Here is a 67,281-nt window from a genome sequence, read left to right as displayed (position 1 = left end):
GTCGGTTAAGCGTCCGACTTCAGCTCAGGTCATGATCTCATAGTCTGTGAGTTCGAGCCCATGTCTGGCTCTGTGCTGACAGCTTAGAGCCTGGAGCCTGTTTCAGATTCTGTGTCTCCCTCTCTCTCTGTCCCTCCCCTGCTTGTGCTCTGTCTGTCTCAAAAAATAAACATTGAAAAAATTGAAAAAGGAAAACTAACATAAAAGCTAGTATTCCTGTACCTTTGGTTTATAACTCCCAATCTTGTTTTCTACATGATCTGGGAGACTAATGCACTTATTTTACTTTTTAAAAAATGTTTAATTATTTTTGAGAGAGTGAGAGACAGAACGTGAGCGGGGAGGGGCAGAGAGAAAGGGAGACACAGAATCGGAAGCAGGCTCCAGGCTCCGAGCTGCCAGCACAGAGCCCGACGCGGGCTCAAACTCACAAACCATGAGATCGCGACCTGAGCTGAAGCTGGACGCTTAACCAACTGAGCCACCAGGGGCCCCGACAAAATACACTTTAAATAAAAAAGGGGAAGCCTGGGTGACTCAGTCTGTTAAGCATCCGACTTTAGATCAGGTCATGAGCTCACGGTTTGTGAGTTCGATCCCTGCGTCCGGCTGTCTGCTGGCAGTGCGGAGCCTGCTTTGGATCCTCTGTCTCCTTTTCTCTCTGCCCCTCCCCCGCTCACGGTCTTTCCAGACTAAACATTAAAAAAACATTACAGGAGTCAACAAAGGACATTATTAATAAAAGGCTCCATACAACAAGAAAATATGTAAAAAATGCACTTAATGACAGACCATCAAAATATAGGAGGCAAAAACTGACAGAACTGAAGGGAGAAATAGTTGTACAGTAACAGGTGGAAAGTTCAGTACCCCACTCACAATAATGGACAGACCAGACCAAAGGAAGGAAACAGGATTCACACAACATAGTAAACCAATAGACCTAACAGACACGTGCACAACACTCCGCCCGAGAGCAACACGCACATTCTTCTCAGGTACACATGGGACATTTTCCACAACAGACCATACATTAGGCCACAAATTAAGTCTCAAAGACCTCATACGGAGCAATCCCTATCAAAATACCAACAGCATTTTTCACAGAACCGGAACATAATCCTAAAATTGCCATGGAACCATGGAAGACCCAGAATAGCCAAAGCCATCACAACAGGAGGCATCACAATTACAGACTTCAAGTTATATCACAAATCTGTAGTAATCAAAGCAGTATGGTACTGGCACAAAAAAATAGACACATAGATCAGTGGAACGGAATAGAAAACCCAGAAATAAACCTATAATTACATGCTCTGTTAATCCTTGACAAAGCAGGTAAGAATGCGCAACAAGAAAAAGTCTCATCAACAAATGGCGTTGGGAAAACTGGAAACCACATGCAAAAGAATGAAACTGGACCACTTTCTTACACCATACACAAAAATAAACTCAGGACACCTGGATGGCTCAGTCGGTTAAGCATCCGACTTTGGCACAGGTCGTGATCTTGTGGTTTGTGGGTTCGAGCCCCGCGCCAGGCTCTGTGATGACAGCTCAGCCTGGAGCCTGTTTCAGATTCTGTGTCTCCCTCTCTCTGCCCCTCCCCTGCTCGTGCTGTGTCTCTCCCTCTCAAAAATAGACATTAAAAAAAAAAGAATTCTTAGTAAATAAATAAAAACTTAAAAAATGGATTAAAGATTGGATTAATGGATTAAATGTGAGACCTAAACCCTTAAAAAACCGGAGAAGAGCGCACAGGCAATAACTTCTCTGACATCAGCTGTAGCAGCATTTTTCTAGATAGGTCTCCTGAGGCAAGGGGAATAAAAGCAGAAGTAAAAATAAGCTATCGGGACTACATCAAAATAAAAAACCTTCTGCGCAGCGAAGGAAACAATCAACAAAACTAGAAGGCAGCCTACCTCCAAAGAAGACATGCATGTGGCCAGCAGACACATGAAAAGACGCTCAACACGATTCATCGTCAGGGAAATGCAAATCAAAACCACAAGGGAGAGGTCACCTCACACCTGTTCAGAACGGCTAAAATCAACAACACAAGAAACAACAGGTGTTGGCGAGGACGTGGAGAAAAAGGAACCAACCCTTGTGCACGGTGGGTGGGAACACAAACTGGGGCAGCCACTCTGGAAAACAGTATGGGGGTCCCCAAAAAGTTAAAAAAAATCATTACCCTACGATCCAGAAATCACACTGCTGGGTATTTACCCCCCAAATACAAAAACACTAATTGATTCAAAGGGATACATGCACCCCTAAGTTGACTGCAGCATTATGTACAATAGCCAAATTATGGAAACAGCCCACATGTCCATCAACAAACAGATGGGATGCCCGGGTGGCTCAGTCGGTTGAGCGTCCGACTTCAGCCCAGGTCATGACCTCACGGTTTGTGGGTTCGAGCCCGGCGTCAGGCTCTGTGCTGACAGCTCGGGGCCTGGAGCCTGCTTCCGATTCTGTGTCTGTCTCCCTCTCTCCCCGCTCCCCCACTTGCCCTCTATCTCTGTCTCTCTCTCAGAAATAAGCATTAAATTTTTTTTTTAATTAAAAAAAACCCAGATGAATGGATACAGAAGATGTGGTGTACATACACAATGGAATATTATTCTGCCATGAAAAAGAATGAGCTCTTGCCATTTGCAACAACACGGATGGAGCTAGAGGATATGATGGGACGTGAAGTCAGGCAGAGAAAGACAAATACCATATGATTTCACTCATGTGGAATTGAAGAAACAAAACAAGCTAAGGAAGGAAAAAAAAAAAAAAGAAACCAAAAACAGACTTTAAACTATAGAGAACTGATGGTTAACAGAGGCGACGTGGATTGGGGGAAGGGGCGAAATAGGTAGCAGGCATTAAGGAGTGAGCTTATCACGAGGGGCACCAGGTGCCGTATGGAAGTGCCCAATCACTATATTGTACACCTGCAACTAATATACCGCTGTATGCTAACTATCCTCCAGTTAAATTAAAAACTTAAAAATAGGGGCACCTGGGTGGCTTGGTCGGTTAAGCGTCCGACTTCAGCTCAGGTCATGATCTCACGGTCCGTGAGTTCGAGCCCCGCGTCAGGCTCTGTGCTGACAGCTCAGAGCCTGGAGCCTGTTTCGGATTCTGTGTCTCCCTCTCTCTGACCCTCCCCCGTTCATGCTCTTTCTCTGTCTCAAAAATAAATAAACGTTAAAAATAAATACATAAATAAATAAAATTAAAAAAAATAAAAACAAGAAAGATCTGAAGTCAACAACCTAACTTTAAACTAGGATAAAAAAAAAAATAACTAAAGCAAAAGCTCACAGAGGGAAGAAAACAGTAAAGACTACAGCACACATAAAGGAAACCAATAGAGAGAAACAAAACCAAAAGTTGGCTCTCTGAAAACATAAATAATATTGACAAACTTTGAGCTAGATGGACTAAGGAAAAAAAGAGAGAAGACTCAAATTATTAAAATCAGAAATGAAAGTGGGGACATTACTACTGATTCTACAGAAATGAACAAGATTTGAAGAGTATACTATGAAAAATTGTATGCTAACGAGTTGGATAACCTCCATGAAATGGACAAATTCCTACAAACAAAACGTACTGAGACTAAATTACAAAGCAATAGACAATCTGAATAGACATATAACTAGTAAGGACATTACATCAGTAATCAAATCTCACCCAACAAAGAGAAGCCCAGGACCTGAAGGCTTCACTCGTAAATTCCACCCAACATTTGATGAACTAATACCAATGCTTCTCAAACTTTTTCAAAAAAAAAAATGAAGTGGGGGCGGGGAGAACACTACCCAACTCATTCTATGAAGCCAGCATAACTGTGACACCAAAGCGAAAGGCATTACAAGAAAACTACACACCAATATCCCTTTTAAACATTGACACAAAAATCCTCAGCAAAACACAAGCAAACAGAATTCAGAAGCATTTAAAAAGGATTACACACCAAGACCAAGTAGGATTTATTCCTGGAATGCAAGGATGATGGATGATTACACCACATGAACAAAATGAAGGAAAAAAACACATGATCATCTCAATCAATGAAGAGCATTTGACAACATCCGACACCCTTTCATGATAAAAGCACTCAATAAAATAGGGAAAAGAAGGAAACTATCTCCACGTAATAAAAGCTGCATATGAGAAACCCACAGCAAACAGAATAAATGGTCAAAGACCAAGTTTTTCCTTTAAGATCAGGAAAAAGGCAAGGATGCCCACTCTCACCACTTCTATTTAACACAGTACTGGAGGTTCTAGTCAGAGTCATTAGGCAATAAAAGAAATAAAAGGCATCCAAATTGGAAAAAAAGAAGCAAAACTATCTGTTTGCAGATAATATGATCTTATATAGAAAACCCTAGAATCCACAAGGAAACTATCAGAGTAAATGAATTTAGCAGAGTAACAGGATACCAAAGCTGTACACAAAAATCAAGTGCATTTCTATACCCAAACAACGAACAATCTTAAAAGGAAATTATAAAAACAATTCCGTTTACAATAAAATCAGAAAGAATAAAATACGTAGGAGGTGAAAGACCTGTACGACGAAAACTACAAAACACTGCTGAAAATAATTTAAAAAGACATCGCAAACATGTCAATACTACCAAAAGTGATCTACAGATTCAATACAATCCCTATCAAAATCCCAGTGACATTTTTGCAGAAATAGGAAAACCCAAGGTGCCTGGGTGGCTCAGTTGAGCAACTGACTCTGCATTGCAGCTCTGATCATGATCTGACAGTTCATGAGTTCAAGCCCTGCATCTGGCTCTGTGCTGACAGTGTGGAGCCTGCTTGGGATTCTCCCTCCTTCTCTCAGTCCCTCCCCTGCTTGTGCATACACGTGCACTCTGTCTCTCAAAATAAATACATAAGCTTTATTTTATTTTTTAACATTTATTTACTTTTGAGACAGAGACAGAGCATGAACAGGGGAGGGGTAGAGAGAGAGGGAGACACAGAATCCGAAGCAGGCTCCAGGCTCTGAGCTGTCAGCACAGAGCCTGACGCGGGGCTCGAACTCACAGACCATGAGATCATGACCTGGGCCGAAGTCAGATGCTTAACTGACTGAGCCACCCAGGGGCCCCAATAAACTTTAAAAGACAAAAAAACAAAAAACAAAAAAAAAACCCATCCTAATATTCACATGCATTCCTGAAGGGACCCTGAATAGTCAAAAAATTCTTTTTTCCTCCCCCCCCCTTTTTTTTTTTTTTTTTTTTTTTAAGAGCCTGACCCAGAGCTCCATCCCATGACCCTGGGACCATAACCTGAGCCAAAATCAAGAGTTGGATGCTCAACCAACTGAGCCACCCAGGTGCTCCCCAAACATTTCAAAGTTTATTTTGGGAGAGGGGGGCACAAGCAAGGGAGGGACAGAGAGAGAGGAGAGACAAAATCCCACACAGGCTCCGCACTGTCAGCAAATAGCCCATGAGATCACGATCTGAGCTGAAACCAAGTGTCAGACGCTTAACTGACTGAGCCACCCAGGCACTCTCCCCGCCTTTTTAAAAATTTATTTTGAGAGCGAGCGAGAGAGAAAATATGAATCCCAAATAGGCTCCATGCCGTCAGTGCAGAGCCCAACGCAGGACTCAAACCCACAAACCACGAGGTCATGACCTGAGCTGAAATCAAGAATCCTCAGATGCTTACCCGACTGAGCCACCCAGGCACCCCACCCCCAAAACAGTCTTGAAATAGAAAAACAAAAGTGGAGGACATACTTCCTGATTTCAAAAGCTACTACACAAAGCTACAGCCATCACAATGGTGTGGCCCTGGCATAAAGACAGATACAGAGATCGATGGAACAGAACAGAGAGCCCAGAAGTGAACCCTTGCAAGTGATTTTTGACAAGGGTGCCAAGACCAGCCCATAGGAAAAGAACAGTCTTTTCAACAAATGGTGCCGGGAAAACTGGACAATCACATGCAAAAGAACGAAGTTGGATCCTTACCTAATACCAGGCCTGTAAATTAACTCAACATGAAGAAAGGACCTAAATGCAGCTCCTAAAACAATAAAACTCTTGGAAGAAAACACAGGAAAAAAGCTTCAGAACATTGGATTTGACGATGATTTCTTTAATAGGACACCAAAGGCACAGGCAACAAAAGGAAAACAAGTCGGACTTCATGAAAATTAAAACTTTTTTTTTTTTTTTTTTTTCACATCACCAGACCCTATGCACAAGAGTAAAACAACAACCCTCAGGAGAAAATATTTCCAAATCACATATCTGATGGGGAATTAATATCCACAATACATAGGGAACTCCTAAAACTCAACAAAAATCAAATAGTGCAATTCAAAATGTCCAAAGGACTTGAATAGACCTTTTTCCAAAGATACATGAATGGCCAATAAGCACATGAGATGCTCCGCATCGCTAATCATTAGGGAAATGCAAATCAGTATCACAAGGAGATCGCACCTTACACCATTATTAGGATGGTGATCATCAAGGACAACAGAAAACAAGTGTCGGGCAAGGAGGTGGAAAAATGGAAGCTCGTGCACTGCTGCAGGAACTAAAAATGATACGGGGCTCCTGGCTCACTCACTCAGCGGAGGGCACGACTCTTGATCTCAAGATTGTGAGCTCAAGCCCCACGTTGGGAGTGGAGATTACCCTAAAAAATATATAAAATCTTGGGGCACCTGGGCGGCTCAGTCAGTTGAGGGTCTGACTTCGGCTCAGGTCATGATCTCATGGTTCATGAGTTTGAGTCCCACTTTGGGCTTGCTACTGTCAGCACAGAGCCTGCTTCAATCCTGTCCCCCTATCCTTGCCCCTCCCCCATTCATGCTCTCTCTCAAAAATAAACATTAAAATTTTTTTTTAATATATAAAATCTTAAGGGCACCTGGGTGGCTAAGCATCCGACTCTTGGTTTCAGCTCAAGTCATGATCTCACAGTTCCTGCGTTCAAGCCCCGGGTCTGGCTCTGCACTGACAGCATGGAGCCTACTTGGGATTCTCTCTCTCCCTCTCTCTCTCTCTCTCTCTCTGCCCCTCTCCAGCTTGTTCTCTTTCAAAATAATAAATATTAAAATCTATAAAATCTTAAAAAAAAGTTAAAGAAATGGTATAGCCTCTGTGGGAAGCAGTATGTAGGCTCATCAAAAAATTAAAAAGAGAATTACCATATGACCCAGAAATTCCACTTCTGAGTAATCACCCAAAAGAATCGGAAACAGAGTCCCAAAGAACTATTTGTACACCTATGTTCATAGCAGCATTATCCAGAACAGCTGAAACACAGAAGCAACCCTGCGACCATCAACTGAGGAGTGGATAAACAAAATGTGGTATGTACGTGAGACAGAATACTCTTCCGGCCTAAAAAGGAAATCCTGCAATATGCTATAACATGGATGAAACTTGAGGACGTTATACTAAGTAATAGAAGCTAGTGACAAAAAAATATAGAAGATCCCATTTATATGAGGTACTTAGACTAGTCGGAATCAGAAAGACAGAAGGTATAATGGTAGTTTCCAGGGGAGAGGAGGGACTCATTGTTCAATAGGTAAAAAGTTTTGGGGCACCTGGGTGGCTCAGTTAAGTGTCTGACTCTTGATTTTGGCTCAGGTCACGATCTCAAGGTTTGTTCAAGCCCTGTGTTGGCTTCACATGATGAAACCCGCATAACAATAAAAATGAACGAACCGCACACAGGACACCACATGGATGGATCATACCGCGTTCAATGAAAAAACAAAACACAAAGGAACATACGCAGAATGGTTCCATTTACATAAAGTTCAAAGGCAGACAAACTATGAGGACACGCGCAAGGGTGACACAATTCTAAGAGAGAATAGGGGAGGGAGTAACAAAAGATGACCCCCAGTGGTACCCAATCTCCACCCTAACTTCAGTCACCTCGGGCCAGGTGGGGGAGCTTCAAAATCTACCCCAGCCTACGCTCCCCACGTGGAGGGTCTGATCCCACAGCGTCTGCAGTGCTGCCCTTGGGCTTCGCTTCCAAAGCTCCCAGGTGTTTCTAACATGAGGACAAAGTGGAAGGCGCGGCCCTGAGGTGAGGCGGGAGGGGCGGGTGCGGGCATCTGGGCTGCTGGCTTCCTTGCCGGGGGTGGGAGTCTCACAGACGTTAACTGTAGAATTTACCGTACGTTTCTCTTACGCCCTTATCTGGAGCCGTCAGCCCTCCGCTTTCTCCACAGCATACACGTAGGTGTTCCAGGGCCCACAGCTCACAGCCCTTACCTGGAGCCGCTTGTCTACAAAATACTCCACTCGGTGGGGCCGATCCAAGCTGCTCGTGTCCTCGTGGCCAAGCTGTCCGTATTTACCTAAAGTGAAACGAGCCCCTTGGCCATCCTCGCCGCTCGACCTTGGGGCTGCCCCCCTCCAGGAAGGAAATTCAGTCCATGCACCACAGTGCTGGGTCTAATCCTCCACTCCGCTGGGGTCTGCTCTGGGAGATCAGGAGACCGGGCCACAGAGTCCTCAGGGCCAGGCGAACCCCCAGGCCCCCAAGGGGGCAGCTGCCACCAGCCATTCCGGGCAAGATGCTCTTCTGGGCAGGCTGCTCCTCGCCCCAGATACTCGGAGCAGAGATTTCTGTTGGAACCTTTTTTTCTGCCCGGTTCAGACCAACAGACAGGTCATCAACGCTGCGGAACTATTCCTTAAGACAACTTTTCAGAAAGATAAATGGGAAGTACTAACAGCGTCTCTTTTTCTCCTGTCTGGTCTCTGAGCCTTGGTGTGCTTGGACCGGTTCTGGACAAGGGGATACACAGTTCAGACCCTGTGGCCCCAGTGGTCAGGCCGAGGCCCCTGCTTCCTCACGGCTGCATGGCTGTCGTCTCCTGCCCTCTCCTTCCCAGTCCCTTCCCCTTCCACTGGCTCAAGCGTCACCCGAGCAAGCCCTTACTTACCCCAGCCCCAGGTGTAGAGCTCCCCCGTTCCTACAACCAGAAAGACAGGAAGGGGCTGTCACAAGGCACTTGTCTACACGGCCCACCACAACCCCCAGCCAGCACCTTGTACATGTCACGAGCTCTGCTGGGCACAGCAAAACATACTCTCTAACGACTGTGTGATGGCACTCAGGGTGGTAAAGGACGCAGGCTGAACCAGTCTACCCTCCTTTCTGCCAGCTGAGGGGCTACATCTCACAGCCACCGAGTTCAGGAGTCTTAGAGGCTGGACCGGGCAGGCCCTGCTCTCAGACAAAGGAGGCCAACACTAGCCTCCCTCCAGGAGGGGGGACCTTCGGGGACTGCCGGCTGGGGACCTACTGCTGACACCCCGCGGGGGCTGGGGCCGCAGTCACTGAAGTGAGGCAGCTACTCAGCACTCGTCGAAGACCCTGAAAATAGCAGTGTTTAAGGTGATCACACTCTTTCCCGGAGCGGGTGTGGGACCGGGAAGAGGGACTTCCTGCTCCATTGTGACCCAGCCCGCCCAGCCCCACTCACTGGTCACCACTGCTGTGTGCCGGGATCCACAGCTGGCCTTGACTGCATCTGTGCCCGGGGGGAGATCCAGTAAAGCGGGGAAGGGCTGGATGGCTATGAAGGGGGCCAGGCCTCCACTCTCACCCTCGGCCGTTCTCACGTCAGAACCGTCTTCCTTCGGTCCACTGGCTTCAGGGAAGCAGGGAGCGTGATGAGGATAATGGCGGTTCACAGGGAGCACGGACCTACCCCTTACCCACACATTAGCTCCTCTGGCACAAAAGCGCCACGGAGCACCTTCTGTCCACCCCCCGCACCCCCAGGATGTGCTGGGCTCGACAGGTCCGCAGGGAGTGTGGTGTTGACGCACCAGCCTCACCGCTCTCCCATCCCTAGGGGCCAAGGGTCCTGCAGCGGGGCCTGGGGTCCCATGTTGTCATGTGTCCCTTCTGAACACCGTAGGGTCTCAGGCCAGCACGTGGCCAGGAGTCCGGACTGACAGAAACACGCATAGAACTGACTCTCACCTTCCCCTGCAGCGGTCTTGCCAACCTCTGCCAGGCTCCTGCTGGGCAGGGCCAGCTGCCCGGATTCGTTCCAGCCCCAAATATAAATATCGCCAGTCTCTGAAAAAGAGATAAAGGGGACCCATCAAATAGACTGTAAACCCCCACAACCTCCAAGGACCCCTGAATCCATCCAAACTCCTTCGTACCCTCTAGCTCCCTGGGGACAACAAATGCCTGCCCTGCCCAAGTTAGCACGGGGCAGAGCCTCCCTCAGCCCCCAGCAGCTTCCTGGTCTTTTATTTCTTTTTATCTATTTAGAGTGAGACAAGTGGGGGAGGGGCAAGGAGAGGGGGAGAGAGAATCCCAAACAGGCTCCGCATTGTCAGTGCAGAGCCCAACGCGGGGCTCCCTCTCACGAACCATAAGATCATGACCTGAGCCAAACGCTTGACTGACTGAGCCCCCTAGGCGCCCCTGAACTAACACCATCTTGGACAAACCTGCCATGACAACAGCCCTGTGGCCTGAAGCCTTCTTGAGCACAGCCCCCTGACACATTCTTTTTTAGATCGGGCACACAAGAGCCCTTAAGAACAGCCTTGGGGCGCAAGGTCTTTGGATCCGCTCTGGAAAGGAGTCTGACACTTAACTATTCTCAGTCTCCTCCAGGTGGTCCCCCAGCGTGGACTCCCCAGCCTCGAGGGCTGGGGTGGGAGGTGGGGTCGCAGCCGACTTGCAGCTGCCCACCACACACGTCCGGAAGCAAACTGTTTCTCGTCAAGCTGGACTAGGCCTTTTCTTTGGTCCACAACTTCTTTGGAGGTCATTTTGCACAAACTTCCCTTTCACGGAACGTCCCACAACACACACTTCAGAAATGTGCCCTTGGAAGTTCCCAACGTTTCCCTTTCAAACCCAGCGAGCCCTTTGTTAACATCCCTTTGTTAATCCGCCCTCCCCCCTTCCAGGTACCGTTGAAGGCCTTTTCTGGAAGCTCTCACCTCCCCGTCTCCCACAACACTACAGTTTGTTGGCTGGGGCAATGGCCCTCCTGTAAAAACCCACTAACGACTGTAGCTCGCTTTTATCAAGCGTTCGATCTACGCCAGTGTTTCAAGCACTTTTCAAATATAATCACCCACTCCTCGTGACAGCCCTACAGAGGGTCACATGACCACATCCCGTTTTATTTACGAGAAGACACGCAGCATGGACGGGTTAAGTGCCCTGCCCAAGGTCACAGGGGGCAAAAGGATGTCTGCTCCGAAGCACCTGTGCTCCAAACACTCTAGGAAACAAGGCTCCCAGCTCCTTCCGACCCACAAGTGTGAGACTTCCCATCCAGCTCTTCTCTTCTCTTCCCTCTGGCCCAGCAGTTTTCAGGTCTGGCTGCCAACCCAGGGCCATTACATGAGACTACAGGGGCGGAGGTGCAGGCATAAGTTGTTACAGCTGCCCCCGACCCCCAGAGATATAAGTGGCAGCCAGAGCCCCAGATGCAGACCCTTGACTAGATCTGCTCCCAGCCCCACCCAACACCCCAGGAATCAGCTGCAGCCGGGGCCCTGCCAGGGCGGCGAACTTACAATCCGAAGCGAGGGTCCTCACTCTAGGCTCACCCTCCCCACCCTCATCCTCCCTGCGGGCATCTGAGCGTCCCCTGTGGGCCACGCGTCACGGCCACCTGACTCACTGCAGCCTTTCTTCTCCATTCTCCTTGGCTCAGCTGACCCCTCACCCCTTCACGCACCCTTGCAGTGTTTTAGGAAGGCAGCCCTGCCTGGAGGCGGAGGGATGGGAGAGGTGGGAGGCCAACCACAGAAGGTAGAAAACAACTACAACAGTACAGGTGTGAGTGGGTAATGGCTGTGGCAGAGGAGCTGAATTTTTTTTTAGTGTTTTATTTATTTCTGGGAGAGAGTGCTTGAGCATGCACTCCTGGGGGGGGGGGGGGCAGAGGGGGAGAGAGTGAGAGAGAGAATCCCAAGCAGGTTCCACGCCGTCAGTACAGAGCCAGACGCCGGGCACCATCTCACAACCCCTGAGATCATGACGTGAGCCGATATCAAGAGTCAGATGCTTAACGGACCGAGCCACCCAGGTGCCCCAGAGGGGCTGAACTCGAAAGGCATGTAGGAGTCCCGAATGACTGAGCTGATTAACGCAGGATGAACTTGGAAGGAGGCCCGGCTAGGCCACCCACCCACACCGGAAAAGAAGAAAGGTTTGGAGCCTTGGAGCCCCCGAGTTTGTCTGGAGAGGCGCTAGGTCACTTACCACTCACACACACGGAGTGCCAGCCCCCTGCAGCCACCTCAGCCATGGGTACGCCCTGCAGCGCCTCCAGCGGCCTCGGCTCCAGCTCGGCCTCCAGAGTCCCGTGGCCCAGCTGTCCATGCCTGAGCAAGGGAGACCCCGGTCAGGTCTCCCCTTCTTACCGCAATCCCACTCGGCTTGCCCCCACACGGTCACCTCCCTCGCGGAGCCACGTTCATCTGCCCCCGCCCGCCCCCGCAAGAGGCCCACGGGCCACGCCCGGCCACGCCCCCCACTCACCGGCCCTGGCCCCAGGAGAACACCTGGCCCGCCTCGTCCAGCAGCAACGCGTGCTCGGCGCCCAGCTCCAGCCGGCGCGCCCGCAGCTCGGGGGCCAGAGGGCTGTAGAAGGGCGGCCGCGGACTCACGTAGGCCCGCGCGCCGGGCAACAGGGGCAGGGCCCCGGCCTGGGGCTCACCGCCCGGTGCGTCTCCCCCCTCGGCCTCCGGCCCCACGGTGTGGGCCCACAGGGGCTCTCCGCTCAGCGCCGAACCCGGCGCCCAGGCCTGCAGCTCCGTCCCGGCCCCGCGTCCCGGCCCGGCGCGCAGCACCACGAGGAGCGCCTCCGAGGCCCACGCGTCCCTGCAGCCGCCCGCCGCGCAGCCCGCGGAGCCCGACAGCTCCAGCCGGCCTCCACCTGTGGGGACGGAGAGGGGGCTGGGGAGCGGGTAGGCCACTCACCCGGGGTCGTGGCCGGATGGGGGGCGCAGGGCGGGGGGGGACGCTCACGGGTCACGAAGGCGGTGTAGCTCCAGCTCGCGCTCACGCGGCAGACGTCCGCGCCCTCGCCCGGGGTCTGCAGCGGCTCGGGGCTGTGCACCTGGCGCCCGCGCCCCGAGCCCAGCGCCTGCCCGAAGCCGCAGAAACCGAAGCCGAACCAGGATCCTCGGCGCTCCTCGGCCATGCTCGGGCGGCGCCCTCTGCTGGCCGCCACCTGAATGGGGTGGGCGGCGGGACAGGGTTAGGAATCCTACCAGATTCAGGGGCTGCCTAGAATGGAGGCACTTTCCCTGTCCTCCCTTGGACTCAAGCAAGCTCGGCGTCGCCCAGAGTGGGCACCAGGTATTTAAGTGGCCTCTCCCTTAGACGTTGGCCTAGGATCTGAGCCCCTCCAGCTCCAAATTCCCAGTGTCAGGCACGTTATCCCGTGTAACCTTGGGAAGCAGAATTCCCCCCATTTGACAGAGGAGACTCCCAGAGAAAGTAGCCTTTACAACCACACTGTGCTCCTCCCACCAGCGCAAAGCGGAGCGCTTGGAAGACAGTGCCCCGTGCAGGTTACAACCAGCTCCAGGGTTCCCACGTTTGCCTCTGCAGGTGGCCGTGTCTGTGTCCTTGGCCAGTTAAGGTCTCTGAGTCCGATTCCGTTTCTTCAGTTTTACAAAAGCAAGGGGTAGGAAAGGGCGCTGTCTGTACCTACCCCGTCTGCGTGGAACAGGTGGAAAAACGGGCTTCAGTACTGGCACATATCACGATAGGCACAAGGGAAGTATTGGTTTATTAAATCCAGTACTTAGAGTGGATTTAAAAAAGACGAGTGGTACTGGTTTTCCAGGGACCTATATAAAAATAATTTCAACTGGACCTCACCTAGTCATGTATTCGTTCTACAGGCATTTATTGATTCCTTGCTCGGGGCCGATGAGAAAGACAGCTGTCTGTCCCCGAGGAGCTCACACATAAAGGGGAGACAAATCCACAGTTCAGTGGTTACAAAAGCAACGCCGCTTCTTCCGTACAGCATGCTCGGCCTGATCAGAATTTCACATTTTCAAGCGTTGTACGTCAGCTACTGGGTCCCTCCTTCGACCAAACCTCCTTGACCCGGACCCGGGCTCCTAATCCCTTCCGTGTAGTCCCAACCCAAGGGAGTCTCTGACCTCGTTCCTGACCCTGTGCCCTCCATCCTCTCGGGCAGCTCCTTCCGACCAGCACTCTAGAGGGAGGAAAAGCTGGGGAGCAGGGCAGCCGTCCAGGAACGGCGTGCCAGGCCCTGGAAGGACCCGGCTGACAGCCGCCGCGGAGGAAAGCTTTGAAGAGCCGCGCCCCGAGCGAGGCGCCCATTGGCTGCCGCAGCCTCCCCCGGCCAATCGCCGGAGATGAAGGTGACGTCGCGTTCGGGGCGGCGCTCACCTCGCCCGCCGCGGTCAGCGCTGCGGTCTGTCCTGCTCGAGTTCCGTCAAGCCGGCCCCCGGGCTTGCGCTGGGCCGCCGCGCCCTCGGTGTGAACGAGGTAACTTCCGGTGGGCGCGGGCCCGAGGCAGAGGTCGGGTCGGACGGCCCCGCCCTACGCAGCCACGCGCGGGGCCGCGGAACTCGGGTCAGAATCCAAGTCGAAGGGCTGGCGAGGAGCCACTGCGGAGACACGTGCTCCCCGTCATTCCCCTCACTCCGGGACGGCGGCAGCTCACCCACACGCGCGGGACCGATGCCCGACAGGAAGCAGCCTACTAGGCGGGAGCCTCGGCGAGCTTAACCTTCCATTGGCTCGGGGCCTGTCACTCATCTATGTGAACCAATGAGCCTCAATCTGGGCTCCCAGAACGGAAGCAGGCTTCTCGCGGACTCCCCGCCCCGGCGGCAGGTCGGGGAGCTCTGGCCCTCACCTGTTTCAGCTGAGGGTTTTTTCCAGGAGGGAAGAGCATGCCCCGAGGACACACCCACCCCAAATCCGGAGCAAGGCCCGAGTGGAGGCCACTGGGAAGTTTCAATACAAAGACAAAAATATTGAAGGGGCAGCATCTGGGAGTCCAAACCCATTTATTCCCAAGCGACGGAACAGATTTTTATTAGCTTCCTAGGTTTACCCCTTGACCCTCGAGCAGAATTAAAAAGCAACTCAGCAGGCTCCAGGGTGGAGAAGCCATTGGACTCCCTCCGTCCCGGGGGCTGTGCTGTGTAGCTCTGCTGTAGACTCAACCAGGCCTGGCTCACAGCCAGCCCTCCCTGCCTCGGGACAGGGCACACATTTCACTTCCTATACTTAGAGGGTCGAGGCAGTCCCGCTAGCAGGCTCAGGAGTTGCTCCCAGCTGGTGAGGCTGCTTGATGCGCCCTTTCCCAATGCCGGGAACCCACAGGCTGGGTTAGGATGCACCTTCCCCATTCCCAGCTCTCTACAGTAGTACAGGAAAAGGGCTCTGCTGCGTGAGGCCGGAGGCAGTGTGACTGAAGGTGATCCCTGACTTAGCAGAGGACGTCAAAGGGCAGCTACAGAGAAGCCAGTGTGCAGCATCCCAGCCCCCACCAGCCCAAGCTGCGTATGTCCTCACTCCTCTGCTGCAACAGGTGACGTGTGCGTGAGGCAGCCCCTCATTCTCCATCCTGGTTGGGTTTGATAAGCCCGTATTCCACCGCTTTTGCCAGGCAAGCTGCGGCAGCCCTTGTGACAGGGCTTTCCTTGGCCTTAGCCAGCACCGACAGGATCTCCAGCACTTCGCTCTCCATCAGGCTGCTGGCTATGTCTTTCGAGGCCTCCACCATGTTCAGTGCCACCACGGCACCCCGGTGCTGCAGCTCCTGGTTGGAGCTTAGAAGCAAGGCCTGCAGGATCTCCAGCCAGTGCGTGGTCTGCGGGAAACAGGGCAGTGCCACCACCGAGCAACAGGCTCAACCCTGGCAGAAGCACATCTGCGTGCCCTGGGATCCCCCCCGCACCCCACCAACCGCCAGCATGCAGGGAGTTCCTGGCCCACCTTCCCTCCCGCACCGAGGCACTGACCACTTGGGGGATGCGGCTGCAGAGGGAGGGCCGCATGGAGGTGAGCATGGCCAGGCCCCCAGCAGCTGCCCGTCGCAGCAGCTCGTCGTCCTCCCCGCTATACAGCACCAGCAGCTTCAGCCGGTCGTTGCCCTTGGCTTCAAACAGGTCCTGCACCTGCAGCCAGAAGAGGGGAGGGGACGGAGTCGGCTGGGGCAAAGCCTGGCGGGACACAGGTACTTCTGCATGCCTGCCCGTCTGGACTACCCGGACCAGCCCTCACCTCCTTGCTCATAGCCAAATTACACATGCACTCTGTGGCTGCCCGGCGGATCATCTCGTGCTCCTCGAACATATAGCCCTCGATCATGGGCACGGCCTTCTCCTTCAGGATCTTCTGCCTGTAGGGCCGAGGGTGGAAAGGTGAGCCTCCGCATCCACCTCCCCCACCCCAGCGTCCCCACACAATCGAGCCCCAGGCCAAGGATTTCCCAGGGGGTATCCAAAGACCCTCCTGCACCAGGTATGAATGGCACTGCTTTCCAGCTTCTTAAGCAGGCCTGGGGGACAGCATGGGACCGTGAAAAATGCTCTACAGTGGGAGTTAAGAGACCAGGGGGCTGGTGATGGTGATGCTAACAGCTAACATTTAAGCACCTACCCTGACCCCGAACTTGGACTATCTTTCTTAGTCCTCACCACGGCCCTATGGTGTAGGTTCAGGTATGATTACAACTGTTTTGCACAAGAAGAGACCAAGGCTGAGTAGTGGATAACGGGGCCAATATCACAATTAGTAGTAACAGCTGACACAGGTTGACTGGGCACGTTGCTGGGAGCCACGTTCTGTGTACGAAGTGCTTTTGCCTGCGTTTTCTCATTTACCTCTCCTTGCTACTACCCCTGTAGTACCTATGGGTACTATAACCATCCCATTTCCCAGAAGGAAAACGGAGGCACAGAGCAGCACTTCTTTGAGGTTAAGGTTGCACACCGGTAACCAGTGAAGTCAGGATTTAATAAACCCGGGCAGTCTGACTCTAGAGCTCGCACTGTCGCTGCCCAATGCCTTGCCCACTCGTGGAACGCTGGCCTAGTCAAAACTGGCCTGTCTCCCCAGCTACATAATACACAGAGGTCACCGCGAGGCTCAAATAAAGCAATGACCCAAGAGTGCTCTTCACGCTGTCAAGTGCAGTCCTGGGGTAAATGCCCTCCCTGCCCAGGCACCCTGTCCCGAGGGACCTTACCGGAGCCTCTCACTGATCCCCGCCAGGTTGGTCAGAGCCATGAGTGCCTCGAAGTTCTGCAAGCCTGAGCAGTTGAGGTGCAACAGGGAGACGAGGGGCCGGACCACCTCGTAGATCTGTGATACATCCACCTGTCAGGGCCACTCGCCCCGCCCCCACCGCCCTGAGGGGCAGAGCCCGCCCTCAGAGAGAAGGCCACCCTCCCCACACCAGGGCTCAGCAAAGCTGCCACGTCCTGTCAGTCCCAAGGAGGAGCCATAGCCCAGGTCAGAGGCCACCAGGACCCAGTGAGAGGTGGAGGAGAGGCCAGGGCTGGGGCAGCAGGACACATACCCGCTCTCCAGGAAAAGTCATCTCTGGGTTGGAGGTGATGGTGAGCTTGGCAAGAGCCTGGGCAGCCTTTGTCTGCCCCACATCAGTGCCTTCCAGGGCCAGTGGGAGCAGAGCCTGTGGGGACAAGCCCATGAGTGTCCGAGATGTGTCCTAGCAGATCAGGCCCAAACCACCAGGCCCTGAGCCCTGACCGGGTGCTCGCCTCTCTCCTCCCCGGGGCTTGACCACATTGCTCAGATCTCTTCATGTCTCCCAGGCATCCCCTTAAGCTGCCCAAACACTTCGGGAAACACCTATTAAGGGCCAGCCACGGCTTGTGCTGGGCCCCAGACCATGCAGGTCAGTGACACGAGGGAGAGGAGGAGAACTTGGGACCTGAATGGGCACAAACCTGCCCTCGTCGGCATCACTCACTCGGCAGGAAGATGTTCCTGCCGGTCATTTGTAATGCCTTCCAGCCTCGTCTCCAGTGTGGCGGCCGCTGAGTCACGTTTTACAGACCACCAGGAAGGAGCGTGCAAGCTTACCTTGCCCCCTCCCTGAGCAACCACAGTGCCGCGGTCTTCTACATCGTCCACCAAAGCCAGGAAGACCCTGCGGGGAGAGGGTGAAGGTGGGCGGGGGCCGGGGCTCTGGCTCACACCGCACCGTCTGAGCTCAGCGAAGGCAGGAAGCTACGCGGTGGCCCCTCACTCCCAGAGGCCCGCGGCCCCGGGGACCTGCTCCTCTGCAGTTACACGGACCGTCTCGAGGCTCCTGGCTGCGCCGAGGCGGCCTCACCTGGAGAGCAGCTCTCGGCAGGAATTGGTCAGCACGGGGCTCTCGGTCTTCACCATGCACGTCATGGCCGACACCACGCCCGCCGCCAGCAGCTTCTTCACCCGAGCCCGCACGAAACCTGCTTTGTCCTGGGTGGGGAGGCAGCTTATTAGCAGAAGAGCCTTGGCTGACTGGACAGGAAAAGGGGGACCCTCCGTACAGCACAAACCGATGAACAGGAGTACAAAGGGAAAGAAACTTGCCCACACGGACGTTTAAGCTGCTGTGGATGCCCCAGGTCAACTGGTCCCAAAGGCACAGAGGCCCCCAAAGCCTCTCAGGCTCCCTCACCTTGGGGTGCTGCTCCGGAACATGCTGCTTGGCGTACTTGGCCAGCTCCACCATCTTGGGGTCCGGCTCCTCATAGTCGTAGCTATTGGTGCAGTTCACCAGTGCCGAGGCCACCGCGAAGAGCACCGACCTCTCCTCGGACTGCCGGCAGCAGAGGGGCGGTCAGCCGGCCATCCCGGGGCAAAGGAGCATGGGACAAATGCTGCCCAGGCCACCGACTCTACCCCCAGCAGGACCGCTCGGGCTCCGGGATGAACGTGGGAACCTCCCAGGCCCAAGCTGGCCCCAGACTCTGGGAGCTCACACACCCGACCCCCCGAACTCCTCCAAACAGACCATCCATCCTGTCTGATGCCGCGGGTGCAGCCCAGCAGGTCTACGCCACGGAGCACCCACGCGGGCTGCCAGCCCTCCCCACCCATCCGAGGCCACAAGAGCCTCTGGCCGAGACCTGCCAAAAGAGCTCGGTAAGTTCTAATCCTAGACGCTGTTCCCAGAGGACTACGGGAAGCCACGAGCTACCCTGCTGAGCTGGAACAGAGCCTTCAGGGCGGCCTCATCTTCCACAAACTCTTCCTTCACATCGGCGTCGAAGGTGAGGTAGGCCAGGCCCTCCACTGCCCAGCGCCGGGTGCCTGCATCGATCTGGTCATTGCACAGCCACCTGGGGACACGTGGGGCGGCGGATGACCATCAGAAGGGCTGGGGGAAGGGGCCGCCAAGACCGAGCGGGCAAAGCCACAGGCTTGTGCACCCCCTCCGCGCACGAAGCAGTTCACGTGGCAGGATCCAGGAGGGTCTGCCTGGAGGACAGCAGGGTCATGAGGAGGTCCCACCCTCCACCCAGACCTTTCTCTCGAAGGTGGGAAGCCATGGCAACACCAAATAACTCACTTTCGACACTGCTTGGCGAGTTTGAGAGTAGAGCCTTCGGCAAACTGCTTCATGCTGAAGTCCGTCCCTCCAGCCGAGCCGAGCTTGCACAGCCCCTGGAGGAGGCGGCGAGAACCAGCTGTCGGTCTCCGCGGATGGAGGCAGAGCCGGGCTCCTCTGAGCCCGGCTCTCTCCCTGACATTCGGCCCGGCCCTCTGGAGGCCACGCACATCCACCCCAGGCTACCACCTGCAGCACCGGCAGCAAATCAGCTACTGGGGTGGCCACGTGACACACATCTGGAGAGACTGGCGTATCGCCCCCTGCGCAGGCCTGGATCCCAGCCCCTCCAGATCTACACCTGGACTTGCTCTGTTCATTTCCGTGTCAGACAAAGAGCTCTTTACAGGTGGAGCTGTGACACGTGTGGCGAGAAGACAGGTGCCTCGGCCAAGGCAACATCCTCCCGGGATGGAGAAGTCCGAGACTAATCTCATTTTCTCTCTCTGGGTTTTCAGGCCTCCCCAAGGAGGAGGACTGGCTCTCCCAAGCTGCATGGAGGCCATCCAGTGCTCAAGCCACCAGCACCTGGGGCCGCCTGCAGGCCCCGCCTTTCCGCATGGCCCCTTTGACTAGCCTGGCCCCGCGGTCCTCTTCCTCCTCCACCATCTCCTCCTGGAGCTTCTCCTACCACCTCCAGGGGGCGGCATGAGTCCTCTCAGGACGAGGCTCATCTCCCCGACTGGACCATGAGCCGCGTGGTAGAAGGAGCCAGGGCTCATGCCTCCGGCCTCGACGAGGCCCCGCACATCCCATATTTTCACCAGCATGTGCCGGAGCCGCACCCTGAGATCCGGGCCACCCGATACCCCCGCCTGCCCACCCACCCGTGTGCCCAGCCCCGGCCGGCACGTCTCACCACCAGCGCCCGGATCCGGATGCTGTCCTTCTCGCTGCGCTTATACAGGTCCTTCAGCAGCGAGACGCCGTTGGCGGTGATGAACGAGGCCCGCTTGGCCTTGCCGGCCGCGTGGATGAGGGCCTCCACGGCTACCAGCTGCTCTTCCTCCTGCTCAGAGGCACACAGAGCGATCACGCTCTCCATGACGCCACTCAGCTCCAGGGCCCGGTTGCCGGCTTCGCATGGGCCCTGCAGGAGGCAGGACACCGTCTGGATGGCCCGCAGCTTCCCGGCCAGCCCTTGGCCCTCAAACCAGCTCCTGAGGGGCACAGGGTGACAGCTGTCACACCAAAGCTGACGTAACGGGACCCTCCTTCCCCCCCACTTCCCATCCACCGGCCAGGCATCTGCACTACTTGGGCGGGAACAGCAAGAAAAGCCACCAATGGGCAGACTAGGACGTTCCCCAGGAGGCCAGCTGCCCGTTTTCTCTCTCTGGGCTTCCAGGCCTCCCCTGATTATATGCCTGACATAGGTTACTCTCGCTCACACCACCGTCCATTGCCTTTCCTGTACTCATCAAGACCTGAAATTGTTCTACGTAGTTTACGATGTGTCTTCAGCCCCACCTGTCGCCTCCTTAAGGGTAGGAGGACTATCACGCTGCACCGCCGTGTGGGAACGGATACACACAAGTGCTCAGGAAGCACAGGGAGTGCTCGAGGACATTGCTGCATCGTAGAACGGATCACAGAACGTCCCCGGGGAGGCCACTTTGGGAAAAGAAGTGTCCCTGTCCCCGGCTGGGCCTCCCCCAGGCTGCTCTCCCTGCCGAAAACCTTTCCCTGCCACCCTTCCCTGAGGGGTCAGGACTCCTGTCGGAGCCCCCGGCAATGAGACAAGGGGCCAATTCCCTTACTTGATGTAGTTTTCACAGAGTCGGTGGAAATTCTCCCTCTCAGCATCACACTTCAGGTCATCGAAAAGCTTGCTGAGGAGGACGGAGGCGCTCATGCGGCTGTTCGCCGTCACCATGAGTTCCCCAGGAGGGTCCTGCACAGAGCCCCCCACCTCCAGAATCTTTTTCAGGCCTGAAAAGACACACTATTTAGGCAGCAGAATGCTAGTTCCAACCCCTAGCGGCAAAGGGAGGATGCTCCCTGGGAGAGGCACGGAGAAGAGGGACCTCTCAGGGACAAGGGCATAGGGCGTGGACAGCCACACGCAAAGCAGGCTCAGAGAGCATGGCCAGCTAACCACCACTGCCTATGGAGGCGGCTCTGGGGTCGGGGAAGGAACTCAGAAGTGAGGACCGCATGGGGGCACCTGGGTGGCTCAGTCAGTTACACATCTGACTTCAGCTCAGGTCATGATCTCTCAGGTTCGTGAGTTCGAGTCCCGCGTCAGGCTCTGTGCTGACAGCTCAGAACCTGGAGCCTGCTTTGGATTCTGTGTCTCCCTTTCTCTCTGCCCTCCCCCACTCATGCTCTGTCTCTCCTTTCCCTCTCTCAAAAAGAAACATTAAAAAATAAATAAATAAAACTAAAGAAGTGAGGACTGCATGGTGGCCCTACCCATGGGGCCAAATGTTCTGGGGACTCTGAGGCTCCTGGTCTGTAAAACTGAAGGGGAAAATAACACCCATGGCTCACACCATGACTGGGACACTGAAGGATGAGCCCCCGATAAATGTATTCATGCAGGGACTTTGCCAAACCTTCCTCACTTCTGTTTTAAGGGAAAAGAGAAGTACGAATTAGTTAATGAATATATGCGTGTATGTATGTACGTATGTAATACTCTTTTAAAGTACTCTCTCTGCCCAATGCAAGGCTCGAACTCATGACCCCAAGATCAAGAGTTGGTGTGTTCCACCAACTGAGACAGCCAGGCGCCCTGAGAAGTATGAATTTATATAGTAAACTTCTAAGCATTTTTTCTCTGAGTATAGAAGTAATTTACACTCACTGAAAAAACTTCAAACGCAGAAAGCTGGTCCAGCCTCCCCCTTAACCTGCGTGCAACGTCTGCTCAATGTACAAGCATGTGCACATGCTCACGGCTGAAGAGTCTAACTCTGAGTTCTCTAAGGATACGACGCAGCCACAGGGTACACTTCAGTGCAGACATATGGCAGGGAACAGTCCCCACTGGGGATAACTCGGCCCAGTCACCCAAGCAAGATGTAACACATACGCTCAGTGTCCTTGTCCTTCTTTAAAACTGATCACCAACCTTGGTCAATGACCCAGAGGGTGAGGCTGTTGTTGGGGTCCTTAAGAGACTTCCGGGGCACTGTTTTAATCAGGAGGGTCAGAGCGTTGTCCCGACCTTGACCAGAGACCCCCACCTCAGTCAGTAGTTCCAAGAGGTTACTGATAAGGATCTTCAGCTCCCGGGCAGGATCTGGCAATGAAAAGACATTAGTGGGCTCCACAGTGGCCCAGCCCTGTCCGGCCCCTGAACTTCCCCAGTAGGCCAGGGAGACACAGAAAAGGGAGACCTGCATCCTGGGCTCTGGCCTGGGCTCCAGCCTTCCCTGTAGGTACCCTGGCTTAGAACCTAGAGTCAAATACTGTCCCCAAGCCACATTCCTCAACAACCTGCAGCTGCAAAGAGCTGGCTTGTTTGGCTGAGCCCCTTCCCCTCCACGATCGCAACACCCAAAGGACCGTGGACCTGATTCTACTCACCCACAATGATGGCGCCTTCTTTGCCTCTGAAGCCTTTCTTGACACCTTCCTTGAGGGCATCAAATATAACCTGCAGCAGGTGGCAGGCAGCCAGGGACACGGCCTGGTTTTCCACGCCCAGGATGGAGACTACCCGCCGAGTTCCCAGCACGCTCAGGGTTGCCACTGTCTGTGTGGGACAGAGAGGGACAGAGCCTCCAGTTGGTGAAGGGCAGCTACAGAGACCCCTAAGTGTGAGTTGTGAGTGTGGCCAGAGGGGGAGAAAACATCTGGGTGGAAGGACCAGCTCCAAGTGGAATCAAAGTGGGCCTGAGGGTGTGACCAGGGGTAATGCCAGGATTATTCTGCTGGAAAGGCTTCCTAAAGAAAGCATTCCAGAGGCATCCACCACTACCTCTCCTCTCCTCGGCTCCAGTGAGAGGAGACAAGGGACACTGTGGCCCCAAGAACAGCTGCTTTGGTTCGTGTTTCCCTAGCAAGGAGTCACATAAGTCCGGACAAGCTCCGGGACTCAGCTCCAGGGACACCTAGTTCCTTTCCAATGCCAAGTGTGAGGCTCTGTCTACAGTCTGGGCATGTGGACATGCATGGAACAGACTGCAAGGTCTCTCTACCCCATTTCTAGGCTGGATATTCACACTGGCACAGGCAGGAAGGCAGAAGGAGGTAGATGCAATTCGCATGGTTTCACCACTCTTAGTCTTGGGAGACCCAGAAATACAGCCTGAGCTTGGCCCAAACATCTTTCACAGAATGTCCCACAGCTCCATCCCTGGTCTAGGAATCACGGGTGCCTCTGGAAGGAACCAAGGCTCCAGTCCCTGTCCCCTGGGTCCAGCCTGCTCAGGCAAGAGCGAGGGCGCAGACTTCATCGGGGTAGGACCGTTCTTGTGGAACTGTCTGTACTGGATGTGCCCCGTCTATGCTGAGAATCCGTTCAGGGTCAAGCCCCGCATATGTGGTCACTGTCTCGATGGTCCAGATGCTGTGGGTAACATCACTGACCACATCATTCGCTGGAGGATGCCCCGCAGGGGAAATGCCAGTTTGATGGTTAGGGAAGGACAGGGACCCTTCTCCTGGTACCAAGCTTCTCTCACCGTGTGGACGGTGCGTGAGTCTGGGGCCAGGCATCTCTGAGCCCGCCGCACACTTTAAGCCCACCAAAAGCAAGGGCTTGGGGTACCGGTGGGCTGCTTTTGCTCTTTTCAGGCCCCAGCTCATCCCAAATCACATTGGGCTTTTTCGAGCTATTTTAATTTTTCCTCTCTTGTTACAGGTCTCCTTGAACTGTGCCTTCAGTTCTGGGAATACGATGAGGGGTGGGTGGCTGGGTGGGTGGAGGGAGGGACAGACAGATTGACTGAGGTAGCAACCCCGCCCCTCCGCCCCACCTACCCGAGACTGGTGCTCGGAGCAAATGCCGACCAGCGTGCGCAGAGCCGCCAGCATGAGGTCGGCCTCACCCGTGTCCAGCAGGCGTTGTAAGAGCTGAACCCCATTGCTCCGGAAGATCTTCTCCGCCCCGGCATCCTCCCGGGCCAGCACCACCAGGTTCTGGGAAGCCTGTGTCAAAGGAAGTGCGCCACACTGCGGACACTACAGGCAGCACAGGCCAGGGCAAGCAGAGACCCTGAGCTCTGGGCCTCACTGCTTCCACTCAGCACCTGAGTGACCTTGGCCATAAACTGAACCTCTCTGAACTGCAGTTTCCTCCTCTGTAAGTAGAAGGAAGAGCTTGCTCTCGGGATTGATGGTTAGAGTAAACGGAATCCTGAGTCCCTGGCAGAGCCCGCCTCAGTCACCTCCATGGCCCTAGCCCCTGGCAACGAGGCGCTCAATGAACACAGGTTCCCTCTCCGTGCCTCACACTCAGGCCCCAGGCCCCAGGCCCCAGGCCCCGAAGCTGTCACTCAGGCTCTGGGAGCTCGGCTGCCAGAGGCACAGCAGCAGCTTCTGGGCCAACATCAGCACACAGGGAGGGGCAGCTCCACTGGGAGTTCAGCCCCCACTCACTCAGTCCAGACATGGATATACCTTCTGCTTTTTCTCGGTGCCTTTCTCTTGGGGGTCCAAGAGTATCTGAAACATCTGTTCCACTTTGGCGTCCGTCGAGGACATGTACCGCACCTACGACAAACCAACGAGGCATGGAAGAAATCACTCTCTTAGCCAGAGACATCACATTCCCTATTTGTTCTCTTCGGCTCCTCCCACGGCCTGGCTCCGGTCTCCGGGAGGCACAGCTAGGACATTTGGGTTTAGGGCGGGCACCAAGCTACCTTGGGCAGGAAGAGACTCGCCTGGCAGCTTCACCCAAACTTCCCGCGGCTGTTTTCCTTTCTGAGCGGCTTCCCGCTTGGGCAGGACAGGTGGCGCCAATGCTGAAGGCAGTGCCATTCAGAAGGGCGGGCATCCTGTTGGCCATGAGGCAACCCATTCCCACTGCTACCCTCTATGCTGTGGCAGCATGGGTACTCTGCCCATGACACAGAACTCGGCACTGACGCCTGCTGCAAGGGAGCCAGGAGATCAGGAGGTAGTTGCTAATGCTCCCTGTGGCTCCAGAACTCTCCTCTGACAACTTCTTTCTTTTTTTTTTAATGTTTATTTATTTTTGAGAGAAAGAGGGTGCAGGTGAGGGACAGAGACAGAGGGAGACAGAGGATCTGAAGCGGGCTCTGCACTGACAGCAGAGAGCCTGATGCGGGGCTCGAATTCACCAACCATGAGGTCATGACCTGGGCTGAAGCCCGATGTTTAATCGACTGAGCCACCCAGGTGCCCCTCAATCAGATTATTTAAAAAAACTTGTCAGAAATCGGGGCACCTGAATGGCTCAGGCAGTTAAGCATCGGGCTTCAGCCCAGGTCATGATCTCAAGGTTCGTGAGTTCGAGCCCCGCATCGGGCTCTCTGCTGTCAGTGCAGAGCCCGCTTCAGATCCTCTGTCTCCCTCTCTCTTTCTGCTCCTTCCCTGCTCACTGTCTCAAAAATAATAAATGAAATAATAAAATAATCTGATTAAGACCATCCTAGGCCCTCCCCCCACCCAGGGTTACGGACAGGGGCATATACCTAGCCCGCGCACCACTCCCGGCTTCCCCCTTTGCATTCAGGGCAGACGGACAAATCTGTCATGGCACATTCTGCTAGCCCCGGGCCATCTGCTTCCTAATCCTTCTCAACACAGGGCCCTAGGCAGCTCCCGCTGACCACACAGAGCTGTCATGGAGACGAAATGATGTGCCTTCCCAGGTCTCAAGCTTTCAGTAAGGTGTCTGCCATGGTACTTCCTGCTTTCACTATGCCAGCGTTGTAACATCACGTTATCTGATTAATTCGAGCTTGGACATTGTTCAAGATGGTCTTCAGATATTTTTTCTCCTAAGGTAACTTTTAAACATATGTACTATACAAACAATGTCTGTTCCTAGATCATAAAGGTAATGGATGAAGCAAAATCTCCTTTGAAAAACCCCATCGGGAGGGAGGGGGGAACTGACTGGCTCAGTCGCTTAAGAGTCCGACTCTTGATTTCGACCCAGATCATGATCTCACAGTGGTGAGATCGAGCCCCACCTTGAGCTCCACACTCAGCGTGGACAGAGCCTGCTTAAGATTCTCACTCCTACTCCCTCTGCCCCTCCCCCACTCGCATGAGCGCACTCTCTCAAACAAAACATCAATCGACTCCTTTACCAAGGAGTCATGCTGTTATCATTCTGACGTATATTTTTAAAAAGATTTTTCTTCATATTTACACACCCAAACGGACCCACAGAAAAAACATGGTATCATTTTGAGGGGGTATGTGGGGTAGTGTTTTGACATAAACGGTATCATACAGTGTGTGTTACAGCCCACTTTGCTTTTTCATTTAACAAGTAGCCTCTTTTCACCTCTACACACGTGGATCTACCTATTCTTGGTGACGACGGCATAGGAGTCTATAGTAAGGGCAGCACCCAGTTTAGTTAGCCATTCCCCTACTGCCGGCGGTAAGACAAAGCTCCAATTTAATTTTTCATTACTACAAACAAGTCTGAAATAAACATACACACGCCTGCTTGCGTACATGGGCAAGGCTTCTCTAGGGAAGGCAACAAGAAGTAAACATACTGGATCACAGAGAATGCTCATTTAAAATTTTAAGACATATGCTAAGGAGATGTACCAATTTATACCAACTCCAGCAGTGGGTGAGCAAGCCCACCACTTATTGTCTGCCTCCCTAATTCTAGCAGAGTGTAAAAGCTTAAAAAGTTTGCCAAACGAGTGCCTGGGTGGTTCAGTTGGTTAAGCGTCTGACTCCAGCTCAGGTCATAATCTCGCGGTTCATGAGTTCGAGCCCTGCCTCGGGCTCTGTGCTGACAGCTCAGAGCCTAGAGCCTGCTTCAGATTCTGGGTCTCGCTCGCTCTCTGCCCCTCCTCCGCTCGCTCGCGCGCTCTCTCTCTCTCAAAAATATATAAACATTAGGAAGAAAAAGCTTGCCAAAGAGACAACCAAAAAACGGCACGTTGCTGTTATTTCTGTTTGCTTTTCCCTAAATACTTGCAAGACTGAGCCTCATTCCCTAAGCTCATTTGCCATCAGTATCTCCTCTCTGTGTTTACACCCTTTGCCCAGATCCATTGGCCAATGTCCCTCTACCACCTCTCTCTCCTCCACCCCATGTCATTTACATACCTTCTCCTGAATCTGGCCCCCGATGTTTCTCAGGGCCTCCTGGAAAACTTTGTTCTTGGGCTCCAGGCTCACACATCTCTGCAGGTCAAGGACAGCCTGGTCAAGACGGCCCAACTTCTCTAGGGCTTGGCTGCGCCGGTAAAGTGCTTTGACATCCCCTCCGTCCTTTTCAATGGCTGAGTACAAACGGGAGCTCCGTCAGCACCCATGAGGCCACCAATCTCCAGGCAAGAGCAGTAGGGGAAAGACCTCGAGGGCCAGAGGAAGGTGGGGGGACAGATGTGGGACTCAGTAATCCAGCCTCAGAAAAGGTGAGGGTAGCTGCTGAAAAGGAAATGCCCAAGGAAGTGGGAAAGAAAGAAAGCAGAGGTGTTTCAGGGGCCAAAGGAAAAGGAGAATGTGAACATGCGGTGGTCCCAGAATCCCTGCCCCCCAGGAGAAGCCCCACAGCTCCACACCACCGCCCACAGTCCCCCACCTTTGGATGCTTCGGTTTCGGCTTTGTCGTAATCTTCCTGCAAGAAGAGGTTCAGGGGCTTGAGAGGCTGGTCATCTCCCTTTCCCAGCACTAGCGGGGCAGCAGGGTAGTTCCCTAGAGCCACTCGATTCACCACCACCCGGAGGCCCAAGAGACATCAGACCAGTGTGGTGGCCTGGGAAGGTGAATGCCCAACCGGGGCCCAAGCAGCAGCGAGACGGGGAAACCGGGCCGTGGCAGGGCAGAGGAAGGGCAGTGGGCTCCCTCACCAGCTTCAGGTGGCAGGCGGCCCGGTTTCGATGCAGGATCGCCTGGTCCTGAGGCGTCGCACCCAGACCCAGGGCCTGAGTGTAGGCCGTCAGGGCGCCCTCGTAGTCCCCGCATTTGAACAACTCGTTGCCCTCCTTCCGCAGCTGCTCCACTGAGCTGGCCTGTGGAGGGAATGGGTGGAAACACTGGGGGTGGGCTCCAGCCAGGGCCGGGGAGCTGGGAGAGAGGAGACTGGGGGTCAGGGGCAAATCCCATGGAGGGCCAAGACTTGGGGAGAAGGAGGGTCGGGAACGGTCAGAACAGGTGGGAAGTAGCCATGGCGCGGGCGGGACGGGTACGCACCCCGGGGGCAGCCGGCCGGGGCTCGGGGGTGCCTGGACCACTCACAGTCATCGCGGAGCCAGAGTCCAAGGCGCGCGCAAGCGCAGTCTCTGGGGCGGGGTGGGATCAGGCTCCGGAATCTGGCGTCGGCGGCCCCGCCCCGGTCCTGCGTCAGAGCGGGTGTCAGGGAAGGGGCGGGGCCAACGCGAGAGCGCGCCGGGCGAGTGGGCGGGGCTCGGGTCCGCGGCGCAGAGTAGCCGTGGGCGCGCCTAGTGTGTTCCAGCAGAGATCCGCAGGGGGCGCGCGGCAGAGGACCCAGAGGGAGGCCCGAGGCTGCCTGGGCGCCGACCTCCTGCCCGACTGCGGCAGAAGTGCACGAGGTCGGCGGTCATCAGGGCCACGAGCAGCAGGGTATAGAGGCCCAGCGCTAGGAGCGGACCCCGGCCCCTGTGGGAGAGGCGAGAGTATCAAGGTGCTGGCCCCAGCCGCGCGCTCACTGCTGCAGCCTTTGGGTTACTGAGCCCCTTAGAGTCCGGAGAAAGCTCGGGACACCCCTCTCCCCAGATAAATGTAGAATTCCTAACTAGAAATTCAGGGGGCTCGCAGGTGCGGTGAAACCATTCATGGACGGATTCAGGATTGGAAACCCCACCCATAACGGGTGTAATCCGCGGACTACAAAATCCTCTTAGTCTAGACACCCGTCCCACCCCGCCCCAGCCCCAAGATGCATGCAGTGGCTCCCTGTTACCCGCTTACACAGCCTCCTGAACTTCCTCCACAAAACTGTAATCATGCATTCACGCGATTTTCTGTTCGAAGTCGGCCCCTCCACTAGCCTGTACTAAGCCTTTCGCCCCAGAATTTAAAAACAGAGCCCCGGATGCTGGAACACCCTGTCAGGATCCCAGTGGCTCTGGGGCTGGTGTTCTCACCTGAGGAGGGGTGGGGGCGGAAGGGCGGACAGGTTGACCTGGTACAAGGCCTCAAATTCAGCCCGGGTGCAGCAGGAGCCCCCTGCAGCCTGCAGGTGACAGCAGTAAGCTTCCTCCGGGGTATCCGACAGCCGAGGACAGAAAAAACCGGGGTAGTGGCGGCCATCAGCATCCCAGCTAGTCTGGCACAAGTGGGGGTGGCGGGCCAGTGCTGAAGGGAGGAGGAGCAAGGGGGATGGAGACGGGCAAGCATGGTCTGCCCACACCCCACTTCGACCGCTCTGGAGAGTGAAAAGGACCGTTCTCAAAAGGGCAGACTCCTTTCTCCCCACAAGCTCCCCAGAGCAGCCCAACCCCTGCTGAAATGACAGGGGATCCGAAGAGGGGACCGCGCAGAGTGGAGAGGAGAGCGCTGTACCTGAAAGAGAGATGGGCTGAGCAAGCGTCACCCAGCTGAAAAGCAGCAGTAGCCCCGCGCTGAGGGCTGTGAGCAAAAGGCCCAGCCTCCTCTGAAAGTCCATGCGCGGTCACCTCCACCTCGGTCCTAGCCGTGGGAACCCCGACATCTCTCTTTCTAAGCCATGGCTGCAGACAGTAAGGAAATAAAAATTAAAACCACAAGGCCCCTGGGCACCATTAATACAAACCTGAAGCTCTTCTGTCACCAACCTCTAGAGAGAGATGAAAGGGACTGAGTTTCTATCTTCTGATGGAAAACATGGGGACTGTGTCTCCAAGCTGCCTAAGGTTTTCTGAGCTGAAGGGGGAAAGCCTCAGAAGACCAGAGGGCAGAAGCAAGCATGAGAGAGAAGCTGAGCCATGAGCCTGACGAACAGACAAGCGTTTCTGTCTACGCACTCTCACCTTCCAGGCTGTTGTGGAAGCCTTGGGAATTCTGATCGTTCCATTTCAGGCCCCAGGGACCTCAGTGACAGCTCTGGAGCTTTCCTCCCTAACTTCTGCATCATGACAACCACCAAGACTAGCTGAAAAACAAGGGCAAGTCCTTCCATTAACTTTTCCCTTGAGCCCTCATCTGCCCCAGCTACCAGCCCAAAGCACAAAAGCTACCAGTCTGATTGGAGAGCTGTACCTCACAACTAGCCAGTCCCAGTGCACAGGAGAAGCTCTTCCAGGGTCTCCGGGTCTCTCTTGCCCCTTAAACCTCGTAGATACCATCTGCTGTGACAGGGGATTTCTCTAGGAGGCTGATGGCCACCAGCCAGCAGTGTTAAGTGTTATCCTAGGGCCTACTGAGGCCTGACAATGCTCCCAGAACAGCAAGACACCAGTTAGCACCCGAGGGGCCCACAGCAGGTACCTGGGGACTGAAGCAGGAACACTTATGGCACAAGAAAGAAATGCAAACATTTTGTCCAGGCACCTGAGAACAAAGAAGACAGTTCTTGCAGAAACATCACTGCCGCCTGTGAGTCTACTGGGCAGGCTTCTAGTGTAGGCTCTAATTTCCAGAAGATCAGGCCCAAAGGTGAGGCTCCCATGCCCATAGCAACCAGTCCCATCCCTGCAGGGAAAACCACTTTTGGACCACTTTGAGAATTTTCAGAGCATTGACAGATTGAAGGTCGTCTTTTCATGGGAGGAGAGGATCCTCCTGGGAGAGGCTGTCTTTGACCCCAGAGGCTAGGTGAACCGCCCTTCCTCCAAGGTACCATAGCCCCCTATGTCTTCCAGCCCTGGATGTGGCACACTGTGAGGACACTGTCTTATTTCTTGTCTTCCTCCTTCCCCGAGACTGTGGCCTCCCAGGGAGCCCCGCCATGTTCTTCCTGCACCTTCCGGAGAGCGTCTGCGCCAGGGGCTGCGATGCTGAGGGCAGCTCCCAAACTCCCTCACTCTCTCCGCCAGGATATTAGCTGCAGAGAACCAGTCTGAGCCAGAATCCCCCCCCCCCCCCGGCCTCCGAGGCGCCAGGGGGCGCTGTGAACGCTCCGTCCCGGGCTCCAGGGGCTCTGGGGACCTCAGTCGCCTGCCCCACCCCGGCGATGGGCTCCGAGGCCACGCAGCTAGTGGAGGCTGCCGACTTCGCAGCTCGCAAGCACCGACTGCAGCGGCGGAAGGACCCCGAAGGGACACCCTACATCAACCACCCTATCGGTGGGCGCACCGCCTCGGGAGCAGCCGCAGCGGCGTCTAGGGGGTGGGGACCGGGACGGGAACGCGGAGGGCCTACACCTCATTGAGCACCTGCTCTGTACCAGCCTTTGTGCCAGGCACCTTTCGTGTTTAAGCCTCACAACAACCCGGGGCGGTAGGCATCACTGTTCCCCTGCACAGTTGACACCCAAAGAGAGTAAAGGACTTGCCCAAGGTCATCTGGCTAGTGAGAAGCCCCATCTGGCTCTACAGAATCCACAACACGCAGCCTGGGACTCCTTCAGTTCTGACTTCCTGCTTCGCCCCGTCAGGTGTGGCTCGGATCCTGACCCATGAGGCGGGAGTCACTGACACTGTGGTGTTACAGGTAACTCTCGTCGTTCCTCCACTAGGAGCTAGGGTGGGGATCGGGGGCCCCATTCAGCCCTGAGCACCCCTTGGCTGGAGCCGCAGGGCTAAGTGGAAGCCTGTCCCCAGGCAGCGCTGCTCCATGACACAGTGGAGGACACAGACACCACCCTGGATGAGGTGGAGCTGCACTTCGGGGCACAAGTGCGACGCCTGGTGGAGGAGGTAACAGATGACAAGACTCTGCCCAAGCTGGAGAGAAAGCGGCTGCAGGTGGAGCAGGCTCCCCACAGCAGTCCCGGGGCTAAACTGGTGAAGCTGGCAGACAAGCTGTACAATCTGAGGGACCTGAATCGCTGCACCCCAGAGGGTACGCTCCCCCCACCTGCCCTGAGGGGAAGGGGAGGGACGCCCACCTTCCCCAGGCACAGGTTGGTCAGTTCCCCTGGAAAGAAAAGAGCCTGGGCTTTCTTGTTGACTCCCCAAGCTAATACTAGACCACTCTGGTCTCCTCTCACACCGTAGAAATAACAGTAACTGGGCCCAGGGCAAGTGTTCTGGACAGATCCCATCAGGCACTCATCTCATGGCCGTGCACCACGCCCTCCAGGAAGTGGGCAAAATCCAATACTGTCCTGGATGTCCTATGAGCAGTTTTCTGTCCGTTCTCATGCAGGATGGTCTGAACATCGAGTCCAGGAATACTTCGAGTGGGCAGCGCAAGTGGTGAAGGGGCTTCAGGGAACAAACCGACAGCTGGAAGAGGCTCTAAAGCAGCTGTTTAAGGAGCGGGGGCTGACACTCTGAGCAGTGCTTGCAGCCACCAGGTGGCCCAGACTTCAGCCTCCTCCGGCCAGAAAGGAATCATATTCCAACCTTTTGGTGCCTCTGGATCTCACTCCCTGATTTATTCAGCCCAGATATCTCTCAAGGTTTCCTGCCAACTAAGCTGAGCCCTGGATTGAGGAAATCAGATGCAGCTCATCCATTTCTAACGCATTTACTGCCCCTTCTCCTTGGGTCTCTTTGCTATTTTGCACGGGCCAAAACCCTGCCCCCCTTCCCCCCCCCCCCCCCCCAGGGACTTGGGCTTATATAAACACTCATAAGTTCATATATGTTCATAAGTCATTATGGAAAATAAAACATTTTGGGTAAAGGTTTAAGTTCTTGCTGCTCCTTCCCCAACCTCCTGAATGGGGAACTGGGATGCGGGATTCAGCATGGCAGGGTTCCAATTGTGTGTCCCCCGGGGAAAGGTTCCTCAGGTTGAGCGCCTCAACCCCTCTGAGCCTGGTTTCCTTAACAGTGAGACAGGCTGTGTAATTATTAGGCTTAGATTATGTGACGTCTCAGACGGAGCCTGACACATAGGCGCTCAAAAAATGGTAGTCGTCGTCCTCCTTAAGAAAACGGGACGGGATGACTGACGTTTTGGAAAGGAATGCCACCTGCTTACTGGCTGCTCTTGCTGAGCCCTGGAGAGACCCCAGGAGCAATATGACAGGGCCGGTGGGGGACTGCGGGTCCCAGACCGCAGCCCGTCCCAGGTCTCAGCGCTAGACTTCTGCCAGTGCCTTGGGTTGCTAAGTGACATGGACTTCCGGGCACCTCCGGAAGTGGTCGGGGCGGCCCAGCCCGCGAGCCCTGGGGTGGGCGGAGTTTAGGGTAGGGGGCGGGCCGTTTCGTGGCGCCGCGGGCAGAGGTCTTCCGGTGAAGGGTGTTTAGTCGCTGCTGAGCAGCTGGGGCTTATTGGCCCCTCGGAAAGGGTACGCCTGGAAGGTGAGGAAATCGTTGTTAGGTCAAAGGCCATTTCGTGCTAGACCACGATGGTTACGTACCCAACGAACGCCCATCGCGGTGTCTGTCGGGGGGACATTGGTGAAGGGCAACAAGGTGGCCTTTAAAAGGAAAGGAGTGGGGCACCTGGGTGGCTCAGTCGGTTGAGTGTCGGGCTCAGGTCATGATCTCACAGTTCGTGGGTTCGAGCCCCGCATCAGGCTCTGTGCTGACCGCTTGCTCAGAGCCTGGAGCCTGCTTCAGATTCTGTGTCTCCTACTCTCTGTGCCCCTCCTCCATTCACACTTTGTCTGACTCTGTTTCTCGAAAATAAATGTTAAAAAAAAAAATTATAAAAGGAAAGGAGTTTATTGGGGCGCCTGGTGGCGCAGTCAGTTGAGCTTCCCACTTCCGCTCAGGTCATGATCTCACGGTTTTTGAGTTCGAGCCCCGAATTCGACAGCTCAGAGCCTGGAGCCTGAGTCGGGTTCTGTGTCTCCCTCTCTCTGCCCCTCCCCGCTCGCACTCTGTCTCTCTCAAAAATAAATTAAAAAAAATTTTAATAAACATTTTTTTTAAAAGTATAAAGGAATCGAGTTTCAGGACCATCCCAGGTAAACAGATCAGCAGAGTTCAATGTAATCCTCTTAAGGCAGACTGGGGTGTGGTATGTTTTGGAGAATTTTGGTTTTAGTTTTTTAATAAATTAGTTTGGGGGGGTAGGATTACAGGATTTTTAAAAATTTTATTCCCTTAAACTTTATATATATATACACACACACACATACACATATATACACACGCATATGTAATAAATCTACAGTTTTTAAGTGACCTAAAATTAAACCTTCAGGACAATAAAAATCACCCTACTGAATGCAGGGGTAAATTGTCACAAGGTGCTTGCTGTTTTACAAAAACACCTTTTAACTTGTGTTACTTCATCTGTTCTTTATAATAACCACACGAGACAGTGAAGGGTAGGGATACTGTTCTCCTTTCACAGAGACAAAATGCAAGGCTCAGGGAGGTGAGAAGACTTGTTAACGATCAAATAGAGAGACAGTAACAGAAGACCACAATCCCCTCTCTTTTTGCCACACTACTGGGCCTTTAAAAAATTTTTTTAAATTAATTTATTTATTTTTAAGTAATCCCTACACCCAACATGGGGCTGGAACTCACCATGCCAAAATCAAGAGTCTTGCTCTGCTGACTGAGCCAGCCAGACACCCCCTACTGGGCCCTCGCCCCCGCCCCCCCCCCCCCATCTCTGCCCCTGGCCTTTTTAACCAGACAAAAGTGACCACACTGAGATCAGCTCCAACTACTGGACATGGTAAAGATCAGGTCTGAAGTGGCTAGTGGGGCTGGATGGATGATGAGTCCAAGGCCTCCCTAGATGTTTGATTTGAGCCGATGTAGTAGGTATCTGTTTTTTTAATCTGTTAAATATGTATTTTTAAACAACCAGAAACTTCAAAGTTCGAAGTACAGAATAAGGAACTTTTTCCCCTGAGCCATTTGAGATTACGGGCATACCTTGAAGACATCGTGGGTTCTGTTGCAGACCACGACAATAAAGAGAATATCACAATAAAGCGAGTCAAATGTACTTTCTGGTTTCCCAGTGCCTATAAAAGTTAGGTTTACATTATACTGCAGCATATTAAGTGTGCAACAGCAGCAGGTCTCTAAGAAAATAGTATATGTACCTTAATTTTAAAATACTTTATTGCCAAAAAAAAATGCTAACCATCATCTGAGCCCTCAGTGAGTCATAATCTTTTTGCTGGTGAAGTATCTGTCTTGATGGCTGCTGACCAGGGTGTTGGTTGCTGAAGGTGGGGTGGCTGCGGCAGTTTCTTAAAATAAGACAGTGAAGTTTGCCGCACTGACTGACCCTGCTAATGATTTCTCTGTAGTGGACAATGCTGTGTGATAGCATTTTACCCACAGTAGTACTTTTAAAATGGGAGTCAACCCAGATTTAAGTAATATTGCAAATCCTTTGTTGTCATTTCAACAGTCGTCACGGCATCGCACTAGTAAATTCCATCTCAAGAAACCACTTTGCTTATCCACAGGAAACAACTCCTCCTCGCCCAGTCACGTTTGATCCTGAGATTGCAGTGACGACTCAGGCCCATCTTCAGGCTCCACTTCTGATCCTAGTTCTTTTGCCGTTGTTTCCACCGCGTCTGCAGTGACTTCCTCCACGGAAGTCTTGACCCTCTCAAAGTCATCCGAGAGTTTGGCATCAGTATTTCCCAATTGGAATCCTGTTAATGTTGATATTTTGGTTTCTTCCCATGAACCTTGCATGTTCTTAATGGCATCTAGAGTGGTGTGAATCTTTTCCAGAAGGATTATTGCCTGTGCTTTTGGTGTCCTAAGAAATCACTGCCAGATTCCTCATTAAGATTTCCTCCTATTTTCTTCTAAGAGTTTTATAGTTTTAGCTGTTACATTTGGGCCTTTGATCCATTTTAATTTTTGTATATGGTGTAAGATAAGCTTCCAACTTCATTCTTTGGTATGTGGCTATCCAATTTTTCCAACACCATTTGTTGAAAAGACTGTCCTTAGAGTACTTGGAGTATTTTATCTTAAGTATATATCACTCTGTAAACCTTTTTTTTTTTTTTAAAGCAATCTCTGTACCCAGCGCTAGGCTCGAACTCACAACCCCGAGACCCAGAGTCACATGCTCTACCAACTAAGCCAGCCAGGCACCCCTGTAACTTTCTTTTCCTTTAGCAATGCTCATGAGATGTATCATGTTGATGCTCATAAGTGTTTAGCTCACTCCTTTGAACTACTTTATAGTATTTCGCCATATGAATGGACAGTATTTTATTTTTATGCATTCCCCTTTCTGATAGACAATTAAGTTTTGTTTTCAGCTTTTCACTACACCATGTAATGCTCCAGTGAACATCCTCATCCTCAAAAATTCCCTTGTGCGTGTGAATCTTGAGGTGTGCTTATATTTCTTCCGAACAAGGACCCCTGGAATAACACTTAACATTATTGCTATCTAGAATTCTCATTCTGGTTCTTTTTAAGCTATATTATAATTTACAGCCAGTGCTTATTAGGTATACCCCCCCCCCCTTGGTTGATGCACCCTGGATTTTTTTCCCAAGTACACCTTTTTTCTTCCACTGAAGTTTTGCACACTGCAAACTCTCAGCCTTTGGATGTTTGAAATGTCATTTCCCCCTCACTCTGAATGACAGTGTAGCTAATACCAAATCCAGAGTTAGTGGTTATGTTCTCTAAGTGTGAATGTACTATTTCCTGGTCTTCAGGTACCCTGTTCACTGTTGCTAACTGTCTGCTGTCATCTGATAGTCTTTCCTTATGGAGTTTCTTTCCTAAAAATCTGGTTGATTTTTAGGGATTTATTTGCAATATATGTAGGTGAGGATTGTTTTTTTTAATGTACCTTTCTTGGAACTTGGGTGAGTACTTTCACAAGGACGCACACCTGTCTTCGTGTCTGAAGAGTACCTCCACTTTCCTTTTGAAGGCTTCCTCTTCCCTATTCACTAGTCTCTCCTAAAAGAGCTACTAAACATTATGGTAATGCTTCTAAATCTATCTGCCATGTTTCTTTTTTTTTAATTTGTTTTTGAGAGAGAGAGAGAATGGGGGAGGCAGAGAGGGAGACAGAGGATCTGAAGCAGGCTCCAGGCTCTGAGCTGACAGCACAGAGCCTGATGCGGGGCTCAAACTCACGAACCGTGAGATCATGACCTGAGCTGAAGTCGGACGCTTAAGCAACTGAGCCACCCAGGCGCCCCTATCTGCCATCTTTCTTAACCTCTCTTTTAGGTTTTCCTTTTATCTCTGTGGTGTGGTCAAGTAGATTCCTTAGTTCTGTTTTCCAAATCCACAAAGTCTCCATACCATTTGCACAGAATCCAGTGTTTATCCCATACGTAGACTGTATTTCAATAAAGCATTGTTTGGGGTCGCTTCTATTTTGTCATGTTTTGCTGGCAGCCTCTGCTTTGCTTTCCTCTGCTCTTTGCTCAGCCTGGTTCTGGCCTTCCTGGGTCAGTCTTGGTGCCCTGTCTGTGCCAGTGCTGCTGCCCTTTGCTGGGCTTTGTCTCGAGCTGCGAGCTTCCCGTCTGCTCAGGCCTGTAGCTGTTCTCTCCATTCTTGGTCAAAGGAGAGTTCCTCTTGTTTTACTCTATGCTTTGGCATTGTAAATATCTCACTTGCCATTCATAGGCATTAGGAGTTGAGGAGGCAGATGTAGGTGCACTCACTGCTCTGGTTTGAGTGCAAGTCCCCAGGCAGGCTGACAGGGAGACCCATCTTTCCTCCTCCACTGAGAGAGCTTCTCGAGGCTTCCATACTCGGTGCTGTGTTTTCAATCTTCAACTCTGTCACATTCCAAACGCTGGGAAGCCTTCATCTCCAACCCCTAGGGTTTCCTGTGCCCAGAGTGGACTTTCAGATCAGGTTTATTCTCGGTTAGGAAGGTGCAAGGTCAGGCCCCATAATGGACAGAGACTCTTCGCAGACCCACTTGGGCCAGGTAACTGTTAAGATCTGAATTATTTCCCGCGGACTTTATGTAAAATTGGTTTGCTCTGAAGGATCTGGTCTCCTCCTCCATTGCCTGTTCTCGCCCTTGAGGTATTTGTCATTTGTACATATTTTTGTCAGTGAAAAACAAACATGTTTTTCAGGGTGCTCCATTTTGGATGGTAAGCTTCAGTCCTGCTACCCAGACTGGGATTTCCCCCCTCTGTGAGCACATGAGTGCAGTTAGCTGACCTCGGTGACCGTGGGGTAGGCAGGTGAACTCGGAGGTTAGAGAGGTCGCTCTTTCTACAGGTTTCTCTGTGCCCACCTCCTAGGCAAGCTGAATCAGAGCACCACCTGCGCCTGCCTCAACCTGCATGGGAGGACTGGGTTCTTAGTTTCAGTCTCCCTTCCATGGTTCCAACTGGCCATACAGTCCTCTCTTCGTGGAAATGGGCTAGAACTTTGTATTTTAAGTTCTAAGTGCATGGAGGGTTCCCGGGAGGAACAGAATGCTATTTCCGGTGGTTGAGTTGCTTCTGTGTCACATCCGGATTCTAACGATGATTACAACCCTCAGAACTGAGGCCTCAGTGCCAGCACGTGGTGGTAAAGGATGGCTGCGTGCCTTAAAATCACAGGCCCATTTCTAAATTATGTGTGCAAAAGAATCACCTGGAAGCTTGTTAAAAAAGATCCTTTGACTGCCATCCCAGAAATTGGTTCAGTAGATTGTGCCCAGGAATCGGCTTTTTCCTTCTACGTTCTTCGACGTTCTACAGGAACGTTTGTTTCTTGTTCCTGTTACAGATCTGTCTTATCGAGTCTTAGTCTCTGCTCCACAGGCCCTCAGTCCTACGTCCAGGCTGAAGGAGCAGCCCTAGTGAGGAGAGGCCAAAAAGCCGGACTTGAAACAAGTATTTCTGGTGATCCCGGACCACACCTTGAACAACGCTAGGTCGTTTTAAAAGGCCAGTGTGTAGCATTAAACATTGTTCCTGGCAGATAAATGATTTCATGGTACATCTAAGATATCCAAAGATAAACAGCCTTTATTTTGCTCATTTCCTAGGAGGCACAGTCTCCCTTATCATGTGATTATAAGCCATCTTATACGAGTAATTGACACCTGCTATAATATAACTGTTTAGCATCCTTTACTAGTAAGATCATAGCTCCTATTTATTGAGCTCCTCTATGCATCAGACACTCTGCTGAGCACCTCACATCAATAATCTTATTTCTTCCACAGTGATACAGAAAGGATTCTGTGTGCCCTGGCCTGAAGCTGCCAACAGCCCTGGATGATCTGGAAGGACTCTTGATATTCAGGTAGGGGCCCAGCAGGCCCAGGGGACCTTCTCCGAGGACCCCAAAGCAAGCTTTCACCCAAAATGATTAACTCACCAGTTTTTGAGGTGTTGCAAACATCTTCTCCCAGGTTGCCATTTATATTTTAACCTTGATGTTTTCCGCCATACATAAAACTTTCAATATTTTTTGGTAATAAAATCTGTTTAATCTTTTCCCTTATTACATCTTTCAGGTTTTGTGTTATGTTTAGAACAGCTCTCCACACCAGAGGTATAATAATACCCTGTATTTTCTTCAGTAATTTTGTAGTTTAAATTTTTTGTCCCTTTCTCTGGGACTAATTTTTGTGGAAACTGTGAGCTACAGATCTCCTACTTTGATAGCCAGTGACTTCAAGTACTATTTAAAGCAATCCATCTTTTTCCCACTTCAAATAATCCTTTTATCCCACTAAATTCCCATCTACCTGGGTCTGCTTCTTGACTCTGACTTTGGTTCCATCAGCCTGTCTTTCCGATCCCACACCAGGTCACACGGACCATGTGTGGTTGCCTGAGAGTCCCTGGGGCAATGCCACGGGACATGTGCCCTTTCCTCCCCTCGGCGCCCCCCCACCCCCAACTCACCACCATTCAGAATTTGTTAGTACTCTCATGTATTTACTCTTCCAAATGAACTTTAGAACTCATCAAAATTCCAAAAGTATTCAATCACACTGGAACACACTGAATTTATGGGCTGATTTGGAGAGAACCGAAATCCTTACAGGAGCATGATGTCTATCATTTATGTCCACTTACAGAATGGTCTTAGGTCTCCAGCTGATTCTCGTAGATTTTATAGGTTGCCATTCTGTTGTCTCCAAATAACGACAGTAGTAACTTCCCCTCCTTCGCCTGCTCTACTGTGGGGATTATGGTGCCAGGACCCTGCTAAATAATAGTATGTCCTTGGCTAATTTCTTTTATAGGAATGCCTGTGGTGTCTGACTCTTTCGAATGTCATTAACTGCTGGTTTCTGACAGAGATTTTTAATCTAGATTAGGAGTTTCTTTGTAGTCTTAACTTACTAAGATTTTTAACAAGGGGTAGATTTTAAACTTTACCAAATATTGCTTCGGCAGCTATAGAGACCGTCAAAACCTTTGCTCTATTAATCGAAGTGGAATGAAGGCTGCTGAACAGACATACTGCCTCCTAATTCACTCTACATAACCCTAGTCCCTGTGCCAGGATCCAAATCCCTCTGTAGAAGCATGTACCACAGCTGAAGCTCCATGGCCTGACCGTAGGGACGGAGCAGAAAGCCTTCTCAAATTGCTCACGCTCATGGGGAGGGGAGGTGGACTGGAGGCTTCATTTTCCTTCCAGGGAAAGGAAGTATGCCAGACCAGATGCCCCCAGGGTGGGAAGGAGCTCGAGGACAGTGGTGTACAGAGTACAGGAACAGAAGAGGCGTCGGCGAGGACGGAAGACGCCCCCACGTCCCTGCCACCATCTCATACATCAACACACGGACCAGGCGCCCGGGGCCAGATGGGGGTTTTGGTACCTGAAGCGTGCTATGACCTCTAGCCATGACATGGTCTCTAGGGACGCATGGTCTCTTCCTGCCGCACCACAGCCGCTAGCCGAGGTGTGGAGTCCTACCAGTGGAGTCATCGCAGAAAGTGGAGATTCCTCTTCCTCCACTCTGCTAACTCTGGGTCCCCACCCCCTCCTCCCAGCCATCACTCAGTTCCCGCTCACATCGGGACATCCAGTCCCTACGTAACCAGAGGACGCCCCCCACCCAGAACCAGCTCCCACCTCCAGTGACCCTGGCGCTGGGCTCCTACCCACTCAGCCTCCCCTATCTTTCCTGACCCTGCTTCTCCTCCATCCCATTTTGGGAGAAAGGTGGGTGCTTGAGCCTGTGCCCAATGGGTGCCGCTCACAACCCAAAGCAGAGGCTGGCACCGCCCACTCTGACCAAGGACCCTCTGGCCAAGATCTCACTAGCATCTGCCCTGTCTACCCGACACCGGGTTTGGGGTTGCCACCGAACACAGAAGCAACGAGAAACAGAAAATGAGGGCAGAGCCCAGTCTGTCACAGTTCTGAGAGGTAGATCGGGACAGGATACCCATCTGGTTTGTCCAACCCGACCTTATGTAAGAGGCAGTCTCTGTGGATGAACTTTCTCTTCAGGCCACAGGAAGTGCTAGCCCAAGCGGAGGCGGAAGGTGGCAATCTCCATGGGCTCCAAATAGATGTCAGTGCTGTTGGAGGGGGAGGCCAGAGGGTACAGTAATGTCAAGGAGGTTGGCTGCAGGAAACCCACATCCAGGCCGTGGAAAAGGCTCCCCAGGGCCACCTGTGGAGAGAAAACATGGCACAGGCTGTGCTGGGTGTTCACATGTTATGTGACACAGCTCTTTTCTCTGTATGACTTGCTGCCTCTTTAAGAACCTCACAGAGGCTCTGGCCCCTCTGGGCAACATGGTGCCCAGCTGTGCACGAGAGCTTGTGTTCGGGCCAGGGGCTCACTCTGCTCAACCCCAAAGCCCATCCACAGACCTCAGTGTAGGAACCACTGCACTGAGCAGCGAACTCCTTGAAGACAGGGACTGTGTTAGGTCCACTCCGGAATCGCCAGTGCCCAGCATGGGCTGTGGCACGTGGGGGCACCTGTCAGCACCTGCCTGAACCATGACCAGAGCTTTCAGAGTCGCAGCATGACGGCTTTGGATTTTTTTTTTTTTTTACTTTTTTAACCTTTATTGATTTTTGAGACAGAGAGAGAGAGCATGAACGGGGGAGGTTCAGAGAGAAAGGGAGACACAGAATCCGAAACAGGCTCCAAGCTCTGAGCTGTCAGCACAGAGCCCAACGTGGGGCTCGAACTCACGGACCGCGAGATCATGACCTGAGCCGAAGACGGTCGCTCAACCGACTGAGCCACCCAGGCGCCCCTGGATTTTTATATCTGATGTTTTCCACTGCATCTGGCCGTGGCCCCTACTCACGGAGCACATGCCTTGTACAGAATGTGCCCTGGCCAGGCCTCAGTTGCTTTGAAATCACTCATCAACGGCTTCTCCCTTTTCTCTCTGCTGCTCACCTCACCGCAGTCTCCCAAGCCCCATGCCTGCTATGCCCCGGTGCACCGTGTTCCTGCTTGTACCAGGCCCCTCTCACCTTGCCTTGGCTCGTGGTGCAGTTGAAGCCCAAGTTCTTGGCCTCAAGGCCGCAGTCAAAACCCTTGCGGTGTAAGATGAGTGCGGTTTCTGCCGAGGGCAGGGCATCGTCCTGGGTGACAGACACATAAGGGGTGGTGGGGGCGGGTGCTGCTCAGCGCTCGTGGGTGCAACAGCACTGCCCTCGAGGCAGCACCGGGACCAGGACCAGGAGGAGTGTGGGTGAGGAAAGGCCAGAATCCAGTCCTGGAGGTACAGAGCAGGGTGGGATACTCACCTCGGCCTGCAGCGTCCGCAGGTTAAGCAGGTGGAAATCGCAGGGCAGGGAGGAGGCCAGGGGATGAAACGAGCGCAGACCGGGGCCCGGGAGCTGCCTCTTGGCTACAGGCAGGGCAAGCACTGGGGTATTCAGGTACGTGGAGGTCAGGTGGCTGAGGAGGGATGGGTAGCTGGTAGTGTGGCCATCCTGGACCTGCAAGGTCGGCCGAGATGTGGGCGAAGGGGAAGAGAGCTTTCCCCGAAGCGTCTGGAAGGCTCCAGCACCCTCCATGTGTGGTCACTCCCCATCTCCCACAACCTGTAAGGGACACGTCTCCTCTACCTTGGGGGTTTCTGCTTTCACACTAATGTGAGCACACGCCCTGTGAGTGCCATCCATCTCCCATCACAGATCCTCAGTGCGGGAGAACAGGTGACAGACAGATGTGTGCCCGTAACGGACGGAGCAAGTACCCTGAGTGATCCTGCGGTTCCGGGTCCAGCCCCACACCCATAGCGCCGGCCCCGATCCTCGGGCCCAGTGCTCCCCAAGCTGTTCCGACCGGGGGCGGCCGCTTGGGTGACTGCCCTGTATGCCACACTCACAGGCCTAAGCTGCACTTCCCCCAAGGCGGCCACTTTTCTGTACTCTGGACTTCTGTCCCTAGTGCCACCTTCCTTCCAATCACCCAGAATCTCTCCCCATCTCGGCAGTATCCTCACACCCACCCCCAACCTTTCCCTCCCGCGGCTCAGTTCAAGCCACCAACACTTCCCGCTTGAACAGCCTGCAAAGTCTCACCTGCCTCCAGGCTCCCTGGAGATCCGCCCTATTCCTACTGATAGATGGACAAGCTCAGGGCAGAGTCCGACAGCATCCCTCCGTGCTCAGATCCTGCACTGGCCTCCAACATAAAGTCCAGGCCCCACAGCCAGCCGTTCTGGGCCCACTAGTCTGCCCCAACCGAACCCTGACCCCATGCTAGCCCAGCAACGGCCACTAGAACTTTCTGCAGAGATAGAAATAAGCTATACCTGCACTAATAGAGTAGCTGCTAGCCACTTGTGGCCACTGGGCACTTAAATGTGGCCGGTATGACTGAAGAACTGAACTTATTTAGTTCTTTTAAGTCTATTTTGAGAAAGAGACAGAATGTGAGCGGTGAAGGAGCAGAGGGGGGGGGAGAGAGAATCCCAAGCAGGCTCCATGCTGTCACAGGGGGGCCCAACACAGGGCTCAGACTCAACAATTTTGAGATCATGACCTGAGGGGCGCCTGGGTGGCGCAGTCGGTTAAGCGTCCGACTTCAGCCAGGTCACGATCTCGCGGTCCGTGAGTTCGAGCCCCGCGTCGGGCTCTGGGCTGATGGCTCGGAGCCTGGAGCCTGTTTCCGATTCTGTGTCTCCCTCTCTCTCTGCCCCTCCCCCGTTCGTGCTCTGTCTCTCTCTGTCCCAAAAATAAATTAAAAACGTTGAGATCATGACCTGAGCTGAAATCTAGTAGGATCCTTCACCCACTGAGCTACCCAGGTGCCCCTATATTTAATTTTAATTAACTTAAATAACCACATGTGTCTAGAAGCTACCACACTGGACTAGCAGCTGTGGCCTAGCTGAGTGAACTCACTGCTCTTCCCTGTTTATGTGGTCTCCCTCTGCCTTAGTTTGTGCTTTTAAAAAAAAAATTTCTAAAGGTTTCTTCATTTTTTAAAGACAAACAGAGCATGAGTGGGGGAGGGACAAAGAGAAAGGGAGACACAGAACCGAAGCAGGCTCCGGGCTCCGAGCTGTCAGCACAGAGCCCAATGCGGGGCTCAAACTCACAGACTGTGAGATCATGACCTGAGCCGAAGTCGGACGCTTAACCGACTGAGCCACCCAGGCGCCCCAGTTCTTGTGTTTACATCAGACCCCATCCATCACAGCTGTACCTGGTCAACATGTCCCCCAGAAACTGTCCTCGATCCCCTTGGCTCACAACGTTCTCCCACTACTACCAGCCAAGCTACTTCTGCCTACCCCCCACCCCTACTCCCGAGGGAAGTCCTGGAGAGCAGGGTCAGTGTCAGAGTCTGTGTCCCTCTCAGGCCCTAAAGCACAGCGTGTGATCAGTAGTTCCTTGGTGGGTGAGGACCGAGCCACAGACAGGGAGGCTGGGTGGCAGGCTCCATCCTCCGCAGGCTCCGAGTCCAGCTACCGGTGGCTAGTACTAATTCGACCCCCGTGGCTGGCCCTTACCTCTCGGTTATCGCTCCTGCTGCTGTGAAAGATCAAGCCCCTAAACATGGCTGCCAGTTTGGAGAAAAAGCCAGGCTGGTGGGGGCAAAGAAAGCCATGAGATGAACGGGGCTGGAGCAGAGAGGGTTAGAGAACATGGCGGTGGGGAGGGGGCACAGAGGAAGGCGGGAGATGGCTCGGGGGCATGGGCGACAGGACGCTGTGGGAGAAGGGAGGCGCCAGGCTGCCGGAGATGGAGAAGCAGAGCGTCAGACTGACCCCCCGCACCCCAGGAGAAGCACTACTCTCGCTATCCCTCGCCCGCCTCTAGCTCTGCCGCCCAAGGGACCAGCCTGACCTGGCTCCCCGGGAGGGAGGTCCAGAATTTACCTCACTGCCCAGGGTTCGCCGTTCCAACAGCAGGCGGAAATGGTTGCAGGTTCTTTTGTTGTCCTTGAGCCCTTGGCCCAGACCCCGGTTGTCGTCCTGCATCAGCCGACGGTCCAGGATCACCTCCAGCTGGCCTGGGGAAGTTCACCGTGAGCCCCAAGCAGATACTGGGCTTTGGAAGAATCCCAACCACAGGCCCCGAGGGAAAAGCCCGGGGAGCTACAGCCTCACGCGGAGTCACTCAAGAGAGGAAGAGCGGGGGCCTGGAGCTGGAAGGGGACCGAGCGAAGGGCCGGTATCACAGAAGAGGAAACAAAAGAGGCCGGAGGGAGCAAGCAGGCCCTGGCAGTTTACCGCCCACGCTCCGTGCCTGAGGAGGGGGCACAGACCTGGGAGCTCGGGCGGCGATCGCTAGCTGCACTGGTCACTTGAACAGAGTAAACCAGCGAACACAAAACTGCCATCGCCAGCCAGCAGCGCTTGCTGCAGCGGCCCCGGTCCAGGCAGCTGGGGCAGAGCTTGCTGGGACTAGAACCCGCACCCTCCCACCCTCCTCCTAGGCTGGGAAAGACTCCAGCTCTGCCGCCTCATCCGTCACAAGGAGAGTGCGGAGAGAACAGGCAGATGGCAAATCAGACAGAAGCTCCAATCAGGTGTCGTTTGTGGTCACCCTGGGGAAAAGGGATGGCGGATGACCGCCTGTGCTTTCTTCGTAAAATAAGCTTGGGGAAGGGCTGGCCGCAAAGCAGACATATGTTGGGGTGAGGATTTTTCCCAGCACCTGTTTTTCTAAGAATCTTTTGAGAGCGTCCACTCAGATGGCCCTAACCATCTCCCCAGCCTGACATTCTGACTTCTGTAGTTCCTACGTATTTGTATCTTGAGCAATCTTTTTTTGGAAAGATATCCGAAAGTCCTAAAACGGACCCGTGCGTATATAACAATAATCTCTCAGCACGCTATTTTCCAGAAAAGCAGAGAGAATCCCGTGGGGTTCAGCTAGCAGTTGACAGCGTAGACAGAACCGTGGCAGAGGCTGATAGCGGGGCGATCAGAGCCACACTCCTGCAGCAGGGGGTCAGGCCTCCACTGCCCCAGCCACCAACCCCCGGGCGAAGCCTCTCGGCTCAGCCCTGCATAAAGGCTCTGTCCCTAACACGAACCATCTGAAGGCCTCAGAGGCCACCAAGAGCAAAGTGTTCATTTTACCCTGAGGACGCAGGAGCCACCTCAGCTGGCCCGGCGTGCCCAGCCCCAGGCCAGCACTCCTCATGCCCTTGTTTGAATTCTTAAAAATGCCATTCTCTCTTTTAAAAACAGCCTACGTTTTTCTTCTTTGCTGTTATAACATCATATGCACTTTTTCAACTGTCCCTACTCCCATCCCTGACCAGGAGAGTAACTGTTCAATACCATGATGCTTCTTAAAGGGTTCCGATAGGGCACCCACCACCCCCCCAGCCCACGTCACCTCCAAGGCTGCCTCCGCTAGGGGCGAGGGTGACGGCAGTGGCCTGCCCTCCTGCCATGCCCGTGTGTGACTGGCGGGAGTTAACGGCTTGCTGTTGATGGTTCTACAGGCATGGAGGTGATGTGGACCGGGGAGGGGTGGGGACCGCTGAGGGGAGAGGCGGGGGGCACAGATGGGCTTCCACCCCGCCCATCACTCTGTGCACCAGCTCCTGCCCCGCTCACCATCGTGCAGGCTGGAGACACCCAGGGCCTGCGCAGTGTGCAGGGTGAGGCGGTTCTGGGCGTCCTGGATGTAGGCCATGACCGGCATGGGGTAGAAGTTGGCCTGCAGGGGTAGCTTCTTCAGATAGCGCCGGGGCTGCACCTGGGAGGGGAAGGCCAGCAGGTCACGGGCATCCGGGCACCATGTGGGACCAACGGGTCCCCAGTCTGAAGGAGTCCCTGATCACTCTCGTCTCTGATTCCTCCTCCCCCCTCAGGGCAGACCGCTCCCAGTGCCTGCTGCGTGCGCTCTCCGGGGCCCCGAAAATCACCTGAAAGCCATTGAGGTCCGTGAAGAAGGCACCCTGGCTGTCAATGTCTGTGTGGATGCGCAGGGCCAGCTCCTTGTTGACGTAGTCCCGGATGTCCACCAGGGACGACATGTCCAGAGACAGCCCCTCCACCCCTGGGCACAAAGACAAAGGGCGAGCATGGAGAGGCCGGAGAGACTGGGCGGGGAGAGGCTGTGCCCAGACCCCCGGCGACGCCCCGCATTTCTGGAGGACCTTCTCTCTCAGAGAATTACCGTGACCCCATTGCAAACGATACCTCTGTTGGGAACAGACGCATGAGCCGTGAGCAAAAGGAAGAGCAGCGCACACCCCTGCAGCCCCCGCCTCCCCTCGGACCTTCCGAGCGGCAGGGCTCACCTGGCAGGTTATAGAGCCGGACCACCTGGCGAACGTGCTCGTAGTACGCAACCACCTCTGAGAAGAAAGGGCCTTCGGTGACACGCAGCACGGGGGGGTCCCTGGGGACGTAGGGCTGGGGAAAGAGCAGGCGGCAGCTGAAGCCGCAGCACGGAAGGCAAAGCCTGGGGGCACCGGCCCGGCCTCGGCGGAAGTACTTCTGCCGGCAGGCCTCCGCCCGAGACCCCTGGCTGGGCCGGCCCAAGCCCCCGCGGCCGTTCCTCGGCCACCCCGCCTCCCGGAGGCGGCCCCCGCGAGGGCCCTGGCAGCAGGCACCGTCCTGGAGGAAGGCCCGTGCCCCTCCGCCTCACCGCCTCGGGTCACGTGGCTCCTCGTGCCCTCCGCTGGCGGGGCCTCCCGAGGCCTGCGGGGGTTCTGAGGAGTCTTTAGGGTACCTGGGCCTCCCCGTCAGGCAGGAAGAGGTAGGCTCCGCTCTTGTCTTTGGACGTGCGGGTGCCATAGACGAGGAACTCCACGTCCACCCGCCGCTCCTGCTCCTCGTCCACCCTTCGGATGCTCTGCCAAGAAACACAGCCCTGACCCCTGGCCCCACACCAGCATGTCAGGCCTGCCCCCTGGGAGGGCACGGACGAACTTCCCCAAGGAGCCAGCCCAGCTTCCCCGTGCCGTCAGCCCGGAGCCAAGACGGCCCGCTCCGAGGCCCGCCGTCAGTCGGGTGTTGGCTCAGCACCGCCCCACCGCCACGCACACCCTCCTCGGCTCCCCGCCCTGGCCCTTTACCTTGAGGAGCCCGGTAAGGCCTGAGAACCAGACCTGCATGTAGCGGTTGCTGAGGGCGAAGTCACCGGTGCCAGAGTCAATGACACGTAGAGGGAAGGCGTCCTGTCTGCTGACGGACAGCTGCCGGCCGTGCAGGTAGATGCGCACAGAGGAGGGCAGGGTGCGGTGCCCGTCCAGGCCCAGCTGCAGCTGCAGCACGCCGAGGCCAAGGGCCGGCAGGCGGATGGGCACAGACACCTGCTGGCACAGGAAGGGTGAGGAAGCGCGGCCCACGGCACGGGCACCGGTTCTGGATGCAGGCCCGGGATTCTAGTCCTGGGGCTTTCTTACTAACTGATAAAGTCTGAGCAGATCCCTGTACCTGCTGGGGCCTCTGTCCCCTCCTCTGACGGTGGAAGTGACATTACTTGCTTCGGGTCAGACTTTTAGGAGTCTCAAATGCCATTTGAGAAACTAGGAAATGGCAATCGCACATTAACTCCCCATAAACACTTGATGAACGAAGGAATAGCACGACACCCTGGCCCCCATTCTCACTATTATCATAGTTTATCAAACTTCACCTGCCTTTCGAGGACAGACCCAAATGCCAACAGTGCTTGTCCTCTGGGCAACCCCTCTCCCCAAGACGGCTGTCCCCAACCTGGGGCGTAAGCAGGAGGGCGGGAGGCGGGTGTCACAAGGCAGAGGGAGGCCCCGGGGAGAGGCCGAGGATGAGCACGGAGGGCTGGGGCCCACCTCCCGGGCCCCCACCTTACCTGGTAGACATCAGGGACCACGTCAGTGGCAGAGCTCCAGTGTGCGCTGATCTGCACGGCCAGGGGCTGACCCTCCTCAGAAAGGACACGCACCCGGGGCGAGCTGACCAGCAGGGACACCACACTGAACCGCTCCTGTTCCAGCGGGTTGAACAGCACCACGTACCTGCAGGCAGAGGCAGGCTCACCCAGGCAGGCTTTTCCTGGGCAACGGAGGCAGAAACAGAGGCCAAGAGCATCTGGGCAGGCGAGGGGGCGAGACGGTGTCGGGAGCCAGAGTGGCTTCGCCTCTGTGCCTGGCCCGGTCTGGCTCACCTGGGCGAGGAATCCAGTTGGATTACTGTGCGCTCCGGCAGGGCATCGTGATTTAAGCGGGTGTCATCCTGGAGTTAAGGGGGTGGGAAGGGAAGAACCGTCACGGGCCTTGGCCTGGCTCGGAGTCTTGCCTCCTCCCCTACCTGTCCCGGATGTGGACCACCAGCTTCCCTGGGCACAGATCCTTCACCCCAGGGCAGGGAAGGAAAAGAAGAGCGACACCCTCACACCGCTGCTCTTGGATGGGACCGCACACGCCCGAGGGCGCCCAGAGCAGATGGAGGAGGGGGCTCACCATTTGGAGGAAGGGAGCCTCAGGGTCAAAGTGGTAAGCCTCCTTGTCCCCCAGCACCAGATAGTGTGCCGCGTTGATGATAACCTGCTTCAGGCTGACGAGGGAGCGCAGGAGCCTGCGGGGGACAGGGGGTGGGAGAGGGACCATGGAGAAGATGGCCACAGACTGCACCTCACCGGCAGGCCTGCCCCCTGACCGCCAGCACGGCCTTTCTTTGGGACAGCGGGCAAGGGTGTGGAGCCGACGGGGAGCAGGAGAGGGCCCCCACCTGACGCCATAGTCTGCCACGACCGCCTCCTTCGCAGTGCCGGTGATGGCATCGTGGTGCTGGAAGAGGCCCAGGGTGCGCCGAGCTTCCGTCAGAAGGGCGAAGTTGGAGAGCGGGTACTGGCTAGCCAGTCCAGAGCGGCGCGCGTGAGCTACAGCCAGGCTGTACAGGATCTCCGCGCCCCTGCCCAGAGACAGAGGTCAGCCTCCTGCCCACACGACTCCCAGGCCCGCCCTCGCTCAGCAAGCCCCATTCCCTCCTTTCCACCACATCTCTGCCTGCCTTGGTCTCCAAGCCTTTCTAGGGCCTTCTGAGCCAATCCAGCCCTTCCTTAAATCCCACAGCCGATTCTACTCCTTCCAGCCAGGAAGGCGGAAGGTGGGAGTCTCACCGCAGGTGGGCTTCCAGGACCCGGTCCAAGCTCTTGTAGAAGGGCCGGGAAGTGTAATAGCCTGTCCAGTAATGGTCCTCTCGGTCGGCATAGGAGAAGAAATCCCCGCTCAGCACGGGAAACCCTGGGGGCCGTGCCCCCGGCTCTACCCCTGTCCTCTTGTACAGAGCGTCAAAATAGTCAGAGAGGGTGCCAAACTGGGCCTGTAGGGACCCCAAAAACCCGCTTCCATCAGTTCCGGAGTCTTCTGGGACCTGTCAACCCCCCTCCCCCGCCACCATGCTGCAGCCCAGTGCCAGGGGCAAGGATTCTGCTTACGCGCCCCACCTGCGATCACTATATCCCACTCTTTCCCACCGCACGCCAAGCCCGGGGGGCCGGCAAGGAATTCTCACACCAAAGGGAGACCCTGCCCAAGAGTCGGGAACGGGGAGCACGGCGCCTTCGGGAAGGGCCAGGCTGCAGCACCGTGGGCCTCCCCCCTCCCCAGCTCAGCGTCCCCCCTCCCGCCCCCCCACACCTGCACGTGGAGGTCAGGTTTGCTGTTGAGAAAGTCAAAGAGCCGCTGGTAGTTGAAGAACTGGGCGTCCCACTCCTGGGGCTTGTCGTATCGGAAGTCATCCCCCAGCGGCACCAGGAGGACGTTGCTTCGGAACAGGCGGGACTTCTTCCGGTACTGGTCCAAGAGCAGCGCTGCCCTGCGGGCGGAAGGGCGCGGGCCCGACACAGAGGCTCGGTGCAGAGGAAGGGAGCGGGGAGGGCCCAGGTCTTCCTATGCTCGGCTGCAGTTCCCGGACTCCAGGCCGACACCATGCACAACAGCACACCCCTGCCCCGGGGTCCTTCACACACACCACAGACGTGCCGCATTCCCCTGTGCCTCCCTTCAGGCTCTACAGGCCCGGCACCCCACCCCCCCACCCTTGCATCACGAGCGGTTCTCCAGCCGCCCTTCTGCCCACGTTCCTCAGGGTGAGGGGCCTGGCGCTGATGCGGGACTCCGGGGTGGGCCGACCGGCAAACAGAAGGCAGGACACACACCTCGGCCAGCCCGGTGTGCCGCGTGCGTGTACGGGGGCGTCTCCGGCAGCCCCACGGTCACACCAGTGCCGACCTCGGCCACCACGCGGGTTTCCCACACGTGTGGTTCAGCAAGGGCCTTTCTCCCCATCCCGACCCTTTCCTGTTCTCTTTCCTGAGACTAAGGATGGAACTTTACATTTACATCCGATAAATCCTATCTGGTTGGATTCGACCCACGTCGCACACAACCTACTGAGATCTTTTGGTTGGGGGGGGGTCCTCATTCTGACACCCCAGCTTCACTTTGCCCACAAGTCAGCACAGCTCTGAAGACCTAAAAGCAGAACCATACTATACCAGCTCTACGTGTACTGGCTGAGTGACCCTGGTTAGGCTACTTAACCTTGCTAGGCCTCGATTTTTTATCAGAATAGCATCAATACCTACCATCATAATGTTGTGAAAGCTAAAATGAACTAAATAAATTACTATTTGCTACATACTTAGAACAGCACCTGGTAGGGGCGCCTGAGTGGCTCAGTGGGGTAAGCATCCAACTTTGGCTCAGGTCATGATCTCACGGTCCGTGAGTTTGAGCCCTAAGTCGGGTTCTGTGCTGACAGCTCAGAGCCTGAAGTCTGTTTTGGATTCTGTGTCTCCCTCTCTCTATGCACCGCCCCGACTTGTGCTCTCTCTTGCTCTCAAAAAAAACAAACAAAAACATAAATAAATAAATAAAATTCAGACTAGCGCCTGGTACACAGTAGGAACTATATACACACGTTTATCACTTTCTTTTTCATCGAAGTTACTGGTCAAATCAATAGGAAACCAAAACCTTGTAGCGTATCGTTAAAGCTTTTTCTCCATTTAGACCAACCCAGTCGTCGGCGTGTTATAGGTATTGTAGGTCAGCCTGCCACTAAGCTACTTAACTGTGCTGATCCAGCTTGTACTTTCCTACTTTGTTCTCAAGAGAGGACTCCTAGAATACCACTTCCCTCTAATTTATCAGCCTTGTAAGCCTTTCAAAGGAGAAAACGAAGTTACTCTCATGACTTGCTCTCTGCAAAGCTGGGCTGGCATCTGATCACAGCTGCTGCTTTAAGAAAAATCACCCCTTAATAGTCCTGGATTCTTGCTTGGAATCTGCATTTAGATTTCTGGCTTTCAGAAACAAAAGACCACTTTCTTTCCCTTTTGGTCACATGCTGCACCTCGTGGACATCATGGAAATCAGAGTATTGCCTCATGAAAACCAGCTCAACTTGTTATATTGTCAAGGCTAGTGGGTTCCAGCTAACCCACGGTTCAGGTCACTGGTAATCTGTTCTTTCCAGAGTGGGCGGAGGCGGGGGCAGACTTCAGCCACAGGGACATCTTTAGGGGTCCCTAACAACCCCCCAGGGGGACAGGTGTGCTTTCTCTGATGCTGGGGGCTGTTGGGCAGGACTGAACGTGCTTGTGAATGGTCCACAAGCACTGGGGGGTCCTGGCCTGCATCAAGCTAAGGCAAGACGCCTGCAGTAACCAAAGGCATATTAGGCCACATGGTACAAGAAACTACCTTTTTTGAGAATTATTCACTTCTGAGTCGGTCAACCGGCTCTGGCAGTTTGTTAGGACATTGGTGTCCTTTATTTGGGGAAATAAAACCATTCTGGAAAAGGTGGTTCCTTAGAGCTGCTCCAGCTTTCCAGGGAGGCTCAGTGAAGGAGCCGCCACCTTAGCGGCTGTGGACCTGAACTCACCACCTGAGCCCCACCGCCCCCGCCTGCCATTTTACAGACGTACAACCAGAAGCACCCCCGTGCAGCAGAGCCCACACCAAGGCCAGGTCTCCTGGCTCCCCTGTGGAGTGAAAATGGCCCAGCCTAGGCCGGGAGCAAATACCTCTCAGCCACGTTTGCCTCTGTGATCGCCCGGGGCGGCACCTTCCAGGGGCAGTTTATGCGCCCACCAGGCAAGCGTTTGAAATCAAACTGGCAGCAGATCTTGGGATCCGGGCCACAGGTATGGGGCACATCGTAGCTGTAGAAGGGCATCATGTGGCAGAAGAGGTCTGTGCTGGAGTCCGAGTCTGTAGAAGACACACCGGGCAGTCGGCCACCAGCAGGCAGCCTCCGGAGCGGGTCACGGAGATGCCAGGAGACTGGGGATCTGCTCCAGCCACGTGCAGCTCTGACAGAAGGTGAGGCCTGGACCAGACTTAAGGCTGCAGAAGACGGGCAGGCCAAGGGGCACAGGGAGGGATCTGGAGCCCACAGTTCCTGGGACAGACCCTCAGTATAGACGAGGGCTCTGTAGAGGCCAGAGGTCAATGTGATCGATCCCCAGTGTAACCGGAAGGAGGACAGTACTTCTGGCGGTCTGTGTAAGTGCTTGCTGGTCTGCTCTGAAAGACGTGGGTCTTACCCTCATACCCTGCCCTTCCCTTCCGCAGTGAGCACTACTCCTGTGACCCTCCACCCTACCTGGTCTTACCCCAGTTCTGTCTCCACATGAACTCCAGACTGTGGGTGGAAGCAAAGTGCTTCTTGATGGCATAGTGCACTCTCTGAATCAGCATGCTGGTCAGGTTGGCACGGCGCAGCAGGTAAGGAATGGTGGGGCTGTGTCCAAAGGGGTCCACGGCCCAGCCAGAGCGTGGGGTTGCTCCTGAGAGGGCACGGAAGCCAGAGGTCCTGAGGGGTTCAGGTCCTGGGGACCCAGCTCCTTTCCTGCCATCATACTGAGCCCATGCCTGGTGGAATCGGCCTAGAGAGGAACCACCCCCCTGCCGATCCCTGTGCCCAGCCCCTGCTGTTCCCTGGTCCAGCTACAGGGGCAGACTCTCCTTCCTGAGCCCAGACTCACCGAGGTTTTTCTCCAGCCATTGGTGTCCTTCAATGAGCTGGTCAATCAGGGCAAAGTAATGGGAGTTGGCCTCGTCCGGCATCACCCAGCCTCCTGTCACAATCTCCAGCTGCCCGTTTCCCACCAGCCTGGAGTGAAGGACTCACACTCAGCGTGGGGCAGGGATGCTCTGCCCAGTCCCGCCAACCAGAAGATGCGGGGACCTGTGCGCACAGGCCTTACTGAGCCCGCTCACCCACACCCGGGACCAACAGAACAAACAGGCACTCTCTTTTCCCTCCATACAGCCTCCATGCTGTCCCGGCCCTGCCTCTCTCCGGACCAGGCCCCACGCTCCCTCTTGGCTTGTGCATACGACTGCACCTAACTCTGATTTCTCCCGACACCGGTGACCCAGTGGCCATCACACCAGTCCCTGCCTTCTCATTCTCGGCCCCTCCACCATGCCCTTTCCCCTCGGCCCTGCTTCCCCTTGCCTCCCCCTGCCACCCACAGTGTGGCACCCAGCTGCTGTGGCACCCAGTCCAGGGCCCAGAGGCCAGCCTTCCCATGCCTCCCTGGCGGGCACTGGCCTTCGCACGGCTGCTTTCTTTTGCGCGTTGATATTGTCCCACCACTTGGCAAAGAAGGAGACTTCCGCCCAGAGGAAGCGCCGCCGGGGGTCCTCCTGCAGCTTGGACACCATGCTGTTGAGGATGTGCTGGGTCTGCTCAGTGTAGTACTTGTCAAAGGTCTTGATCCAGCCTAGGGCACCAGCACAGGATACCCTGAGGATGCCGGCATCTTCTGCCCCTCCCTTACCTCTGCCATCACAAAGCTCTCCGCACAGCCCGGCCCCCGGGGCCCTGCTGGGTCCTCACCTGGGTCATTGTGAGAGTGTGGCACCACGAACACCTGCAAGTCTTCGGCGTCCCAGTCGTGCGGGCTGTAGGAGATGTCGAAGCCTTGCTTCCACACGCCGCCATCCACGTTGTCAAACGGCAACTCCTCCGATATAGTCAGCATCTGCCAGGCCAGAGAGTAGCTCAGTGCCCATCCACAGCCACCAGAGGTCCCTGCCGGCTCTGACCCCTACCTGCAGCTCTGGCTTCTGGCCCCGGCCCCCCAGAGCAAACTGGCAGTCTTGGGGGGAGACAGAGAAGAAGCTGGGCCGGGGCTCTGGCGGCACCACCCAGGAGCCGTTGGCTGTGTAGTAGGGCAGCATGGCGGGCGGGCCCTCCGCATTGGCCGTCAGCTCCAGCACAGAGTCCTTGATGTGGCTGATGATCTCATGGTTCTCCTCCAACAGCTGTTCCAGCTGCTCAATGCGGTTCTGCAGCACAGAAATCTGGCTCTGCCGAAAGACCAGAAAGCAATCACCCACGGCCCCTTGTGCCACAGGAAGGATCTCTGCGTGGGGCCCACCACCCAGGGCCTGTGGTCCTTCCCTCCCCAACTGAAGGCGGAACCACGAGCCTATGGGGCTGGATGGCTCTGGTCCGATGAGGAAAGATGTGCAAATCACTACAGAGAACTGCGATCCGCTTGGGTTGGGAGTGCCCCCACTCCCTGGCTCGTGGACGGCAAAGATTTCATCTTGCGTGCCTCTTCTCGACAACCAGTGTGGCCTGTCAGGAGCGCTGTGCTGACAAGGACTGCATCCGGGCTTAGTGGGAACGAATGCTGCAATCCATTAGCAATGTCTGCCAAGAATTCAGGAGGACAAGCCGGCAGTTCGTCTTTTCCCTTCCTTCTTTCTTTTTGCCATCACTGTTTTTGATCTCTGGGCTTCTGGAAAATCTGCCCTTTGGGAAGAAACCCTCCTGTCCTGGGCTGACCCGGACTCTCAGCCTGAGCTCAGGGACTGGTACACGAAGAGATTAGCAACCAGGCATGACTCACCCGGGGGAAGTTCCCACCATTCTGGTGACGGGTGGGATCATGCTGCACTCGGTCCAACATGAGGTAGAGCGAGAAGACGGCCACACAGAAGATAGCAGCCCCACACACTGTCACCTGCTTTTTCAGCTTCATACTGGCCTCCACACACACCTGGCAGGAGGAACACCATATGCAGTTCCAGCAGACAAAATCCCTTTGTTGGTCTTTCCACCAAATGCCCCAGTGAGTGCCTGAGTGTTACTCTCAAGGAACACCTATTTGCCTGACTCCAAAGAAAAGCAAGTTTCTAAGCCCCAAATCCCAACACCGGCTGCGGATCCTGACCCAACCGGGATCCTACTCTCTTAGCTGAGACACAGAAAGCACGAGTATGTAAAGCTGGTCCTGCCTGGTCCTGGTGGGAGCTCTGCCCCTAGGGTACAGAGGATGCCGTCTCCCAGGCTAATGCCATAAAAAACACGACCGGATAACAAACTTCCCAGCTCTGCCTCCAGAGTTCACCTCACAACCTCCTGATTCTAACCGGCTTTCTGCATCGCTTGCCTACAAGAAAGATACAGCCAATCAAAGGAGGTGAGTGTCCAGGTTCCTTGGCCACGTGCTTCTAGTTTCCGAGGAAGAAACGGGCATCCAGTTAAAGAAACGGACAGGGAAGCCTTTCTCCCTGCCCTCTTGGATCAGACTGATACTCACCAGAAAGAGTGCCTGGCACAGCACCTCTCTCATTAAGAAAAACATAATGAGCTTAAAAGGCAGCAGCAGTGGCTTGTCTTTCTAACATAAAGAGGGCCCTGCATCTTCTCCCGGCCAGTTCGGATTCCTGCAGTGGGTAACTTTCGGCCTTTGCTTATACAGCACTCGGGGCACCCCCTGGGAAGCCAGCAGTGATTGGTGCCGAATGTCCCCTGGCTATGGGGAGGCTGGGCACAGCTGCCCCGCTGTGGGTCAACTTCGGGAGACCAGTGCCCGCTACCAACGCCCGCGGAAGCCTACTTGCCTGCTGGGTGGAGGGAGGCCGCTAGCTGCTGGGCCGAGCGTGGGCGGAACCGCCGCCCCGGAGACTTGCTCCGGCCCCGGGGCCGAGGAGCTCTGTCGCCTCTGCGCCGTCTGCCCTACTTAGCGCGATCTGATTCCGCACAGGAGCCTCCGGGCAATATTTTTAGCCCTTGGAGGCTGGGTCTAGGCCAGAGTGGGTGGAGCTGCGGGGAGGGAGTTGGGTCACAGGGTGGGTAGGCACCTGCCGCCGGGTCCCGCCGGCCCAGCCCCCTCCCGGCCCTCCCGGCCGAGGCCCTCTCCGACCCTCCCAGCCCCGGGACCGCAACGACGACGGCCGGGTGCGGGACCCCGGGCCGCCTCCGAGCCCAAGCGCCGCTCGCGCTCCTGCCTCCCACCCCGGCCGCGGCCCGGGGTCAGACGGAAACCCCTCCTCCACCACGGGTCCGCCCGGCGCGTTACCGTCCGCAGCCGGCCTCCGAGCCCCGCCGGCCGAGCTGCGCCCCTCACATCCCCGGGGGCGGCGGCCCGCGCGGAGGCAGCGACGCAGGCGAAGGCGGGCGTCCGCCCAGCCGTCGCCGCCGGCTCCGCGCGCCGTAGCCGCGCTCCCGCGGGGCCGGGGCCGCCCGCGCGCTCTGCTGCGCCCGCCCCGCGCCGGCCCCCCTCGCCTCCCGCCGACTAGCGCGCGGGGCGGGGACAGCTGCGCCGACCCCGCCCCGCCTCCTCCGCGCCGGCCCCGCCCGCCGGCCGGCCCCTCCAGCGCGGTCCCCGCCTCCGGCCCCGGGCGCCGGCAGCGGAGCCTCAGTGCGCAGCCGCAGCCCGGGCCGGGCCTCGACTCGCTGCGACAGATTTCCGAGGGGCGAGTAACTTCATTTTTCCGGATCTCACTAGCGTAAGCGCATTGCCAAGCAGTAGTAGAAACATTCTTCCTCCATTTCATCCGCCGAGCAGTGAAAAACCCGGTCTCCGGACTCGCCTGTTCTGCTCCACGTCCCCTTAATCCGATGCAGTTACGCTTCTCAGGCCAAGGGGTGCTGCCGCCCGTGGGTGCGATCACGATGCCTATGCGTACTTGCCACCCCTTGAGAAAGACATCATTTTCGTGGTGTTTCTCCTTTTACCTGGCATCTGGGTGGGTCATACTTTTGCAGCATCAAAACCCCTACCGCAGTGAATATCTCCATTAATTCCACATTTGCTCTCTTTTTATGTTAACTGTCTTAGGACAGAGTCCCAGCAGTGAGGTTTCCTGGGCAAAAGGTAAAGACCCATGTGACTGATGATACTTGGCATTCTATTGCTCCCCCAAAGGATTGTGCTGTCAATTACAAACTGGTGAATATTGCTTACACAATTTTTTGTTTGATTAGCCAGATTTACACTGTCATCTCGTTGTTTTCACTCCTGTCTCTTTTATTACCACAGACATTTTTCTAGATTTATTTAGGAACCGGAATCCCTGGTTCTCAGGTGTTAGACTTAGGCTAGGTTCATCATTCCCTGTGTTTCTGTGATTTGCCCTGTGTTCTGGGAAATTTCTCTCCCAACCTTACTACTGAATTTTCCATTTTGGCAATCATAACTTTCAAGAGTTCGTTTGTTCTCTAATGATTTTTTTTGAGTTTTTTAAAAATTGATGTATAATTTATAGTTTCTGGCACAAGTCTTCAGTCTACAGCTGGATAAGTTTTGATAATTGTATACACTAGTATAATCACTACCCAGATCAAAACAAAACATTCCCCGGGGTGCCTAGGTGGCTCAGCAGGTTAAGCATCCGACTTTGGCCTAGGTCATGATCTTGCCGTTCTGGGTCTGAACCCCAGGTCGGGCTTCGTACTGACAGCTCAGAGCCTGGAGCCTGTTTCAGATTCTGGGTCTCCTTCTCTCTCTCTCTCTCTCTCTCTCTCTGCCCTTCACCCACTCATCCCCGTCTCTGTCTCTCTCTCAAAAATAAATAAACATTAAAGAAAAAAAATTCCCATCATCCCCCAAATGTTCCCCTCTGTCAAGAGGTCAAGCAGTCCCTAAGCACAGCATGGTGGCGTTATAACAGGGGCACAAGAGTTACTACTGAAGCCCCTAGGTTGGCCTGCCACATTTCCGTAGACTCAGCCAGTAAGGAGACCACAAGCTCCAATGGATGCAAACCCAGCTTTTTACTCATACAGGCAGCAAAAGCAAGACCAACATGGTGTCACCTTCCCAGGTCAGAGGACAAAGGGAACTGGAGGGACCAGATGATAGGTGATGTGGTGGTAGGACTCTCTGTGGCTAAGGAGCCAAGCAGACACTTTCGTGGCCTGCAGCTGCCCCCTAATGGAGGGAGGGACCAATTGAAGGGCAGAGAGAGAGGGAGAGAATCCCAAGCAGACTCCACACCATCGATCCAGAGCCTAACGCAGGGCTTGAATCCATGAACCATGAGATCACGACCTGGGCCGAAATCAAGAGCCGAATTGTTAAACCAACTGAGCCACCCACGGGCCCCCACGTCACCTTCCCTTATTCCTTAATCCAAGTGCAGCAAGAGGTGTTGGCAACCATGAATATGTTGCCTTGACTGGCCAGCACAAAGCCCAGGGTAATAGAATTGTCCATCACCACTTAGACTACTGGTTAGTGTTTGGTAGGTAAGTATAGGCCTAATGTCCACAGGCATAACCACAGCAGTAGGAGAAGCATCATCAGGTTACAATCTCCCACCCCCAGCTCTTTTTGCAGGTGTAGATTCCAGTAGTCTCGTTTCCTGGAGGTAGGCATGAGAGGGAAAAAGAAAGAATACGGCAGAACTAAATATGGTCTCTTATACCCAGTTGAGACCTCCTCTTCTCCCTCTCAAGCTTATAAACACGATTTGAATGAGAACAACCCTTTCCTGGAATTGTCACATTTAGATTCCACACTGCCTTGTCTCAAGGGTGTGCTCCAGAGGGAGCTGAGCTTTGGTTGTCCACTTACCTTTTTTAGTTTCTCCTTGAAGAATACATTCCATCTTTCACTGGCACCTGCCACCTGTTGGCGATACAGGGCATGAAATGTTGTCAAACGCCTCAGGCAGTTACCCGCCGCTGAGTGCTCTTGGCTATAAAGGCAGCACCACTGTCTAATTGGATGTGTTTGGAGAACCCAAATACACAACACAGTCCATTTAGGAGTCCTTAAACAGTATGGCCCACACCTAGCGGGCAGACGGGAATTGCTGTGCCCAACCGGGGAAAAGCTGCCTATGGCAGTCAATGCCCAACAATACCACTGAGCAGAAAGTAGGAGACCCGTCTAGTCTATCTGTCATGACCAGGCAGGTTTGGTGCCCCAGAATACACGCCCCAGAGTTCTTTCACTCTCCTGGGTAGCTAGCAGTCCAGGCATATTAGTCCGGGCATATAAGCCAGGCCGTGGGTCACAGATGGCCTGCCGTGTCCTGTGCGATAATGGATCCAGTTGCCTATAGTTCTTACCTGGGTGGTACAGTTCGAAACAGCTTGTTGGTTCCACTGCTGTTCATGATCAAAGGGTCCTTTCCCATAGATAGCCTGAGTTAGTCAAGATTCTCCAAAGAAGAAGCAACAGGATGTATGGACGTGTGTGCGCATGTGTGTGTATTTGTTTGTTTATTTATTTATTTAAAGAAATGAGCTCCTGTGATAATGGAAGCTGGCAGGTCCAAAAAAAAAAAAAAAAAAAAAAAATCTCGAAGGTAGACCAGCAGGCTGGAGACCCAGGGAAGAGCCAAAGTTGCGGTTCAAGTCCAAAGGCCATGTGCTACAGAATTCTCTCTTGCATGGGGGAGGTCAGTCTTTTGTTCTCTTTCGGCTGATTGGATGACGTCTACCCACATTATGGAGGGAAATGGGAAATTTGCTTTTACTCAGAGTCCATCCATTTAAATGTTAACCACAAACAAAAAAGCCTTCATAGAAACATCCAGAATAATGTTTGACCATGTATTTGGGCACCGTGGCTGGGCCTGTGGCCATAACGCTCTCCCGACAGGAGTTGGGACTGGTGGTGAATCACAGGGCCACTCAGGTAGTCCTGTGGCATCGCTGTTAGGGCGTATTGTAACCCCAGCCAATGAAGGCAAGATGATTTTCATCCTCCGGATGTAATGGAATGCTAAAAAGGCATTAGCAAGCAACGTCCACCACCCCCATGACAGGGGTCTTCAATCTGTGCAGTGAGCTCCATGACATGTAATAATCTGTGAGTCACCACAGCAAGTGGCCCTTTTTAGTGGCCACGTAGGGCTGTTAGAAGGAGATATCATTTCCTTGAGCATCCTTAAATCTACTAGTGCCCCTCCTCATCCCCCTACTCTGCTCTGCTTCATGGTAACCACTTGGCCACATTAGAAGTGGTGACCACTTGTCCCTGCCCTATTACCACCATCCTAAGTGTGACATTTCCCACCTGGACCATATCTTACGATCAAGAGAAGTCACACACATACCCGAAACCTCTACCCCCACAATACATTCAACAGGGTTAGTTACAACCACTTGGGTGTGTGTTGGCTCAAAAGGGCCGACTCCAAAACGATGTCGACCCCCTGTCCAACTGGAGAGCTGTTTCCAAACCTAGTAAGGGTAAGCTTTTCAGCCATGCCTGCAGGAATGTCCTCATATCACAATGGCCGGGCCACAGTGTCCAGGAGGGCCGGGCAGCTTTGGGGATTTTAGTTGCTGTCAGTTCTCCAACTCACCTTGACCTGCATAGGGCCTCTGGTCTCCCCTGCGGATGAAAGGACCTTGGCCCCCCCAACCTAGTCCAGTTTGTCTGTGATGGGGGTCAGGGATAGTGCTGAAAGTGTTGGGTCAAACTGTAGTCCAAATAGCCAAAACCTCAGTGGGGAGGTCGAGGCTTTCTTGGTATTCCTCCTGTCTGCCTACAGGAAACACCAAAGCTGGCTCAGTGAAAAAAGCTGGCCCAAATCTTTAAGTCCCATGGCCATCCCAGAGCCTAATCATGAGAGAGAATTTTTTGTCACAGGAAGATTATCACCTTCCTCTTCAGGGACCTCCTGGCACAGTAACCAGGTCCAAGTGGCCTGGTCTTTCCTTCTCCTACCTTGGCCTAAGGTGCATCCTCTTGGCTTTTGCCAAGGCTTCCATTCTAGAAAAATGTTTGCACAGTAGCCGACTAGTTTCCTGGAGACATCCCCAGAGAGAGAAGACCCCATTTCTCCTGTAGCCTGGTGGGAGTCACGTAAGTGTTCAGTCTGACTTTGGGTGACTTTTTTGTTTTCTGACCATTCACAATCTCCATTATGAATCCAGGCCAAGGGTACGGTGGACTAAAAGGAAGGGACAGCCTCTCCCGACACTGTCTGAGGGTGTTTATCCGGTGACAGGAATTCATTTTGGATAGGCCACCATCTTGTCGTCGCTGTAAAGGCCCATTGCAGCAAGCCCTGACTTATCTTTATATTTTCCTTCTCCACATCCATCGCTTTGGCCTCAACGGTTGTGGCCAGGGTGGCTTGGAGCGTGGGGTCAGTTGTTAAGCACCCAGATGACTTCCGTTCCTTATAAGCCTGTGCAACTTACAGCACCCTCATTTGCTAGTCAGATGAGTCATGCTACTATGGTTTCCCTGGACTTCGCCCAAATCTCTGATTTCCCTCCTTTCTCACTCATTGTCAGAGTGGATCTCGGCACATTTCTGAGTGACCGCCCTTGATTCCCGGTAGTGTTCCATCTGTAGTCACAGTAAGAGGGGGAGCCAGAACCACCGTGTGCTTCCTTCAGCTCTGCAAAGAACTTTCTCTTTGGTTTCAAACTCTAAACACCAATGGAGCTTATCTGGGATGGGGGATGATGGTCAAAGACCACTTGTCTCTGGTGTCACCAAACACCTCAGCACGAAGTGGACCCTAGGTCCACCATAATTCTTTTCCCATACTTGACCCGACAGTCCACGGAGGCCTGTCTCTTCTCTAAAGAGAGACTGTGACCTTATCAGCCCCACATTAAGTGCCAAATGGGCCAAGTGGTCATGCAGTCCGTAAGTGCAGGGCCACAAGGGCCACTACTGCAGCCACATGGCTCAAAGACCACCACACTTCCATAGACTCACACAGTAAGGAAATGACAAGCTCCAAGGGATCCAGACAGCTTTTTACTCACACAATAAAAGAAAGACCAGCATGGTGCCAGCTTCTCACATCCCGAGTTCCACAGAACGGCACCGGGACACGCAGTATGGTGGTAGGTCACTCTGGGCTAAGGAGCCAACTCTAAACTACAGCCAAACAGTTGTTTTTAAATACTTCTTAAAAATGTTCATTTATTTTTGAGAAAGAGAGAGAGAGAAAGACAGGGCGTGAGTGGGGGAGGGATGGGGGGGGCGGTGGGAGACGCAGAATCCAAAGCAGGCTCCAGCCTCCGAGCTGTCAGCACAGAGCCCGACATGGGGCTCGAACTCACGAGCTGTGAGATCACGACCTGAGCCTAAGTCGGACGCTTAACTGCTTAACCGACTGAGCCACCCAGGTGCTTCTCCAGCCAAGCAGTTGTTCGGCCTACACTCTACGGGAGGAGGGGGCCCGGTGGCAAGCCCTGTACTCGACTGAAACTAGAAAGATGGGAAGGGGAATAGCCTCATGGTAGCCCCCCACACGGGAGCTGGGGAGGTTCCTCGCCCGGCTGCTTCTGTCCCCCTGCTCCAGGAGGAATCGGGCTCAAGTCTGACTCAAGTCAAACTCCTCAAGTTTCACCTACAAAACTTAACGTGGAGATGTGTAAAGTTGTAAGGGCTACCAGGGTGGGGCTGTTCCCCTACACTCCCGCCCCTTCTTGTCAGTACCCCTCAGACATGAGCTTGAGTCTGACTGCTCTCTAGCTTAGTTTTGCCTCTTCTTGGACTTGATAAAATGGAATCCTAAGAATGCACCCTTTCTCATCTGCCTTCTTTACTCAACAGGTCTTTGAGATTTATCAATGTTGGTACATGCATCAGTGGTCTGCTTTTATTGCTAGAGACACATCTGGGTCATTTCCAGTTTATTCTGGTCCTAACCGGTCTCTCCTTCTGTAACTTCCATCACTCATATACTGGAATCTCATGTTTCTTAGCCTGTTTTCTCCATTCTGTTTTTCTCTATATATCTCAGTTTAGACACCTTCTATTAATCGATCTTTGAGTTCATGAATTCTGTCTTCTGGTGTGTCCAATCCCTATGGTTGTGATTTTATCCTGCAGTCCTATGAGTCTCTATGAAACCCATCCAAGGAGCATGTAATCTCACAGATGACAGTATTTGGTTCTACCTGGTCCTTGGGTTCTTTTTTTTTTTAATTAAAAAAAATTTTTTTAGAGTTTATTTATTTTGAAAGAAACAGAGAGAAAGAGAGAGAGAGAGAGAGAGAGAGGCAGAGAGCGAGCAGGGGAGGGGCAGAGAGGGAGAGAGAGAATCCCATGCAGAGAGAATCTGAACTGTGACATCATGACCTGAGCCAAAACCAAGAGTCAGATGCTTAACTGACCGAGCCACCCAGGCACCCCAATTCTTTTTTTTTTTTTTTAAAGTAGGCTCCACACCTCCACACCAAGCATGGAGGCCAATGCTGGGGCTTGAAATCATGACCCTGAGATCAGACCTGAACTGAGATCAAGAGTCACATGCTTAACTGACTGAGCCACCAAGGCGCCCGTCCTTCAATTTTTTTTTTTTTTAAAGTTTATGTTGAGAGAGACAGAGACAGAGACAGAGACAGAGAGACAGAGCACGAGTGGGGCAGGGGCAGAGAAAGGGAGACACAGAATCCGAAGCAGGCTCCAGGCTCTGAGCTGTCAGTACAGTCTGATATGGGGCTCAAACTCACAAACCGTGAGATCATGACCTGAGCCGAATTCAGACACTTAACCGACTGAGCCAGCCAGGCGCCCCTCTTAAATAGATTCAACCCTGCTAAAATTCTTTATATTTGTGGCTATTTGCCTCTTTATCCAATTAACATATTAATCATAGTTGTTTTTAAATTCTCATCTGCCAAATCCAGTATCTGGATCATCTGTGGGTCTGCTTCTATTGTTTACTTTTTCTCCTGTTTATTGGTCCCATTTTCTACCCCCTTTTTTTTTTTTTTTTTTTTTTTTTATTTATTTTTGGGACAGAGAGAGACAGAGCATGAACGGGGGAGGGGCAGAGAGAGAGGGAGACACAGAATCGGAAACAGGCTCCAGGCTCCGAGCCATCAGCCCAGAGCCCGACGCGGGGCTCGAACTCACGGACCGCGAGATCGTGACCTGGCTGAAGTCGGACGCTCAACCGACTGCGCCACCCAGGCGCCCCTCTACCCCCTTTTTTGCATGTTTCATACTTTTTGATTGTACGTTACATGTTGGGTATAAAAGAAGGGTAGACTGATGAACACTGAGTAATATATAGAATTGTTGAATCAGTATATTGTACACCTGAAACTAATGCTGCATGTTAACTATACTGGAATTAATTTTTTTTTAATGTTTATTCATTTTTGAGAGACAGAGAGAGAGAGCACAAGCAGGGGTGGGGCAGAGAGAGACGGAGACATAGAATCCAAAGCAGGCTCCAGGCTCCAAGCTGTCAGCACAGAGCCCGACGCGGGGCTCAAACTCACGAACTGTGAGAGATCATGACCTGAGCCACCCAGGTGCCCCTATACTGGAATTAAAATAAAAAATACAGGGGCGCCTGGGTGGCTTGGTCGGTTAAGCGTCCGACTTCGGCTCAGGTCATGATCTCACAGTCCGTGAGTTCGAGCCCCGCGTCGGGCTCTGTGCTGACAGCTCAGAGCCTGGAGCCTGGAGCCTGTTTCAGATTCTGTGTCTCCCTCTCTCTCTGACCCTCCCCCGTTCATGCTCTGTCTCTAAAATAAATAAACGTAAAAAATTAATAATAAATAAATAAATAAATGTTAAAAAAATTAAAAAAAATAAAATAAAAAATACATAATCTTAAAAAAATAAAAAAAGGGTAGGGACTTCAGACTATGTTATTCCTCTCCCCCACCCCAGGGGAGTCAGTCTCCTTGATGGAATCAAGCATTGAGCAGAGTTAGGGCACAGCTACAGTTCTGGTAAAACTCAATCCTCCTCTGGGCTGTCCCTGTCCCTTAGGAGTTGTCCTCTTGGATCTGGCGTTGAAAGCCTGGCCAGCCCGTATCTCTCTAGTCCCTTGAATTCTCTTCAGAGATTTTGAGGTTAGCTCTTCAGCCTTCCAAACCACCCAGGCTCACAATCTGGCCAGTCTTGAGCAGGGAGGCGGTTAATATTTCAGCCCCCCCTCCCTCTAAGCACCGCGAGACTGTGGGGCCTGCCTTTCCAGCCCCCCAGGCCCCTCTCAG

At 54.0% G+C, this 67,281-nt stretch overlaps 4 protein-coding genes across 11 annotated transcripts; 1 reads left to right on the top strand and 3 right to left on the bottom strand.

The window, feature by feature from the left end:
- Nucleotides 1–7,748: 7,748 nt before the first annotated feature.
- Nucleotides 7,749–14,341, bottom strand: RCCD1 (RCC1 domain containing 1). Of its 3 annotated transcripts, none has more exons than XM_042940955.1 (9): nucleotides 13,733–14,341; nucleotides 13,042–13,246; nucleotides 12,553–12,949; nucleotides 12,274–12,395; nucleotides 10,015–10,113; nucleotides 9,509–9,676; nucleotides 8,966–8,995; nucleotides 8,289–8,374; nucleotides 7,749–8,176 (listed from the first exon to the last, which is right to left on the bottom strand). In XM_042940955.1, the coding sequence occupies exons 2-9, from the start codon at nucleotides 13,214–13,216 to the stop codon at nucleotides 7,982–7,984; spliced, it is 1,272 nt and encodes a 423-aa protein (XP_042796889.1). In that variant the 5' UTR covers nucleotides 13,217–13,246; nucleotides 13,733–14,341; the 3' UTR covers nucleotides 7,749–7,981. The 3 variants fall into 3 exon arrangements, with proteins under 3 accessions (XP_042796889.1, XP_042796890.1, XP_042796891.1); XM_042940956.1 differs by having other exon boundaries at nucleotides 13,903–14,341; XM_042940957.1 differs by having other exon boundaries at nucleotides 8,094–8,374.
- Nucleotides 14,342–15,038: 697 nt separating this feature from the next.
- UNC45A (unc-45 myosin chaperone A) lies at nucleotides 15,039–31,847 on the bottom strand. Of its 2 annotated transcripts, none has more exons than XM_042940942.1 (24): nucleotides 30,957–31,847; nucleotides 30,728–30,849; nucleotides 30,282–30,448; nucleotides 29,864–30,074; nucleotides 28,950–29,375; nucleotides 28,607–28,768; nucleotides 28,338–28,374; nucleotides 27,860–28,035; nucleotides 25,208–25,300; nucleotides 24,569–24,736; nucleotides 23,171–23,339; nucleotides 22,713–22,883; nucleotides 21,397–21,568; nucleotides 20,496–20,796; nucleotides 19,598–19,692; nucleotides 19,226–19,367; nucleotides 18,704–18,844; nucleotides 18,374–18,501; nucleotides 18,121–18,187; nucleotides 17,594–17,707; nucleotides 17,261–17,376; nucleotides 16,294–16,411; nucleotides 16,032–16,187; nucleotides 15,039–15,880 (listed from the first exon to the last, which is right to left on the bottom strand). In XM_042940942.1, the coding sequence occupies exons 5-24, from the start codon at nucleotides 28,998–29,000 to the stop codon at nucleotides 15,623–15,625; spliced, it is 2,835 nt and encodes a 944-aa protein (XP_042796876.1). In that variant the 5' UTR covers nucleotides 29,001–29,375; nucleotides 29,864–30,074; nucleotides 30,282–30,448; nucleotides 30,728–30,849; nucleotides 30,957–31,847; the 3' UTR covers nucleotides 15,039–15,622. The 2 variants fall into 2 exon arrangements, with proteins under 2 accessions (XP_042796876.1, XP_042796877.1); XM_042940943.1 differs by having other exon boundaries at nucleotides 28,995–29,375; nucleotides 30,957–31,846.
- HDDC3 (HD domain containing 3) lies at nucleotides 31,819–48,034 on the top strand. 3 transcript variants are annotated; one of them, XR_006203319.1, is made up of 6 exons: nucleotides 31,819–31,981; nucleotides 32,293–32,348; nucleotides 32,459–32,699; nucleotides 36,196–36,371; nucleotides 39,903–39,982; nucleotides 47,961–48,034. XR_006203319.1 is itself a non-coding variant. In XM_042940945.1 (4 exons), the coding sequence occupies exons 1-4, from the start codon at nucleotides 31,870–31,872 to the stop codon at nucleotides 33,134–33,136; spliced, it is 540 nt and encodes a 179-aa protein (XP_042796879.1). In that variant the 5' UTR covers nucleotides 31,820–31,869; the 3' UTR covers nucleotides 33,137–33,424. The 3 variants fall into 3 exon arrangements, 1 of the variants encoding a protein (XP_042796879.1); XR_006203318.1 differs by lacking the exon at nucleotides 47,961–48,034 and having other exon boundaries at nucleotides 39,903–40,051; XM_042940945.1 differs by lacking the exons at nucleotides 36,196–36,371; nucleotides 39,903–39,982; nucleotides 47,961–48,034 and adding an exon at nucleotides 33,006–33,424 and having other exon boundaries at nucleotides 31,820–31,981.
- MAN2A2 (mannosidase alpha class 2A member 2) lies at nucleotides 40,147–58,537 on the bottom strand. Of its 3 annotated transcripts, XM_042940939.1 has the most exons (25): nucleotides 58,415–58,537; nucleotides 57,957–58,158; nucleotides 56,960–57,109; nucleotides 56,154–56,411; nucleotides 55,939–56,083; nucleotides 55,651–55,822; nucleotides 55,079–55,206; nucleotides 54,707–54,880; nucleotides 54,116–54,302; nucleotides 51,720–51,897; nucleotides 51,200–51,402; nucleotides 50,809–50,991; nucleotides 50,541–50,655; nucleotides 50,246–50,313; nucleotides 49,931–50,096; nucleotides 49,173–49,409; nucleotides 48,827–48,949; nucleotides 48,393–48,507; nucleotides 48,015–48,148; nucleotides 47,704–47,845; nucleotides 46,009–46,142; nucleotides 45,640–45,714; nucleotides 43,421–43,615; nucleotides 43,145–43,255; nucleotides 40,147–42,320 (listed from the first exon to the last, which is right to left on the bottom strand). In XM_042940939.1, exons 3-25 carry the CDS (start codon nucleotides 57,089–57,091, stop codon nucleotides 42,168–42,170), a joined length of 3,528 nt encoding a protein of 1,175 aa, XP_042796873.1. In that variant the 5' UTR covers nucleotides 57,092–57,109; nucleotides 57,957–58,158; nucleotides 58,415–58,537; the 3' UTR covers nucleotides 40,147–42,167. The 3 variants fall into 3 exon arrangements, with proteins under 3 accessions (XP_042796873.1, XP_042796875.1, XP_042796874.1); XM_042940941.1 differs by lacking the exon at nucleotides 45,640–45,714; XM_042940940.1 differs by lacking the exons at nucleotides 57,957–58,158; nucleotides 58,415–58,537 and having other exon boundaries at nucleotides 56,960–57,904.
- Nucleotides 58,538–67,281: the final 8,744 nt, after the last annotated feature.

The sequence above is a fragment of the Panthera leo genome, chromosome B3 (genome assembly GCF_018350215.1).
Source record: "Panthera leo isolate Ple1 chromosome B3, P.leo_Ple1_pat1.1, whole genome shotgun sequence".
NCBI lineage: Eukaryota > Metazoa > Chordata > Mammalia > Carnivora > Felidae > Panthera > Panthera leo.
The sequence above is the reverse complement of the archived record's forward strand: the minus strand, read 5'-3'. Positions and strand labels throughout refer to the sequence as shown.

Coding starts and splice junctions, on each gene's coding strand:
- RCCD1 (XM_042940955.1), bottom strand. CDS start 13,216: ATGGCCGAGGAGCGCCGAGGATCCTGGTTCGGCTTCGGTTTCTGCGGC. Junction 12,950..13,041: donor CTACACCGCCTTCGTGACCC/GTGAGCGTCCCC, acceptor CCGTCCCCACAG/GTGGAGGCCGGCTGGAGCTG. Junction 8,177..8,288: donor TTGTAGACAAGCGGCTCCAG/GTAAGGGCTGTG, acceptor TAAATTCTACAG/TTAACGTCTGTGAGACTCCC.
- UNC45A (XM_042940942.1), bottom strand. CDS start 29,000: ATGACTGTGAGTGGTCCAGGCACCCCCGAGCCCCGGCCGGCTGCCCCC. Junction 17,377..17,593: donor TGACTTTTCCTGGAGAGCGG/GTATGTGTCCTG, acceptor GATGTATCACAG/ATCTACGAGGTGGTCCGGCC. Junction 16,412..17,260: donor GGGATCAGTGAGAGGCTCCG/GTAAGGTCCCTC, acceptor TCGGCCCTACAG/GCAGAAGATCCTGAAGGAGA.
- HDDC3 (XM_042940945.1), top strand. CDS start 31,870: ATGGGCTCCGAGGCCACGCAGCTAGTGGAGGCTGCCGACTTCGCAGCT. Junction 31,982..32,292: donor CTACATCAACCACCCTATCG/GTGGGCGCACCG, acceptor TCGCCCCGTCAG/GTGTGGCTCGGATCCTGACC. Junction 32,700..33,005: donor GAATCGCTGCACCCCAGAGG/GTACGCTCCCCC, acceptor GTTCTCATGCAG/GATGGTCTGAACATCGAGTC.
- MAN2A2 (XM_042940939.1), bottom strand. CDS start 57,091: ATGAAGCTGAAAAAGCAGGTGACAGTGTGTGGGGCTGCTATCTTCTGT. Junction 50,314..50,540: donor AGGCTCCCTTCCTCCAAATG/GTGAGCCCCCTC, acceptor CCTTAACTCCAG/GATGACACCCGCTTAAATCA. Junction 43,616..45,639: donor GCAGGAGCGATAACCGAGAG/GTAAGGGCCAGC, acceptor CCGACCTTGCAG/GTCCAGGATGGCCACACTAC.